Genomic DNA, 71,085 nt, shown 5'->3' with positions numbered 1-71,085 from the left:
AACATTCATGCATATGCAATACTTGTAAGTAAATCTAGTTGCTTGTCAAGTTTGATCCAAGGTTAAGCTTCTTCACACGCTTTTCGGCGGTTATCTTAACCATGTTAGACAAGCCCTATGTGCATTGTCATAAATTAAACATGTTGTATATTACAATGAATGCAAGGGACAACACAAGCTCAATTTTTAGTGAAGTTACTAAAATTAAGTACATTAAGCTCATTCCGCAATCTACAAAATGTAGCCTCATCTAGCGGTTTAGTGAAGATATCCGCTAATTGATCTTCGGATCTTACACCTTCTAGTGATATATCATTTTTAGCTACATGATCTCTTAGAAAGTGATGGCGGATATCTATATGCTTGGTGCGAGAGTGTTGAACCGGATTATTTGCAAGTTTTACCGCACTTTCATTGTCGCACAAAAGAGGTACTTTCTCTAGAACTACTCCATAGTCTAGTAAAGTTTGTTTCATGTATAATATTTGTGCACAACAAGCACCCGCGGCAATGTATTCTGCTTCGGCGGTGGACAAAGCCACACTGTTTTGTTTCTTGGAGGACCAAGACACAAGTGATCTACCAAGCAAATGGCACCCTCCGGATGTGCTCTTTCTATCAACTTTGCATCCGGCGTAGTCTGAATCAGAATAGCCAATTAATTCAAATAAAGCTCCTTTGGGATACTAAAGGCCAATGCTTGGTGTGTGCTTAAGATACCTAAGGATTCTTTTTATGACAATTAAATGTGTTTCCTTAGGACTAGCTTGAAATCTAGCACACATACACACACTAAACATGATGTCGGGCCTAGATGCGGTTAAATATAACAAGCTACCAATCATAGAACGGTAGAGAGTTTGATCAACCAAGTTACCTCCCTCATCTAGGTCGAGATATCCATTTATAGGCATTGGGGTCTTGATTGGCTTATATTCATCCATCTTGAATCTCTTGAGAAGATCTTTTGTGTATTTCTCTTGAGAGATGAAGATGCCTTCTTTCATTTGCTTGACTTGAAAACCAAGAAAGAATGTAAGCTCACCAATCATTGACATCTCGAACTCCTTAGACATCAATTCACCAAATTCTTTGCATGAGTCTTCATTTGATGATCCAAAGATGATATCATCGACATATACTTGACAAATGAAGATATGCCCATCAAGCTTCTTGGTGAATAGTATGGTGTCGACCTTCCCAATGGTGAAGCCCTTCTTAATAAGGAAGTCCCGAAGGCGCTCATACCAAGCTCTTGGGGCTTGCTTAAGCCCATATAGTGCCTTGGACAACCTATAAACATGATTAGGATATCTAGGGTCTTCAAACCCGGGAGGTTGATCAACATAGACTAGTTCATTGATAAAGCCATTTAAGAATGCACTTTTCACATCCATTTGATATAGTTTCATTTCATGATGTGATGCATATGCAAGAAGGATACGGATGGCTTCTAATCTTGCAACCGGTGCAAAGGTCTCTCCAAAATCCAAACCTTCAACTTGAGAGAACCCCTTTGCAACTAGTCTTGCCTTATTCCTCACAACAACACCTTGATCATCTTGCTTGTTTCAGAACACCCACTTCGTTCCAATGACTCTTGCACCTTTTGGTCGCTCTTCAAGATTCCAAACTTCATTGCGAGTGAAGTTGTTCAACTCTTCATGCATGGCATTGATCCAATCCGGATCTTTAAGAGCTTCTTCTACCTTGGTAGGCTCATAGCAAGAGACAAAAGAGTGATGAGCAATAAATAAAGTAAGTTTTTGAGATCGAGTCATCACCCCCTTTGTTGGACTCCCTATGATGAGATCTTGTGGATGATCTTGTAGGAGAGGTGTATTTCTTCTATTGACCACTTGAGGAGGAGGTTGTGGAGCATCAACATCTTGTGCTTGTACCACCATTTGCTCATGGGAGATATGAGTATCTTCATTTTCTACTCTCCCATCTTTTTCACCATCTTGTGGTACACTTGATGAAGAAGGTTGGTTAATGATTTGTACATCATCTTCATCATCTTTTGGCTTGATGTCTCCCACCAGAATATTCTTCATAGCCTCTCTCAATGGTTCATCACCTACATCATCAAGATTCTCATGTGCTCCTTGGGAGCCATTAGATTCATCAAATTCCACATCATATGTTTCTTCAACCAAGCCAGTGACATGATTAAATACTCTATATGCTTTGGACTTCAATGAGTAACCAACAAGAAAACCTATATCACAATGTCTTTGAAACTTCCCTAGGTATTGCCGCTTCTTGTAGATGTAGCACTTGCAACCAAACACCCTAAAGAAGGAGACGTCCGGCTTCTTCCCATTGAGCAACTCATACGGAGTCTTGACAAGGAACTTTTGAAGAAATAGACGGTTGGATGCATAACATGCGGTGTTGATTGCTTCCGCCCATAGAGCTTCGGGGGTGTTGTACTCATCTAGCATTGTCCTTGCAAGAGTGATCAAAGTCCGGTTCTTCCTCTCAACCACACCATTTTGTTGAGGAGTATAGGTTGCGGAGACTTCATGTTTGATTCCAACTTCATCACAATAAGCTTCTATATTTGTGTTGTCAAACTCTTTGCCATTGTCACTTCTTATCTTCTTGAGCTTCACTTCAAATTCATTTTGAGCTCTCTTGGCAAACTTCTTGAAGCAAGATGCAACTTCGGATTTGTCATGAAGAAAGAACACCCATGTATACCTTGAATAGTCATCCACAATCACAAGACAATAGAGATTTCCTCCCAAACTTTTGTATGTTGTTGGTTCAAATAAATCCATGTGTAGGAGTTCTAGCACTCTTGTGGTTGACATGAAAGCTTTGGTTGGATGAGTGTTTGCAACTTGCTTGCCGGCTTGACATGCACTACAAAGCTTGTCCTTCTCAAACTTCACATCCTTCAACCCTCTCACCAAATCATTCTTCATAAGCTTCTTGAGTGAGCTCATCCCAACATGAGCAAGTCTTCTATGCCATAGCCACCCAAGTGTTGTTTTGGTGAATAGGCAAGTCTTCAAGTTTGCATCTTTAGAGGTGAAGTCGACTAGATATAAGTTGTTGTATCTAAATCCATTGAATATCACTTGATTGTCATCTACCTTGGATACAACAACCTCCTTCTCGGTGAATAAGCATTGAAAGCCAAGATCATACAATTGCCCAACGGATAGTAAGTTGAAGCTCAATGAAGCAACATAGAGCACATTGGAGATGGAATGATCATTTAAGATTGCCACTTTGCCCAATCCTTTAACCTTGCCCTTTGAATTATCTCCAAATGTTATTTTCTCTTGTCCATCTACCTCTTCATCTAGTGAGGTGAACATACGAGGATCACCGGTCATATGTTGAGTGCAACCACTATCAATAACCCAATGACTTCCACCGATCTTGTAGTTCACCTTGCGTTCACCTTTGGCCATAAGGCATAGGTGTGTAGAGGATGATGGCGATGATGGCGGTGAAGATGCAAGATCAATTGCAATGGCGGCCACCTTTTCATCGTCACTATCATCATCGGATGATCCACTTGATGAATCAATGTCCGTGAGCCAATCACCAACAATATAGGCCTTACCACTCTTCTTCTTCTTGTAGAACTCCCTCTTTTTGCCATCTCTCTTCTTATAGGGCTTGTTCTTTTTTTTCATCTTCATCGCTTAAATCATCTTTCTTGCACTTGTTCTTGAACTTGTTTTTCTTGGGCTTTGTGCATTGATGAGCTAGGTGGCCAAGTTCGCCACAATTGTAGCAATCCATCTCGGAGATTGGCTTTCTTCTTGAGCTAGTGAAGAACTTCTTCTTCTTGCCATCAAACTTGATGCCACTCTTGTTTAGCCTTTTTAGCATCTTGGTGGTCTTCTTCACCATAAGGGCAAGGCTTTCTTCATCATCTTCATCACTTGAGCTCTCATACTCAAGTCTTGCTTTGCCCTTGTCTTGGCTAGCTTTGAATGCTAAGTCCTTCTCTTTCTTCTTTGTAGAGGATGAGCCATCTTGTGGTGTGATGTGCATGTACATCTCATGAGCATTGATCTTTCCCAAGATTTGTGTCGGTGTAGCGGCGGAAAGATCACCTTGATGTAGCACGGTCACAATGTGCCTATATTTGTCAATGGGGAGGACACTCAAGATTTTTCTCACAACATCGGATGGTGACATTTGAGTAAGTCCAAGCCCATTGACTTCCTCTACAAGAGCATTTAATCGAGAATACATCTCATTAGCACTTTCTTTGGGAAACATCTCAAAAGAATTTAGCTTTTTAATTAGAAGATGATAGCGTTCCTCACGCTCACTCTTGGTTCCCTCATGGAGCGCACAAATGTCCGACCATAGTGCATGGGCGTCTTTGTGGTTCCTTACACGATTGAACACATCTTTGCAAAGGCCTCTAAAGATTGTGTTGCGAGCCTTTGCATTCCATTTTTCATAGTTCACTTCATCGCCTTGAAGTTGTGCGGCATTCTTAGGTGTTGGGAACCCTTGAGAGGTGGCTCTAAGTATTCCAACGTCTAGAGCTTCTAAGTACGCTTCCATGCAGATTTTCCAATATGGAAAATCATCTCCCTCAAAGATAGGAGGAGGTCCATCCCCATGAGACATCTTGCTCTAAGCGATTAAGCTTAAAAACGTGAGCACGAGGCTCTGATACCAATTGAAAGGATCAAGATGCCCAAGAGGGGGGGTGAATTGGGCTAATTCTAAATTCTCTTGCAATAATCAAATCCTACGGATAGCTCAATTAACCCCTTGTGCCTAGAGAAGTGTTTATATCAAACTAATGCACAACAACCTCGTAACCTATGTTCCAAACTTACTCTAGCAAGCAATTCTATGGATGTAAAACAAGTATTGAATTTCTCAAAGTAAATACTCAAAGTAAGTGATCAAAGTAAATAGAGAGAGAAAGGAATGCGGCGATGTTTTGCTGAGGTATCGGAGAGTCGCCACTCCCCACTAGTCCTCGTTGGAGCACCCGCGCAAGGGTGTAGCTCCCCCTTGATCCATGCAAGGATCAAGTGCTCTCTACGGGTTGATTCTTTGACACTCCGTCGCGGCGAATTACCCAAAGCCGCTCACAACTTGAGTTGGGTCACCCACAAGCTCCGCCGGGTGAACACCAAACTCCCAATCACCACCAAGTCGTCTAGGTGATAGTGATCACCAAGAGTAACAAGCACGAACTCTTACTTGACCACGCGAAGTCTAATGAGAAGATGGATGCACACTTTGCTACTCTTGATTTGCTAGTGAGGCTACTCTCTTGGATTCTCAAATCACAAACACCTCACTAGGACCTTGCTCTTCTTGGCACTCACAAACATGTTTCTCAGCTATTGGAATGAGCAAAAGTTACTCCACTCATGAGTGGAGCTCCTATTTATAAGGCAGCCTGAAAAACGAACCGTTATGAGCTTATGCGGGATGACCGGACGCTCCGATCGTTTTGACCGGACACTCCGGTCAGTTCAACCCGCGAACAGTTTTCAAGTGATGACCGGACGCTGTCAGAGTCCGGTCAGTACCGACCGGACGCGTCCGGTCGCTCTTGGATGCTTACTGTAAATGACCGGACGCTGGATACTCAAGGTCCGATCATCACTGACCGGACGCGTCCGGTCACTCTTTCCCAAGTCTGGACCCTTACTGGAGTCGACCGGACGCTGGCCCTCAGCATCCGGTCACACGACCTTCCAGCGTCCGGTCACCCCAGACTTGATCACCTCAGTCAAATGAACTAACCGGACCCTACGGCCAGCGTCCGGTCACACCGGAGCCAGCGTCCGGTCAGTGTTTGACACTCCATTCACTTCAAACTTTCGAACATATATGAATGAAGTTTGCTCCAAAGGATCTTAGGCATTCATAGGAGCTACCTAGAGCTAGTTTTAACAAGTGTGCACCACACCTAACTCACTAGACTCAACTAGGTCAAGCTACCCGTTCATACCCCCCTTCATAGTACGGCCAAAGAAAATAAAACAAAGTCCTAAACTACTCTAAGTGTCTTTCCAACTCCAATTGACACTTAGAACTAGTCATCTTTAACCTTGTCGTCCATCCTTTGAAAACCGAAATGATTTCCATCGTAGGGGCATGACAACCTCGATTGCCCAATCGATCTCCATTACCATGACCTAACTTAATTGCCTCTGCAAAACACACGTTAGTCATAGTAATCTTGTATTGACATTAATCACCGAAATCCAACTAGGGGCCTAGATGCTTTCAGTTGCGATGAAGACGTTGTCGTAATCTGTCTTGTCAGAAAGTTGCTCGACCTATGTTCCCGTTGGCATCATACACGTGTCTTGACCATCGGTGTTGCTGTCGGAGACGTCGTTGTTGCCCGCCACAAAGGTTTCCAACTCAGTAACCTTGTCGGTTAGCGTGGAAATTCGCTTGTCCAATCTCTCCATGCTATTGCCAATGTTGAGCTCAATGAGTGCGTCAGTGACGGCCTTCCTGACAGCCCCATTCATCCTTTTTTGGGCATCCTCTACAACAACTTGTAGTTGCTCTTGACTGACACACTCGTTGAAACCTTTAGGATTGTTATCTTCAGTCTGTTCACCTCCTGCCATTGAAAATACAAAAACAGGAACAAACAGGTGAAAGTTATCCCTACCAAATGACTACGTGGTTGCAGTGGTGTCACTTTTCACAGCAAGTGGAAGCGTCTTACCAAGCTCTTACAAAGTTCTTACCAACACAAGCAGTAGCCGGTATAACCGGCGGCTGGTTCGTGATACCTATGAGGCAGTGGTACCGAGATTGCAAGGCCCTTTGTTTGTACTAATCTGAAAAGTTTGTGGAGCTTAGAAGGCACACAAAGAGTAATATGTATATCTGGCACACAAGTCAGTAATAGAAAGTAATGCTGAATTATAGTCCAAAGTACTTGTTGTCGTTGCTGGTCTAAAATGTTCTAAGTACCAGGTATGTGATAAAAGTATGGTGGATAGCAAGGTGACAGGTGTATGAAAAACAAGTATGACGGATGGAAACAGCAACACAAACAAGGAACCAGACAGCACACGCTAACACAGCTCACTTTGGTCTTCTCTATGTGCTCCTCTAGATATTGTTACTCTTTTACCCCTCTCTTTTTTCTATTTTTTGGGCTGTCGTTGTTTTTTTGGAAAATTTTGACTTTTTTATTTTATTTTATTGATATTTTTCTTTTACTTAAGAGCACAAAAGAAGTAACCACAGAAAATATGAGCTGAAACAACTGAAAGACGTGGCCTGTGGAATTTTCAGAAAACTTGCTCAAAATCGACACAAACCTTGTGACCACGAAAAGAGGATCTTGTGACCACTTTTTAATCAATTTAAAATTTTCAAACCCCAGCAAAGCAAGGGATGGATGGATTCGAAAATTTTTTCTGATCGATTTTGATATATGGAACGTCGAAATCGGAGTTCATATGTGAAAACTAGACCAGTTTTAAGAATTGACTCCGAATTAGAGGACAAAACGGGAATAATGTGCGCAAAACTGGTCACAACAGCAAAGATTTGATGGAAACGATAGGGGAAAACACACGAACTGGACTCTAACACGACCTAATCAACAACAAGACCTCGACCAGGACACAAACTCAACACGACGGACTCTGAAACTGAAATATACAAAGGCTATGGCGCGGAAGGTTATAGGACAGAAAAAATGAGTATGGCACTGGACTATGTGACGAATGCGAAACACTCAAACTAGGGAATAAATGTGAACCTGACGGTATACCTTAGTTCTGATACCACTTAATGGAGACGGGGATCCTGATCTTCCGTCAGGTGATGGTAACTATCGTTATGGCGGAGAATAACATATCGATCCGGCTTCAGATCGAAAGATCAAACCCTGCAATCTTTGCACCACAGCTCCTCTAGTTATCAACCGAGTCACGGATCAGGTTGACCTCACCAAGAAGGCTAATCCCTGCCTGCGCAACGAAGAACACAAGCAAGAACAAGAAAGAACGCAATCAAATTGCAGATAAATGATTAAACTCACGAAGTTGGGGTCTCACAAATCGATGAACGGCGAAACTGTTCTTGACAGATTAATCTAAGCAAAACTCGAACCCTAATGGAGAAGCGACGGCTGTTTATGAAGACTCTAGGGTCGTGCAAGACCCCTGGACGCGCCCCTAATGGGCCCAAACTCGATACATGGTCCAACGGACCAAAAGACGGTGTCGCAACACCCTGACAGATTCTGGACGCTGACTTGTTTCGACGATTCCCGTTGATTCCGAACAGCTTTTGACGTGAAACCGCTTGGATTGGCTTCCTTGTCAAATTAGCTTTCCATCCATATGTGGATCATCGAAAACAGAGTCCGGATGCATCCTGGACTAGTATTTTTATTCCGTACTAGCAAAGTTGCTCGTGCGTTGCAACGGAAGAGAGAAAAACAGTATCTCTAGGCCAATAGACTATTCAACTCAAACGAGCACCTTACCTTCCTCCGTACCTCACCTTTCACCGTTGGTTACCACACTTTAAATCTAGAGTGCGTGTTAATTTGGTGTCATAATATTTATATAGTCTTTTTATATAAATATATGGTTAGATTTAAGGCCTGTTTGGCAAGGCTCTTCTCCGGCTTCGGCTCTGGCTTCTCTAGAGGAGCCCTGCCAAACGTTTTCTGAAGGAGCCATTTTTCATTAAAAAGTAGTGGAGCCGAAACCATTTTGAAGAAGCCACAAACGGCTCTGTCTCCGCCGAAAGAGCCCTTCAGGAGGAGCCGTGCCAAACACCTCTTAAATAGAGATTTGGCACGCAATCACAACAAGAAGGGGTGTGCAACTGCAAGCAGAAAAAGCATGGGCAAGGGTGTGCAACTGCAAGCCGGGAAAGCAACCAATAAATCGGAAGCCATTCGATTTACTTTCTATTTGGCACTGTTTGCGTTGTTTGGTGTTCACGTTTATCACGTGCTGCTACCTAAGCCCACGCAGCGTAGCACGCGCGTGTTCAGGCTAGTTTGTGATAAGTTGAAAAAATAGTGCCACGGGAGAGCGAGCAGAAATGCAGAACTTTGTCTGTTTGTCTTGAATAAGTAGTGTTTTGTGGTACATTGATTAATAGTGTGGAGCTCATGGTAATTTGCATCCAGTCACATATATATTGAAATTTGCAGAGGAATGAGGCCACATATATATATTGAAATTTGCATAACCATAATTTGCATACAGAGCAATGGAGAACCATAATTGAAATTTGCAGAGTCACATATACATTGCCCATGGAGCTCATCTTCGGTTTGAAACTGCAAAGACCAAGACAAAGTGTGGAAAACTGGAGGGAGAGGAATGAGGAATTTGGGCCACCAACCGACTGGGATAAGAGGTGCATCAGAACCACCACAGAGCATAACGTCCTGAAAGATTATGAATAAGGTCACAGATAAGAAGTTACTTTTCAAAGAGAACATGGAAGGTTGATGTTACTTACAGCTTTGCCGAATACAAAAAGTTACTGGTAGTACTACAAGCTGTCGAAATAGAATAGTTTGGTCCCATCCATCCGTGTAAATTGCAGAAAGTATGAACTATGGTAATCACAGTTATCTACATAGAAAATTATAAAAAAATAGTCAGATCATGTCACACCAGATCCATTGCAAGGATTGCAGGGCCCATATTCATAGTTGCAAAAGGAGCACAAAATGGGTTCATTTTCTTGTAAGAGACCCTCAGTGTCTCAATTGCATCATTAAAAACCTGCTTGACAGTCCATAATAACTTGTATCAGGATATGGAAACAGGTTCCATGGATAATTGGAATTCATCAAGATACAACTAAATATTAGTATACTCAATACTGTGAGCCTGTGAACCTTCAGCCGCCCATTGCAGAACCAATGAGAACCCCACACCTGGTTTTGTCCAACTCAATCCTTAGTTTGTCGGTGAGTCCATTTTCTAATGCCTTCTTTCCAGCAGTTATCAGATATAGCATAAACTTGTCCATCTGCTTCGCAAGCTTAGGTGCAATACAACAACCAGTAGAATAGGATTTTATCTATCCTGCAATTATCAGTATTAAAGTCCAAATACCATGCATGGTAACATTTGACCAAATTGTAAAACCAGCCCGAGCACCACTCCTAAAAAGATTGAAGGAGATCATGTGCTCTGTATTACCATAGGGAAGTTGGAACAGTCAAACCTCTATCTCACTTATTCTACTAACACCATCAAGAAGATTGTTGTAAGAACATGGCCCAATGGTGTCACTACACTCATGTCAGTGACAACCACCCTCCTTTGTTTGATATCGGGTTCCTTCTTTTCGATAACACTTCTTTCAGCTTGTAAAGCAACAACCATAGCCATTCCAGCAAACCACAACCAATTTGTTCAGACCCATGTCAGGTTGATTGACAAACAAATAGCAACCTGAAGAGGTCTGAACAAACATGCACACTGGACAAAACTGAAGAAATTGTTTGCTTGATGCAAGATGGAGCATGACATATGTGACTCTTAACGCTTGATTTATTTTTAACTTTTTGGAGTCTTCCAAACCCACCCTTTATACTTTATATTAGCAATGAGAAATAACCATTATATCCCGATTCTCAAGTCAAACTGAAAGAAAATGATGTTGAGGACAACAGTTCACAAGTAGCCACAAGCGAATGCATCCCAAGCAGAAGCAGGCAACCAAAAACCCACACACCTCATCCCTTTGTTCAGCAGCTCCTCCCAGAAGTCATGGTTCCTACAGATGTAAGTGTGAAAAGGGTTGTCTCAGCAAATGCATAAACAAAGAAAAATATAATCATCTGTTGGATACTCCTATGTGCTATAGATAGGCAGCATGTTTTCGTTCACTCGATTATGCATGCGCACAGACACTAACTTGTGGTGATCGTGCGCCAGGTTTAGGAGTAGTTAGACATGCAGCCATGGCCGGACGTCGTGCGTGCGTGGGGATGGACGCGCACCTCTCTCGCATCGTGCGCGCCATGGGCGGCATGATCAGTTTGTATTCCTTTATATATCAAATATATGCATCAGAAAACGTTGCGCTTTGCAACACAAAATTCCCTGTGTCCAGTTCATTTTTCTTCTTGTTCATCCACCCCGCCACATAGCAGCTCGCCGCCGGCGTAAACCGCCGTCTGGTGACCAACAATTGGCATCAGAGCCTGAAGATTGTGAGGACCCGCAGCGCCGACATGGGTTCGCCGCCGCACCGTGGCAGCACCCCGGAGAAGAAGGAGAAGCCGGAGGGCTCCGGTAGCAAGACGCCGCGCCGCTCTCCGTCACGCTCACCACCGCGTCGCTCACCGCGCCGCTCCCCACGTCGCTCCCGGGCACCACGCCGGTCGCGCGGCCGACAGCTTCGCGAGATCGTCGTCGAGCGCATCGTCCGTGAAGGTGGCGGTTCTGGGACCTGGCCGCAGCTGACGCGCAGCAACTACCACCAATGGTCGCTGCGCATGAAGCTGAAGCTGCAGGCCCGTCACCTCTGGGAAGCCGTCGAGTACCCCGACATCGTGGAGTACAACGAAGACCGGAGTGCCCTCGACGCCATCTGCAGCGCGGTGCCGGAGGACATGGTGCCCGTGCTCGCCACCAAGGACACCGCCCACGACGCCTGGGAGGCCATCAAGACACTCCGCATCGGCGACGACCGTGTGCGGAGGTCCACCACCCAAACCCTTCGGGCGGAGTACGAGGGCATCACACTCCGCGCCGGCGAGGCCATCGAAGAGTTCGCCCTCCGCCTCACCAACATCACGCAGAGGCTGGCGGCCCTCGGCGATCCGGAGCCAGAGCCTCGTGTGGTGGCCAAGTACCTGCGCGTCGCACGCTCGCGGTACAAGCAACTGGTAATATCAATCGAGACTCTTCTTGATTTTTCCCAGTTGTCGATTGAAGAGATCACCGGCCGGCTCAAGGCGGCCGACGACGTCGAACCGACACCGCCGCGGAACGCAAGCGATCAGCTGCTCCTAACGGAGGAGCAGTGGATCGAGAAGTACAAGAACAAGAAGGAGTCCTCCCGAGGCGGCTCCAGCTCTGGCGGTCGCGGCAGAGGCCGGGGTAGAGGACGGGGGCGCGGCTCCGGCGAGTCACGTCCGCCGCCGGACTCTCCCTGCCCACGCTGCGGCAAGAAAGGCCACTGGGCTAGCGACTGCCGCAACAAGAAGAAGGAGGAGCCGTCCCACCAGGCCCATGTGGCCCAAGAAGAAGAGCAGGGCACGCTCATGATGGCCATCAGCTCGGCCCAGGAGGAGCAGAAGCAGTCACCTCTGCCTCCGGTCTTCTCCGACCAGACGCCGCCGCCGTCACCTTCATCGTCATCGACCGTCGAGATCCACTTCATCGAGCGCAAGGTCTTCGCCGCGCTCGACGGGGAGCCCGATCCGGACCCAAAGTGATGGATCATGGACACCGGCGCCTCCAACCACATGTCCGGGTCCAGAGTCGCCTTCGCCTACCTCAACACCACCGTCCACGGCTCCGTCAGGTTCAGCGACGGCTCCATCGCACAGATCGAGGGAAGCGGCACCGTCCTCTTCACCTGCAAGAACGGGGAGCATCACTCGCTCCCCAACGTCTACTACCTGCCGCGCCTCACCGCCAACATCGTCTCCGTCGGCCAACTTGACGAAGGAGGATACCAGGTGCTCATCGAAGACGGCGTGATGCGAGTGCGTGACGAGGAATGCCGCCTACTCGCGAGGATTCCTCAGAGCCTCGGGCGCCTGTACGTGCTGGAGGTCACCATCGCACGTCCGGTGTGCCTGGCGGCGCGCACCGACGAGGAAGCGTGGACCTGGCACACCCGATTCGGCCACATCAACTTCACCGCGCTCCGGAAGATGGGGCGCGACGGGCTGGTGCACGGCCTACCCCTGCTCAAGCAGGTGGAGTAGGTCTGCGAGGCCTACCTCACCGGCAAGCAGCGCCGAGCGCCCTTCCCACAGAAGGCGCTCCGGCGTTCCACCGAGGCCTTACAGATTCTTCACGGCGATCTCTGCGGCCCCATCACACCTCCAACGCCGAGTGGCAACCGGTACTTTCTACTGCTAGTTGATGATTACTCACGTTATATGTGGATCGCCCTGTTGCCAAGCAAGGACGCTGCTGCCGCCGCCATCAAGAACATTCAGGCCGCGGTGGAACGCAAGTCCGGCAAGAAGCTGCTCGCCCTGCGTACCGATCGCGGGGGCGAATTCGCGGCAACGGACTTCACCAACTACTGCGCTCAACTGGGGGCCCGCCGCGAGCTCACGGCGCCGTTCACTCCCCAACAGAACGGCGTTGTGGAGCGGCGCAACCAGTCCGTCGTGGGCACGGCGCGCAGCATCATGAAGGCCAAGGCGCTCCCGGGCGTGTTCTGGGGGGAGGCCGTGGTGACAGCCGTCTACCTCTAGAACCGGTCCTCATGCAAGGGGATTGATGGAAAGACACCGTACGAGCTCTGGATGGGGAGTACGCCGGCGGTGCACCATCTCCGCACGTTCGGGTGCATCGCCCACGTCAAGGTGACTGCGCCCAACCAGAAGAAGCTGGCCGACCGGAGCCGGCGCATGATCTTCGTCGAATACGAGCCCGGCTCCAAGGCGTACCGTGCGTACGATCCTCTGACACGGCGCGTCCACATCAGCCGCGACATCATCTTCGACGAGGCGGCGCAGTGGACATGGACTCCCGACCACGACGTCGACCCCGGCGACTTCATCATCGAAGAGTCCATGGCGGAGGAGCCAGCCGTGATCACCACCAGCAGCACGAGAGAGCTCGGCGCCACCTCTGCTCCCGCTACGTCGCGCTCCGCCTCACCAGCCTCACCGGGCGCACCCCACATCGCCGCTCACGCCTGGTGCACCACACCTGCACCAGGCTCAGCACCAGGATCGGCGAGTGTTCATCCACCTCCTGGCGTCGAGTACGCCATGGCCGCCTGGGTCTGGCCTCAGCGAGCAGCTGGACCGCAGACCACGACGACGAGGCGCCACTCCGGTTCCAGCGCGTCGACAACATCCTCGGCCAGTCCACTCCACCCGGCTTCGTCGACCGAAACCTGGAGGAGCACCTCTTACTAGCAAGCGATGCCGAGCCGATGACGCTTGGAGAAGCACTCAAGCACGAACCACTGGCGCCACGCTATGCTGGACGAGATGACATCCATCGAGGCGAGTGGCACGTGGGAGCTCGTCGACCCTTCCCCGCGCGTCAAGCCGATCGGCCTGAAGTGGGTCTACAAGACCAAGAAGGACGCCACGGGCGTGATCACGAAGCACAAGGCTCGACTCGTCGCCAAAGGCTACGTGCAGCAGCAGGGCATCGACTTCGACGAAGTGTTCGAGCCAGTGGCGCGGCTTGAGTCCGTGCGGTTGCTGCTGGCCCATGCCGCATCACAAGGCTGGGCAGTGCACCACATGGACGTCAAGTCCGCGTTCCTGAACGGCGTGCTCCAGGAACAGGTCTACATCGAGCAACCTCCTGGGTTCGTGCTGCGCGGCCATGAGAACAAGGTGCTGCATCTGGTGAAGGCACTCTACGGACTGCGTCAAGCCCCCCGTGCCTGGTATGCCAAGCTTGATTCCTCTCTGATCGAGCTGGGCTTCCAGAGGAGCACCTCCGAGCACGCCGTGTACCTGCGCGGCTCCAGGAATCGTCGCCTGGTCGTCGGGGTCTATGTCGATGACCTGGTGATCACGGGCAGCAACAACAACGACATCAACGCGTTCAAGGAGGAGATGAAGTCCAAGTTTCAGATGAGTGATCTCGGTCTCCTCCATTACTATCTGGGGCTGGAGGTCACTCAGAGCGAGGCCGGCATCACAGTGTGCCAAAGTGCATACGCGGCGAAGATCCTGGAGTCTGCAGGCCTGGCTAGGTGCAACCCCAGCCACACGCCCATGGAGCCTCGCCTGAAGCTCAGCAAACAGAGTGCGGCTCCACGGGTCGATCCAACCATGTACCGCAGCATCGTGGGCTCACTCCGCTACCTGGTGAACTCCAGGCCTGACCTTGCGTACTCGGTGGGGTACGTCAGTCGATTCATGGAGGCGCCCACCGTCGAGCATCTGGTCGCCGTCAAAAGGGTGCTCAGGTATGTGGCCGGCACATTGCAGTTTGGTTGCTGCTACAGGAGGAAGCAAGAGGCTCAGCTCGTCGGCTACAGTGACAGCGACTTGGCCGGTGACATCGACACCCGCAAGAGCACCACCGGAGTCGTTTTCTTCCTCGGCGGGAACGTGATCACCTGGCAGTCACAGAAGCAGCGCGTCGTGGCCTTGTCATCCTGCGAGGCAGAGTACATTGCCGGGGCCACGGCCGTGTGCCAAGGTGTCTGGCTCGCCCGTCTTCTGGCCGAGCTCAAGGGAGAAGAGGCGGGCACCTTCTCACTGAAGATCGACAACCAGTCCGCCGTCGCGCTCAGCAAGAATCCCGTGTTCCACGACCGAAGTAAGCATATTGATGTAAAATATCATTACATTCGTGAGTGTGTCGAGGAGAACAGGGTTCAAATTCAGTCGATTGGGACGGTGGAGCAGCTGGCGGACATCTGCACCAAGGCACTGGGGCGTGAACGCTTCTGTGAACTGCGCTCCAAACTTGGTGTTCTTCATGTAAAGCAGGCACACTAGGAGTAGGAGGAGAATTGTTGGATACTCCTATGTGCTATAGATAGGCAGCATGTTTTCGTTCACTCGATTATGCATGCGCACAGACACTAACTTGTGGTGATCGTGCGCCAGGTTTAGGAGTAGTTAGACATGCAGCCATGGCCGGACGTCGTGCGTGCGTGGGGATGGACGCGCACCTCTCTCGCGTCGTGCGCGCCATGGGCGGCATGATCAGTTTGTATTCCTTTATATATCAAATATATGCATCAGAAAACGTTGCGCTTTGCAACACAAAATTCCCTGTGTCCAGTTCATTTTTCTTCTTGTTCATCCACCCCGCCACACAGCAGCTCGCCGCCGGCGTAAACCGCCGTCTGGTGACCAACATCATCCACTCAAAACCACACAGAAAGATCATGTTTTGACAATACTAAAAGTTCAGTTGATAATCAGATGAGAGTCTAGTTTCCTGAGTTCAAACTCCAGTATGATCAAAGTCAGCTTGCTTCGAGCAGCAATGCCATTCCAGCATGATTGAAAAGGTAAAAAACTGAAACCACCTGACCGGTAACCGGAAAAATCGACAAAACATGTGGATGCTCACTTGAATCGGATCTATTGCCAGACAAGCAATAGATAAGCACTCGTTCGCGTATCTTCATGTATCTAGGCATGAATCGATATGTCAGTGTAATAACCCTCATAAGTAAAAGGTACAACGAGAAACAATATGCATATATCACTGACTATTGAAGGATATATCCATGTAATCCATCTATCACCTAGGCAATAACAGAGCTGTTTATTTGTGTTTCATACCTGGATGGATGGTGATGGAGGATATGGGGCATTCATGTCTTTGTCTAACTTAGAATCCATTAGTCCTGAACATTTTGATCTCGTTAAAAGTCGGACGTCTACATTTTCAACAATGTCTGATTTAATATTGGAAGAATCCATATTCTGCAAAACCAACAAAAGCTAAAATTAGTACAATGTAAAGGGCGTACCCAGTGCAGAGAGCTCCCGCTCTGTGCGGGGTCTGGAGAAGGGTGTCAGTGGCAAGCCTTACCCTCGCCTGTGCAATGCGAGGAGACCGCGACTCGAACCCATGACCTTCCAGTCACAGGCGGTAAGACTCTATCGCTTACCTAGCCCGCCCTTCACAAAGAAATAATGCAATATAGTACAAAGCTTCAAAAAAAAACTCCAATCTGAATAGAGAGAACACACATGATTTAGCCTATAACAAAATTTTGGACTTCTAGATTAACAATCCATCACTGAAATACATCTAAGGTAACAAAAGATCAGAATATATATATATACACATACTATCCTGTAGCTGGCTATAAAATAACTTATTCTGTAGCCACTTTGAGTTACAATAATTACTATGTTAATTTAGAAGATTACAGTAACTCTATGTTAAGTGGTTTACTATAACATTATGGTAGATATCTCCATGTGTTACAGGAACCCAACTAACGAACAGCCCAGAAATAAAAAATCTGCGTTAAAAGCTCTATGCCCTACCATGCTAAGCACAGAGCATCTCTCCTCCTTTGCCATCCCTCACCCTCGAGTGGCTGGAGCGTGACCTACGCCCGCCGCCCTGCCCCATCGCCGCCGCCACAAGTCGCGAACTCGCGAGATGGGTGGCTGGCTCGCCGCGCTGAAGACACCCAGCGCCTGCCACCACCAGCCACTGACTGCCGCCGGACGTCCTCCGCTGCTCCGCGTAGGGCCGCAGGCCCTGCGCCGGCTGCCGGCTGCCGGCTGCCCGGCTCCACGTAGGCCGCGTGAAGGCACAGCCGCCCAGCGCAGGTCACCGGCCCACTGTGACGACTGAGGGCCGCCCTCCGACTCCGACGCCGTGCGGGAGAGATAGGGGAGGGAGAGTTGGCTTTTCTAGAGAATCGTCGTCCACGCGAGGGAGAGGGCTGCGGAAGTAAGGAAGGGCCAAAAGCCACCGAGTGGTACAGTTGGGCCGATGAATGCGCCAGACGAAAATAGACCCAGACAAAAAAAGAAGTTAAAATTTTACCTTTTATTATTTGATATAGATATAGATGTATATATACCTTATTATTACGTACGCCTGTGTTGCATAATCAGCGCGCTAGCCGTGCGTGGCGCGTTCAACCTGTTCTAACACAGTCTTGGTGACGTTGTCCACCTCGGCGAGGAGCACGTCCACATCTTCCGGGGTGAAGTTTTGAAAGACTCTTTCAATTTGGGCTGTTCGGCTGGTATTAAAATCGGCTAAAGCTATTTTATTATAAGAGAAAAATAATGTAGATTCTAACTAATAAACCGGCTGTTAAGCGAACAGGCCACTCTGGAGCCGCCGAAGCTGGGACGGTGGTGGTCACCGCCACTCCGGAGCCGCCGGCAGCGGGGCATGGTGCTACCGCAGTAGCCACGAGCAGGACGACGACCATGGCGACCATGGCGATGGCGGGGGACACTCTGGATTTGCAAGCCATTGTGCTGCGCTGCTTATCGATGATCGATATATGCTCGATCTCGGCCGGGTCATACCGCTCTATGGGCCACGCGCCGTCGCCTTGGCCTGCTACGTCGCCGTCGGGTGGTCGCTGCTGCCGCCGCCGAAGTCGCTGCCGGGAGATAACCCTAGGGTTCTTGCTCGGGGAGAGAGACAGGGAAAGTGCGAGTGAGAGAGAGGTGGAGACGGTGGCGTTCACCGCGCCGTTTAGATGAAGACGGGCGACAAACGGATACGGTCGACCATATGCCACGGATGCCTGCAAGCGGGCCCAAGTGTTCGTCGGGCGTATACGATGGTATATTTCAAAGTATCGCAAAATTTTAATGGCACGCTTGCGATTAGACGAATTGTAATGGTATATTTCCAATCTTCAAGAATTGTAATGGCACCTTTTCAAAAAACCCGAGTATTTATACGCGTGCGTACGCGACGGCCGCTATACGCAAGCGTGTGCGACGATGGATCATCAATTGTTTTTGCAGCTACCAGTGGCCGTGCGCGGAGCCGCGTATGCTCGTCTTGCCCGCCGTACCCGGCCCCATGGCAAAATTATTGCATTTGGGTCTTCTCTATTTTGATTATTAGGGATCAGCTAGCCCCCAAAGTCAAAAGAGATACAGTAATAAGATCTCCTTAAAAAATGTATTTCCGCTTATATACGGCGGCAGTTGGACCGCCGCGACTTGACATGGATATTGCACGTACTTACGAACAATATGCACGCCCATCTATTTAGAGCACGTTTAGTTCTCGGATTTGGGAGTGGCCAAATAATTAATGTATTACTGTAGTGTTTCGTTTGTATTTGTGAATTATTGTCCAAACATTGACTAATTAGGCTCAAAAGATTCGACTCATAAAGTACAACCAAACTGTGCAATTAGTTTTTGATTTCGTCTATATTTAGTACTCTATGCATGTACTGCAAGTTTGATGTGACGGGAAATTTTCTTTTTGCATAGTGCCAAATTCAGGAGTTTAGTGGAAACTAAACATGGCCTTAGTACTGCTATTGTACATATAAACAAAGCATATTATATAGGCTTATAATCCATATTTTTAAGCTTGTTTTTTTAGTTAAAATAGTGTTTTCCTTTTTTAAATAAATCAATTGAAACAGTATTTTGGTTTTATTTTTCAGCGAAAAGAAGGGGGCATATAAGGGCTAGTTTGGATGGAGCTCTGGAAAACACGCCTGGGCCAGGCAGCGCCTGCAGGCCGTGCCTGGGCGGCAGACCCCTAGCGTTATATTTTACAATGTACCAACGCACGTGCTCATCAGTCATCACTGAGAGGTAGACATTGCTTCAGTGCATGGGAACTGAACACGGGCTCAACTTCAGTGCACGGGTAGAAAGGATAAGGTTGCCAAACTTGTTAAATTTAATGGCATGGCTATCTTTCACCCTTTCTATACATCGCTCGTCACATTTTAATTAACCAAATTAAGCAAAACTAAAAGCTTATTTGCGAGTTCAAAACTGTACTACGGATTACTCTGTTGGATTTTGACTATTGGATAAGTTTTTTTTTTTGAATCACTATTGGATAAGTTTTATTATGCCGTATTAATAGGATCAGCAGATAAAATTGATGTGCGCATGCACCCATAAACCACCTATGTGTGGATTTGGAAGAAAAAAATAAATAAAACTAGCGCTTCTTCTCAAACTAGTAGCTGCTTACTGAAAGAAGCTGCCCTCCATGGAGGCGCCCAAGGAAATCAAGAAAAAAGCTAGGGGATAAGGCTCTGGTGGGCCGTCGCCATCGCCGCGCCGCCTCCTCTCGTGCCACCGCACGCTCTCCCGCCGCCGCAGTTGGGGCCCATCCGGACCCGCCTGCCTCCCCGCCTCTCGGATCTGGGGAGGGGCGCTATGGAGAGCGGATCCCCCTCTCACCGTCGCTCTTGGGCTAATGAGGCGGACATGGAGCCGCCATCGCCGTGGGCGTTAGGCGCTGGGTCGCCAGATTTGCCGCTGGAGTGTCTCCTCGGCCGTGGTCCTGAGGATGTCCTCAGTGACTCGGAGGACGACCTCTCCGCCGCAGATCCACTGCCATCTCCACCGTTGCCGGGAAAGGGGAAGCAGGTGGCGGAGCCTTCCGCTCGACGGCAGCGTGCGCGCCGCCACCGGAAGCGGCGGGGACGTCCGGAGGGCTTCATGGCGGCTGCCCGTCGCTCCCATCCGGAGGCCGCCACCATTGGGTTTTCACCACCACGCCACAGATCTCCGCCGGCTCACCCGACTCGTGCCCGGGGTCTGCCGGATGCGGAAGGCTACCACCTGGTCCGCAGTCGCCGTTTCGGACGCCAGCACCCCTCCCCCCCACGTTTGCCGAGGCCCATTACGCCGGGGCTCCATGGGCGGTGCCTCAACTGCCTGGCCGACGACCACATCTGGGCTAGTTGCCGCTTCCCGGCCAAGTGCTACAACTGCTGGACCGAGGGTCACCGTGTCACCAGCTGCCCATTCCCGATCCGGAGGGAGCTGGCAGGCATCAAGCGTCGTCACCAGCCGCCGCACTCCGACGAGGGGCACAGGGTCCTGCCTCGTCGTGGGACTATGCCCCGGCGGGGCAACTATGGCCACGGCCTCGGGTCGGCCGACACCACATCGCCGCGGTCTGCCTCTACGGGACGTTCCACTTCGGTGCCGAGGTGCTGCGCGGCTTCTCCCCCACTGCCACCTCCGCCGTCGCCGCCGCATCGTGGCCATTCTGGTCATGGCCGTGGGTCGGCTGACTCCATGTCGCCAACGTCTGCATCCACGGGATGCTCCACTTTGGTGCCATGGTGCTGCGCGGCTTCCCCTCCCACCTCGCCACCGCCTTGACCGTCTTCATCAACTGCTGCGATGGTCATCGGTGGGGAGGAAGAGTCGCGGCGCCCTCGCGGCACGTTTGTGGTGGTACCGTGCTCCGACGTGATTCAGGCGGCTGAGGATGCCTGGGACGTGCACTGGTGGCAGTTGTTGGTAGGACCAGGCCACACGTCTCCATTGCTGCGGTCTACGCCGACCTCTACAACCACTTTGAGCTCCCCAGAGATGATGTTGTGGTTCGTCAACACTACCCGGAAGACTTCGTTGCCTACTTTCGGCGGGACGCGGACTGGGATCGCGTTCTCGCCTCCAAGAATGGTGGGGCGCTGATGCCGCTGGTTTGGCGGCCGTGGCGTCGCACGTCTTTGGCCAGCGCCACCACCTTCCGCTACAGGGTGGTCGTCGGGATGCTACGCGTGCCCCTGCATGCCCGGAATGCGACGGTGGCGCAGATCATCCTTGGCCCCTCGTGCTCACATGTTCAGGTCACTAGACTGCGGGGCGTTCCTGATGATGATGACCAGGAATTCTTTGTCACCGCTTAGTGCTGGCACCCTTCCTTCATCGACCAGCAGCATACGATCCTCATCCCTGAGCCGCGCCTGCCTGGGGTGGACGATGCTGCCCGTACTGAGTCGCTCGGACTCTGGTACCTGGTACGTATGCGGCTGGTTGCTTTCCAAGATTGGAGCATGCCACCAGGTTCTGACAATGGAGATGATGGCGGCCATGACGATGATAATGGGGGTGGTAGTGACGACGGGGGTAACGGCGATCATAATGCTGACACCAATGACGGCTATGTCGAGGATTGGCCAACACCCCATAGGAACTTTGAAGTCGACGACGACTCCGGTGATAGCAACTACAACCACTACCACCCTAGGGCCTGCTGCGGTCGCGGCGCTGCCCCAGCAACGTCTGTCCTGATCGGTGCCGTGTCATGCCCCCTTGTAGCCTAGCCTCTTGGGCATGCTGATGCTATGCCTTCGCGTGGGCTAGTCGTTCACTCTTCGGTGGATTCGCCACCACCCACCCCGCCTTGGTTGACGTTGGAACCGGCGCCTAGGTCCACCGAGGATGCGCTGCCCGCCTCGCCTGCTACGGTGCCCGCAACGCCACTCCCTGTCGCGCACGCCGGGAATTCCCCTGCCACCGGTATGGTGGCCCGCTTCATCAACATTGCCCCGCACCTCCTACTGGCGGGCATAAGTGTCCAGTGTTCGCCAACGCCGCCACGCGAAGACTGGTGGGCAGCATACGCTGAGGACGAGCTGGCTTTGGCTCCTCGGTCGGGTGTCTCTCCTGTGCGCCTAGTCCTTCCACATACGTCGGATAGCCCACCCACACCGGAAGTGCCGGCCTCGCCACCGCCGTAGGGATCCTCCACTCTTCCTACCGCACAGCCTCCTCTTAACGCAGTTCCTCTAGGACCGGCGGATGCCGTTTGCGACGTGGTGCCTGATGAACCGTCGATCCAAGAGATGTTGGAGGGCGAAGTGTGTATCCCATTACAGACATCGCTCATTCACCGTGGACCAATGCCGTGCCGCTCCTAGACGCCTGTCTTGATCCATTCCTTACAGCGGAGCGGACGGATCGCAGCACAACCGTGCGCACCGAACGCGACTCGATAGGTGCAAATTGTACTGCTGAAGAAGATGGGGATTCATGTCGACGAGAATGCGCCAGATGCGGAGGCCAAAGCAAAACTAAAGCTTGCGTTTCGCGGGGACATGACCCAGCGGAAGCAAAATTGTTTACAGAAGTTGTTGCTTGGCAACATCGACCTGGCGGCCCTGGACCTCAACCTCGAGGGGCTGGGCAATGGCATGGCCTGATCGGTCAGCGCTCATGGACTTCGTCGCCCAACTGTTCTCCATGTTAACAAACTCCGGCTGCTTTATGTGGAATTGAAGGGTCAAGATGGCGGACTAGAGGGGGGGTGAATAGTCTTTTCTAAACTTAATCACGTCGGCTAACCGATACAAATACGGAATTAAAACTATCGGTCTAGCTAAGACTATACCCCACTATATATGTTTACTAGCACCTTGCAAAGATACTAATTATGCAACCAAGGTGTCGGGCTAGCTAGAGCTCTCCTAAACAATTCTAAGAGTAAGGTTACACAAACCTATGCCACTAGTATTTTAAGCAACAAGAGAGCTCCTACACATGCTAGTAAGCAAAAGCACAAAGCTAATGATGCTCACTAGCAATGCTCAATAACAAGGCAACCAATGCCTAATTAGAGAGCGCAAATACTTAGCTACACAAACTAAGTAATGTGACTAACAAGGTTACTAAAACCAAATTAGCCACGCAAGGGAGCTACTTCTATGCTACACAAGCAAGAAGGTAATTAGCAAGCTACACAAGCTATCTAATTACAAGAGCAACTATACAAGCTTAATATGTATAAAAGTAATAGCAAGCTTGTGTAATGGGGATGCAAACCAACGGGAAGAACAAGGTTGACATGATGATTTTTCTCCCGAGGTTCACGTGTTTGCCAACATGCTAGTCCCCGTTGTGTCGACCGCTCACTTGGTGGTTCGGCGGCTAATTAGCATCACCCGCTAAGCCCGCACGTCGGGCGCCGCAAGAACCTACCCCTGAAGTGAGGGTAGCTCAATGACACGCTTTACTAGAGTTGCTCTTCGCGGCTCCTACGGGGCGAGCACAATGCCCCTCACAAGCACTTCTCCGGAGCGCCGCACAAGCTTCTTGCGCGCTTCGACAGAGACCACCACCAAGCCATCTAGGAGATGGCAACCTCCAAGAGTAACAAGCACCACTGGCTTGCAACTCGATCACCTAGTGCCACTCGATGCAACCTCATGGTGTAATCGCACTAGAATCGCTCACTCACACAATCGAATGATCACTATCAAGTATGTGTGAGATGGAGGGCTCCTAAGCACTCTCAAGCATGGACACAAAGTCCCCCAAGGTGCTCCACCCCAGCCATGGCCGAAGGCCACTTCTATTTGTAGCCCCAAGAGCTAAACTAGCCGTTACCCCTTCACTGGGCAACGGTCGGGCCGACCGGACGCTCCGGTCGTGTTGACCGGACGCTGGACCACAGCGTCCGGTCGCCCGTAGACGGCCATGTGTCCTGATTCCAACGGTCACTTGACCTGACTGGATGTAGCAGCTTCAACTGACCGGACGCTGAACCCCTAGCGTCTGGTCGTTTCCAGTAAGGTACCGACCTCGACCGGACGCGTCCGGTCACACTTGATCAGACGCAACCAGCGTCCGGTCACACTCCAGCTTCTGCGTCATAGTACGTCAGCCTGACCGGACGCAGTCTGCCAGCGTCCGGTGCTTTCAGACCTAGCGTCCGGTCAGTTGACCGACGCCAGCGTCTTTACGACCAACGCGTTTTCGCTTCTAACTTCTTCACCCTTGCTCTAATGTGCTAACCACAAGAATTTGCATACGGCGCAATAGAAAATAGGCATTCCATTTTCCTGAAAGCGCCGAATCCCTGCAAACACCACCTCCTTTGTAAATATGCCAACACCACCAAGTGTACACCACCATGTGTATGTGTGTTAGCTTTTCACAATCACTTCCCAAAGGATGTTAGCCACTCAACTTGCCACCCCACTCGATCCTAGCGACAATGCAAAGTTAGATCACTCGAGTGGCACTAGATGACCGATATGCAAACAAGTTTGCCCCTTTTGATAGTACGGCCATCTATCCTAAACCCGGTCATAAACTTCTCTACACACCTATGACCGGTGAAATGAAATGCCCTAGGTTATACCTTTGCCTTGCGCATTCCATTCCATCTCCTTCAATGTCGATGCAACACATGCACCAACATGATCAACAATGATATGATCTACTTCATATCATCACGTGATCATATTGGTTCATCGATCTTGACTTCACTTGCTCTTCACCGTTGCCATCGTCCATCGGCGCCAAGTCTTGCTCAAGCTTCACCGCCACGCGGTCCATCACTCTAAAGCCTTTGACTTGCCATTCACGCTTGCAACCAGTCCATCAAGCCAAGTCTTGTCTTGATCTTCTCTACCTTGATCACATGACTCAATGTCATGTCTCATGTGCAATAGGCTCCTTCATCATCACATGTGTGAGCTTTGCAACATCTCCAAGCCATTTTCACCTCCATGGCATATGTTGCTCATACACATGTACCTGTGGACTAATCACCTGTGTATCTCACATAAACACAATTAGTCCACCTAGGTTGTCACTCAATTACCAAAACCAAACAAGGACCTTTCAGGAATGTCTGCGGTCTCAATGACCGCGTGAGGAGGAATGTCGTCAAGGAATTTGTGTTGCTCCTTAAACCAACCATAGTTTGCATCTAGGAGACCAAGCTCTCCTCTATTTGTAACAATGTTGCTGTCGAAATAGTGGGGGGCTCCTTTGACTATGATTTTGTGCCTGCTGATGGCGTGGCCGGGGGTATCATGTTGGCCTGGGCACGTGATTGCTGGTCGATGGACTCTCTACACAGGGGAAGACTCTCCCTAACCGCCAGATTCTCCAGCAGGGCTCTGTTGGGTCAGCCCTGGTGGATCTCAGTCGTATACGGGCCTCAGCTTGATTCAGACAAGATCGAGTTCCTTGATGAGCTGCGACAGTTCAGGGCCGCCTCCTTGGGCCCTTGGTTCCTATGTGGCGATTTCAATATGATCTATCGGGCATAGGATAAAAATAATGACAGGCTTGATATGCGCAGTATGCAGCGTTTTCGGGCTTTCCTGGACCAGCTACAGCTCGAGGAAATCAACATGGTGGGGAGATTATATACTTGGTCCAGCCGCAGAGAACAGCCAACACTGGAGCTCCTGGATAGAATGTTCGCCACGGCGGATTGGCTGTCTGCCTTCCCCAACCATGTCCTCAAACCGTTCTCCTCCAACTGTTCTGATCACTGCCCTCTGCTGCTGCATCACCATGTCTACAATGGGGCAAAACCAAGGTTCAAGTTCGAGCTGTATTGGATCAAGCTATCGGGGTACATGGAGGTCGTCGCTGCCGCATGGGCGTCTACTCCGATCGGCGCTGTTCCTTTCCGCATCCTGGACCACAAACTCCGTAATGTGGCCAAGGCTCTACGTAGCTGGAGCAATTCCAAGCTCAGTAATATCAGAATGCAGCTTGCGATGGCGAGGGAGGTTATCTTATGCCTTGATGGTGAGCAAGAGAGAAGGCCGTTAGACTCCTGGGAGTTCAACTTACACTGTGCCCTCAAACGTCAGGACGAGGTGGAAGCCTGGTGCACGGCCGGGTTCAGGCGCCTCCGCTCACTCGTGGCCAGGATGTGAGGCTTCCCGGCTGCTTCGTGTGTTTTAGTCGCAAATTAGTTGCTATGTAATCGCTTTATGGTGCTCGTTGTTCGTTGGAGTCCGGTAACCTTGGATTACCATCTCCAAGTTGTTGTTTGAAACTCCTTTCTTCTTAATGAAAAACGCGCTTCGGCGTGGTCGGAAAAAAAAGAGTAGCTGCTTACTTGTGATTCATGAGTATGGTAGTTGTTGTAATCAATTTGAACTATGCAGTATTCTAGGAAAGCAGGATACGAAATCAATCAGACCCGCTCAACTCTGATCGAATGGACATCATAATAATCATGATTACATTAAGTGAGGAGATGTAAAAAAGAAAGGAACTAATTCCTTCTGCAATAATAATATAATACGAGTTATCTTCATACCGTGCTTCGAGAACAAAACTGCCCTTTGCAATAGTAATCAAACAGGCAAAAAGTGGGGGTGAAAAGTTGTGCATTTTTTTGTTTCAGCTTTTAGCTAGATTCTACTGGCCAAAAGTCGTAATCCAAAACAAATAGCTTAGCTATTGAGCTTATTTTTGAAAAGCTATAATTGTCGCTTTTGTGAAATTAAACTAGAAGCTAAAAAACACATTGAGAAGAACTTTTCTATCATTGGTGTATTGAGAAGCTAAAAAATTATTATAGAAGTCAATAGCGAAAAGTCCAAAGTCAGAAAGCTAGCTTTTCAGTCAAAAGTTACAGCTCAAACAAACAGACTCTTAGTCAGTACTTTGTCTAAGGGTAGTTTGTTTGAGCCATAGTTTTTAGGCTTTTGGATTTTTGGCGCAAAAGCTAGCTTTCTAGCTTTTAACTTTTTGTTATTGACTTTTGTAATAAAAGTTTAGCTTCTTAGCACTCCAAAACCTAGAAAAGTTCTTTAGAACATGTTTTTCATCTTTTAGTTCATTTCCTCATAAGTCAACTTTCTAGTTTTTTAAAAGCCAACTAAATATCTAGGTTTGTTTGTTATACCTTCTAGCTCATAGAAGCCAGCAAAAAGTTGAAACAAATAGGCCGGCCCTTTTTTGGAGGGCTTGGGCTTCTCCAAAATAGAGAACCACGAAAAGTCACGTTTTAGTGGCTTCAGCTTCTAGCTCCAAAACGACCTCAGTTCACTGTTTTTGGCTTGTTAGAGCCCCTACAGAAGCCGAGGCCCTAAGCATTGCATGGCCGTAGGCCCGTAGGCATGTCAAGGTGAGGCTGGATGGCTCAGGCGTCAACTTGTAAAACTCTTCATTCTCTAATCACTTATTAGTAGTGGTTACAACTTACAAACGAAAAGACAGGGGAATGTGTTGCGTCGACTCGCCAACTATATATTTTCATGAAAATAATGGGGCCCAACTATTAGTTAGTCAGTTTTATGCCAAATTTACCAATTTTTTTTAAAAAAAGCTTATTACATTTCCATAGAAAAGTTTGGCAAACTGTGGCCATGATCCAAACAGGCCTTTGATATTCTCTAATCTATTCGACCACATACTGCCATACTCAAAGAAATGTGCAATCATCTATATGTAGTCGTCATTAGTTCCTCTATTGCATACGAAACACAATGTATCCTTCCGTTGCAGTGAAACCGATCAGAAGCACAAACAAATAGGGAAATAGGTTTACACGGCTTGACAATAAGTTTGCAATCATTCTGCAATTTCTGGGTGGAATGTACCATCTCTAGATTTTCCATTATGCTAAGAGTCCATTTTACTCCTGACCTTGTGAATGCTTTCACAATTTCACTTCTAAATCCTACTATTCAAACAATGGTATGATTGGCTTTTTCTTTAATCATTTAATCCTCACGGAATGCCAAACCAATTAGCCACGGAAATTAACTATCAACTTGCACCACCAAAGTTAATCAGTAAAGAGAAAATCGACCCGTTAGATTCTAAAAGAAAATGCCACCAAGTTACGGATAGATGACCAAACACAATTCTACACAAGTCTGAAGTGCACACTGTCAAACAACAGCAATCTGCAACCAATCAGCAGCTACATTTGATCCTGCCTGATGCTCCCAGCTAGATACACCATATATGTACTTGAAATAGGTGAAAGTTGATCCTTGAAGGCCACCCACCATCTTGCAACTTTGATCTCAGTCCTAATCTCTGAGGCTCGCAAGACAAACGTACAGTTGATATCAGCAATTAGAACTGGAAAACAAGGTTCTGATTTTGATAAGATATGAGGTGGCCGTAATATGGATTAACAGAGCTAGGGAAGCAATGTGACAATTTGTGGCCTTCAGATTTGATTTGGAGGAACTATTTGTGGAACTTCGGCTGCGACACCCCTAGCATGTATGATCCACATGAGTAGTATCAACCTAAACACATTGATGTGAAACCAGAGAAGGTATATACATCTAACCAAATTAACGTGATGGAAGAAGAAGAGCGTGGGTGAGTCAGAATCATTACCAGTTAGGGTGCACATCCCATCTACTTGGTCACTTCCTTTTAGAAGGCAACGTCTCCACAGGATTTGGTATATCCTTTTTGGCGAAAATTACAGGCCCTGCATGAGAAAGCATTTCTCCATCCTCTGGTTCACTCTCAGTCTCGGACTCTTCACTAATCCATCCATAGCAGGGAGGCCCTGCACAAGGAGGTCCTTTTGCTGGAGGCATTGGCAGTACATATTCCGGGGGAGGTGAACTGTTGGCAGAAGCTTGCAGTTCAAGGGCTGACCGAGATTCATTCGGTGCCTCACCATGCACTCGTGAGACTTCCATACAATTTTGTGGTGATGCCTCTTCTGCAGCAGCTGCTTCTTGTTTCTGCACAACGAAAGCCTATCCATTTAAAAAAATTCTGGATGGCAAAATAAATCTCACGAAGTAATTTTCAAAAAATGAGCGGCTTTTCTCGACAATTTGTTGATGACTAACATAAAATTTTGATCATAATATTGTATGTTTCATTGCGAGTTGTCATAGTAATCATAAGCAGGTTTGCAAATGCTGACAAGGCTGAGAGCTTCGCATGGATGCATGTCCATAAATATGCAAATTTAGATCATTACGTTGTTGCCTAAAAAATATTATCCTAAGCTGTCGCGTTACTTGGATCGTAAGCCAGTGAAAATGCTTCTGGATTTCAATTTTCCAAAGGAATGCATGCGGCACAGAACATATCTATGGATCAATGCTACAACTCTACATTCTGGCATAAGAGGCTATGCACAACTAAGATGTAAAAAAAAGGGATGTATCCAGTGCAAAGAGCTCTCGCTGTGTGCGGGGCTAGGGTCTGGGAAAGGGTGTCAGTGGCAAGCCTTATCCTCGCCTGTGCAATGTGAGGAGACCGCGACTCGAACCCGGTACCTTTCGGTCACAGGCGGTAAGACTCTACCGCTTGCACCAGATGTAAATTTCAGGAAAACAGAACTCAACCATGCGATGCAAATCAAGAATAGCGACAACGAAGTGCCACGGGCAGGCGAGGAAGAAAGAGAGCTCACCTGATCCTGCTGCGCCTGTTCTTCCAGGAGTCTGTTAAGCACCATACGGTATGATTCCTCCTCCAGGAAGACCCACCCATCTCTCCCATACAGCTGTATCATTGAGTATCACGGACAAACCAGTTAGTATTCCTTATTCCTCAGTCAAGCATTTGTTGCATTTGTCAGAAAATAAAAGGAATTCTTCAATCTCTTTCAAAATTTGAATAATCAACAGATCAGCTCTTCAATCATGAAAAAGGTGTCAGGTTTCTACATTCCTCAGCCAAAAGAATAAAGGGGAGAAAAAGTAAAATTATGACACTACCGAGAGTGCACCCACCTCTCACTCCCACAGAGCGAAATCAAAGTAGTTTCTTTGCTAGGAACATCCTGCACCACGCCTGTCTAAAATTCAGATGCACTTCGATGTTCTCCACTGAGCTAGATTTTGAGAAACCCGAACCAAAAAAAAAAAAAATTGTTGCTGTCTCCCTGTGGTTTCTTGAAGCAGGGAAAAGCGCTACCTTTTCTACTCCACCAGCACAAGAATTTCAACCGCGTCCATACTCCATACACAGCGAAAAGGCGGGAATCTTGGACGTATATAGCAATCTTGAGAGAGATAATAAAAAAGTGGAATTTTCTTTCCCATCCGTCTGAGGTGCAGAGCAAGTCTGAAGAGGAGGAACATGGACAGAAGCATACCCTAGTACCCTACGCTACTCGATGGCAAGATGCCATGCAGGATTTCTGAGGAAGGGGAGCAACAGCTAACTGCAGGAGGTTGTTGATGATGTTGCGGATTTGGGGCTCGGCGAAGCCGTACTGGGCGAGGTGGTCAATGGCGGCGTCGATCCGGCGTTTTACTGTCTTGGGCCTCGGCCGCCTCATCGCGTCGGCCGCTGCGGTCCCCATACTGATGGAGGGGGGAGTGAACACCTTGAATGCTCCAAGCTCCGATTGAGAATATAAAGAGTCCCTGGGAATGCAAAGAGTCGGAGGAAGCAGGCGAAGCGCTCAACAGAAAGTGGTAAAAGGCGTCGTGTTGGGCGCTGGGCCTATGCATCGCGAAAATGGTGCAAACCGGGATCCGATCATAGGATGGGCCGGGCTGGGCCAAAAAAACCCGACGGATTTTCCCTTGGGCCGCGCCTGACCCGACTACTGGCCCACGCCCAATCGATGGACACTCGGTGCGGCGGGGAGGGGATTTTTTATATTTAATACTGTATTTCAATAATAACTACGTCCAAGAAAATTTATAGATCTAACCCTTTTGTCACACTAATCCGATGACGTGACAAAATAACGCTGTGTTGGTACGGCAAGATCTGTCACGTTAGATGGCGTTTCATATGTGGAAATCACGCAACTCCCGTTGCCGTGACCGTATTGTTTCGTCGCGCCATCTGAAATAGCATGACAAGACTCAACTTTAAAAAAATCATAACTCTTCGATACGACACCGGGTGAAGATAATTTTCATATGTGAGATCTACAACTTTTTAGTTTTGATTTTTTCTATTTGAGGACGTTAAGATGTTGAAAAAAATAATATAAAATTTCACCAGCATAATAATCACGTACTAGCGCTTGTCGCATTAGAAAAATAGTATTTTTTTATATGGTGTCAAATGAAGATACTTTTTATATCAAAGTTGTTGCCCTCAATGAGATCTACAACTTTATATTTTTGAGTTTTTATATTTAAGGTCATTGAGATGCTCGAGAAAATAATATAAAGTTTTAGCAGCATATTAATCGTGCTCCAGGCTTATCACCCTTAATAAGATCTACTTCTTTCATTTAAATAATATTTTTATGTGACATGGCTCCAGGTCCCGGTGGCCGGCCGGATGTGGGAGAGGTTAGTCAGGCTGAGATTTGTGTTCAGTCGGGCCGTCAGGCTATCATCCCGCGGGCTGAAATTCTGGCCTTAGTCTAACTCGAGTTTTGTTACGGGTCGAAAATTTGCATCCCAGCCCACCGAGCACCCAGTGTGTTTATCATGGGTATTTTTCAGGCGGGTTGGATTGGGTTGGGTCAGGCGGCCCATGATCAAAGTCTATGCCCAACTGCCACCTCTACCATTCGTCCCATTGTTTTTGAGCTAGTTTCCTATACCATTATAATTTATAAAAGATCCAAATTTCACATGGACCACTGAAAACATAAAGTAATATTCCATCTATCATCAATCATCATCATTTCAAAAGCCCTCTAGCATGACGAATTTATTTGGTTCTTGCGTCGTAAGTTTTTCTCTTCTATAAGCTAGCTTAGAATCGGATTTAATTATTAGTGGTGCGCTATGCATTAAGCTAGTGTTTGGTTGAGTAGAAATGATGCTAAATTCAGCAGAACCGTATCTCATTCGCTCTTGTAGGTCATCTTTAGGGGAGGTCTTAACTGAATCAAGCAATGATCGCACCTGCCCGAAGCAAGAACTGTACTTAAACAAGATTGATGAATAATGTTGGAAGCAATGGTTATGTGGAGTTACTCAACAAGTTTGGTTGAAGAAAAAGGAATATGAAAGATACGTGAGTCAGCATCTGTGAAGCCTTTTGGTAGAGTTATTGGTGCTGCAAATATAGACGACTAATACTCGTTCCCTCGTAAGAGTGTTGATAAACTAACGAAGGGACTGATATATCATACTCCTTCTGTCCCTTTTAAAGCGTTGTTGTAGTATTTGTGTTACTCAAACTTGGTTTGTAGAAAGTATTAGCAATATTTGAATATCTAAATAAGTTTATTATGAAAATAGATTCGAAGATCTATCTAATGGTACTAATTATGTATCATATTAATATTTTTTTTCCTACTCCCTCCGTCCTTAAATAACCGTCGCTTTTAGTTTTCGTGCCATAAGTTTAACTGGATTTATAAAAAATACGTGCAACATTTGTGTTTTTAAATAAATTTATTATGAAAATAAATTCAACGATCTATCTAATGATATTAATTTTATACCATAAATATTAATATTATATATATAATAGTCAAAGTTGTTTTTTGAGAAGTGGAAAGGATGGTTATTTAGAGACGGAGAGAGTATATTTGGTTAAAGTTGAATATGTTTGAATTGAGAATAACACTTGAAAAGGGATGTAGAGAAAATGGATGTAGCCTGCAAAAATCATCATGCGTGCAGCTCGCCCAAGCCCTAGGACGAGCACAGCTTTGCTACCTTGCACATTTGCAATGTGCATCGTCCTCCCTCCTCCCTCCTCCCTCCTCCCTCCTCCCTCCTCCGTGTCGTTCGTCCGCAGATACACAGCCACGCACATACACATACATGCACGCACCTTGGCGTCGATCTCCGTGTCTTCCGGTTCCGGTCATATCGATGGACGATCCACACGCCACCCGACGCCCGTGCATGCGTTTAGTTGCTTTTGCTTGTTTTCAGTGACAGAAAAGTGCATTTTTATCTCAGTTTCTGCAGCTGCCTGCCCCCTCCGGTCCAACTCGATCATGCTCAGGGCCGGCCCTAGGTAGGACACGAAGTGCGACAGCTGAGGTCTAAGCAGATGAGGGGTCCAAGTCTAGGGATACAAACTCCTATATCCTATAGTTCATTAGGCATTAGCAAACTAATAAGAAGATGGACATAGAATTGGCCAGGCGGTCTAAAAACACAACATCGGCATTTTTTTTCTAGTTTCCTTTCCCCACGGCCCTCGGGTAGAGAGGAGGCGAGGAGTCACGCGGCTAACAACACACTCTGATCTGAGTTCGGGACGTGCGCCTTACACACGTGGAGCTGGAGAGCCGCGCCGCCGCGAAGAGCTAGACTACCAGAGACACGGACACGGCGCACGAGGACGGTGACCAGGCAGGGCTCCACGATGACGACATCTTGATTCTTGACTTCTTATGAATTGCGATCACCGATAAGTTGTTTAGGCCCAAGGTATTTTTTTTCTTTTTATTTTAAATTTAAATTAATTATTTGTATAAGACTTCTAGTACTTTGTATCCATATAGTTATATTTTTCTTCTTTACATTTTTTTTATCGCTCCTCTAGATCAATTCCATGCGTTTCAAGTTTCTACAGTATGATCAACAACGATGCTTCTAAACGTTCAGTCACTTCTGTCAATATAAGTACTTACCGAATGTGTGGCGTCGTAGAGTAATTCTGCTCAAAGCAGTGTACTACTGCAAACTACTCCGTAGCGTGCAGTATATTACGAGTATGTACTAGCCAAGTAGGAGTACGTGTCTGACAATGTGTTTGGTCAGCGGATGCAGAGACACTGTTGGTACTGGTAGTGGACTAGTGGTAGGGGCCTGGCCTGCGCATGGTCTGGTCCAACGGTGAAAAGCAGACACATGCCATCGCCTTCGCCGCCATACATGCATGCATGATTCAAAAAGGTAGCCAAGGCACGTGATCATCGTTAATGTTGTCAGTTCTGTAGAAAAGGAGAAAAGGAGTGAGGACAGTAACTTGATGGCTATATATGCTAATAATAAATCTGCTAGCACCGTATTCAACGCTGCTCTGCTGCGGCCAAATGAATTATTGCTAGCAAGTGCTCCGCGAGGCAAGGCAATTCTCAACGGTCACTTAGGCGGGCTTCACCGGCTCCGGCTTACAGTGAATTTGAGGAGGAGCCGGAGCCTCCGAGAGCCTGCGAAAGGGGGCCTTATTTTGATTTGAGTTTCATTTCATCCTTCAACCAACCTCAACATATATATACCACGGCCTTGTTTAGATTATAAATTTTTGCAATATGGACACTGTAGCACGTTTCGTTTGTATTTGACAAACTTTGTCCGATTATGGACTAACTAGGCTCAAAAGATTCGCCTCGTGATTTACAACCAAACTGTGCAATTAGTTATTTTTTTTACCTACATTTAATGCTCCATGCATGCGTTTAAAAATTGATGTGATGGAGAGAGAATGAAAAAACTTGGAATTTGGAGGTGATTTAAGGCCCAGTTTAGTTCCGATTTTTTTTGCAAAATGGGCACTGTAGCACTTTCGTTGTTATTTGGCAATTAGGGGTTGTTTGGATGGCAGCGTGGAAAAGCTGCCTGAGCCAGGCATCACTCCCAGGCGTTCGATTTTGAGCGCCTGGGGTCGGATGTGCATGCCTGGCCGGCGCTGCCCAGACTAGGGCTGCATCCAAACAGGCCCTTAGTGTCCAATCATAGTCTAATTAGGCTTAAAAGATTCGTCTCGTCGATTTCGTCTAAACTGTGTAATTAGTTTTATTTTTTATTTATATTTAATGTTTCATACATGCGTCCAAAGATTCGATGTGACGGAGAATCTTGAAAAATTTAGCAAAACAAAGTGGAACTAAACAGGCCCTAAACAAGGCACACATGTATGGACACACGCACTGTCAGTGCATGCACTGCGTTGCCGTTGCATGCCCGCACAGACAGGGAAACAGTGTACGGCACCGGTACTGGCCTGGCCTGGCCCTGCCTCTGGCCATGTGGGGCCCACATAGCGTGGGGGCCCAGCCAGCGGCTAAACTACTAGGCTCCTGCCAATATGTCTGCTCCGGGAGGGGCAGCTCATGCATTGCAAAGGATCATGCCACTGCTCTTGTTCGGCATGCCGAACCGAGATTAAAGGGCCAGGGCCAGCCCAAATATTCTCTCCAAGCATCATTGCATTTTCTGCAGCTGAGAATTGTGAATTTGAGATGGTGGCCTAGTTTTAGGTTATATAAACACCGCCTCCCCTCCCTCCCTTCAGACTGGCTGCAGCATCTGAGACGATCACCTTTGCTTTCTCTCTGTCTCATGCTGCATGCGTGCTGGATTCAAGCACCATCTATGGTCACTGGCTGAAGAAGAATCTAATCTAGTAATCTACCACTACACTGAAGAAGGAGACAAAGGAGAGAGCAAGGTAGAGGACAACAAGCATCTTTTGACCTTGTGGATATATACCAGGATCAGGTCAGTCAGTTGCCTCTGTATGCGTGTGTGTGATGCAGAGGCTAGTTTCAGTGCTATGTAATGTAATCACGCATCATTATGATTTATGAGTGAGGTAGCATTAGTTTCTTCATTACTTGTATGATTAGAGTAGAGCGCATATCGATAATGTCCTTGTTATTGTCTTGTTGGCATCTCTTGATTTGCTTGCTGTTTATTATGAGCTGATTGCTTGTTTTTCCAAATAAATCAGCTGTACCCATACATGGATCGTCGCTCCTGTAAACACAGCTTCTTTCCAGCAACTGAACTGAAACTAAGCTTCCATTTTACTGATCACTGATCTCTGCATCTTGCACCTTCAATTCTGGCTGCAGGCCGGATATCCAACTGGTTACTAGTCTCAACTGAGAGCAAGGACCGGTAGTCAATTAAGGACAGAGGACGGTGCAGATGGAGAATAAGCTTGCGAGTCACTGGGACATGGAGCTCCTGAAGATGGCCATGCTCAGGCACGAAGAGACCTTCAGGCAGCAGGTACCGTACCACACCACTCTTAACGCAAGACACCTGAATTCTGAAGTCTGTGCTGTTATGCCATTTCTTCAATCTGCGCAACAGGTCCATGAATTACACCGGCTGTACCGCGTCCAGAAGCAGCTGATGGGCCGTCCAGGCCGTCGTCGGAGCTCAGCTGCCGGCGCCAGAAAAGGCGGCGGCCGGCGGCGCAGGCAGCCGCGGCGCGCGCTGGACCTGCACCTGCGCCTCCCCGCCGACGAGTGCGTCGTCGTCACGCCACCGCCAGCGGAGGACGGGCTGGAGCTGACGCTAGCCATCGGCAGTAGTGGCGGCCGGTGCCAGAGGAGGCGGCGGGATGAGCCTGAGAGAACGGGCACCGCTACCCCCTTGGCCTCGGAGTCGGACATCTCCGGGGGGAGCGGGAGCCTGACGGCGTCGGAGTCGTCGACGGACACCGGCGGATCAGCACCATATCAGATTCAGAGGGCAATGACGCCGGCGTTCCGTCTCCAGGAAGCGACGACGGTGCCGAAGGTGAAGCCGCCACCGCGGTCACCGTGGCTCGTGCAGTGCGTCAGCCTCGAGATGGCGTGAGGTGGTCAATGCGTTTGGCCATCGTTCTATTATGAGAAGAGGATGCGATGCAGCCATGCAGGTACATGCATGTCAGGCAGCCGGCATTAACGTGATTTACATGTGAGCGCATGCCAAATTGACAAATTGCCGGTTTAACGACTATCTCGCTTGACCAATTGCCGATTTAACGACTACTTGCATGTTAACTTTGAGTAGTGTTGATGATCACTCTTGATGTTCATGATTTACATGTGAGCGCATGCCAAAGCGACAGTGGCAGAAAAAGACGCTTTAAAACATCAAGAAGTAACCGCATAACAAATTAACAATTCATCCTCCAGTTCCCTTAAAAAAACAAATTAACAATTCAGTAAAAATAACAGCAGATTTTGCATAACCTACTGCAGCTTGCGAAATGAGCAGATTAATTTCACAGCTGCTCCTTATGACAATAGTACTGGTGTCTAAGGTTAGTACTGTACTCATTCAGTAAAAGTTCTCAATAAACATTCTCCCCACTACTCTGTAGCCTCTCGGGGCGACATGGCACCAGGTATCATTACTACTAGCTAGGTCCACCCCCTGTTTCTCTTTCTGATGATCCAACTTTTCACCTAACTTTCACAGAAGAAGCAAAGAGCAGAGCATGCATGCAAAAATGTCAACTGCAGTTCAAAGTTCCATAGAAGCTATAGGAGAAATAGAATGCACCAAAGTTGTATGCAAACTATTATCATGTCAAAGCTGCCCCGAGGCCAAATGGACAACGCGAAAATATTCATTTGGCCATTTTGCGCGTTGTTCATCCATCATGACGAAATGCAAGAGGAACCAGAAATGTCGCATGTGTGCGCAGAATCTACGCCGGGTATTCACAAACAAAAAACAGTATCTATATAAAAAATATAAGCCGCAGCAGTTAGTAACTGCAGCTAGGAAACTGCATTAGGCCTTTTTGGACTTTGGTCGTCATCTCCAAAAGAGTTAATTTCACTTGAACTTGCTCCAAGTTATATCCTAGACAATTGGAGTAATACGTAATTACAAGGGAGCAACAAGCAAAGGAGATTGTACCAGAGGCAACAACAAATATGAAGGGGGATACGATCTAGTAACCTGTTGACAGTGTCACGCTTTGCGGCACTAGTACAGGTCATGACGCCCTGGACATCTGATCCTCCCAAACAACCGTCAGTTGTCTTAAGCAAAATGTAGGAGTTCAGACTTCAGAGGATGCATTTTCCTTCAAGCTGAAGCACAATGCATCAGATATTTGTCCCGGTTCACTGAAGTCATGGCTCCCTTGCAGCAGTCATCTGCTTCTGTTCATCCTCGGCTATCCTCCAAGCAGCCTGGAAAGTAGTTGAAACATTTTAGATTAGATATCAGCCTGCAAGCAGGATGTTTCTTTAACACATTTCATAGGATGTGCTTGGTTCAACAGAATTACCTTATCCCTCTCAATCTTTGATACATGGGGCTTCATCGAGTTCCCCAGACCCATTCCTCCCCACGCATCCAGAAGCTCCTTCTGTCTAGCTCTTCTACGCTCTTCGACAGGGTTCAAGCCACTAGCTGGTTTTTCCTCGGCAGCAGAAGCCAGTTTCGCCTGTTCAAGCTTGGTTGGACGCTTGACAAAGATGTCAGCCAGGCTTCCTGCAGCTTCATTTGTACATTGTGTCTGACTCTTCTTTAGCAGGATCATACCACCGTCCTTTTCATGCTCTATCTTCTCCTTTTCAAGTCTGGAGACATGTTTCACTAAGATTTGATCTAAACTACCAGAGGCTGCAGCATTGCTACAGTGTATTTCCCTGTTATCCTGCACACTTGTTCCTCCTTCTAGTGCATTCCTCTTTTCATATTCCAACTTTTCCCTTTCCAGTCGACTTACATGCTTCACTAAGACTTGATCCAAACTATCAGATGATTTGCCATTGTTATCATTCGTCCGCTGATCATGTGGCACATTGGTCCATCCTTCTCCCAGTGCATTCCTCTTTTGGTAATCAATCTTTTCTCTTTCCAGCCTTGATACATGCTTCACTAAGATATCATCTAAGCCCTCTGTCACAGTTGTGCTTTGACCAAGCTTCTGGGGATGTTTCTGCACATTGGTCCATCCTTCTCCCAGTGCATCCTCCTTTTTTTGGTAGTCAATCTTTTCTCTTTCCAGCCTTGAGACATGCTTCACTAAGATGTCATCTAAGCCCTCTGTCACTGTTGCACTTTGACCAAGCTTCTGGGGATGTTTCTGCACATTGATTTGTCCTTCACGTGCTTCCCTCTTTTCCTTCTCCAATCTATGGATTGGCTTAATGAAGATCTTGTCCAGGCCAGCATCTAATGTGTTGCCATCTATAGTACAAAATGATTTAAGTGCTTCCAGCCTAGCAGCTTCAACTCGAGTTAACCTCTTGCCACCCTGTTTGTCCTTTGCACCAGAGGGTGGTAGCTGACGTGAATACCAATTTTTGTTCTCTTTGTATTCTTGCACACAATCATAATTATCTTTTATGTGATTTCTATCTTTGCAGTATCCCTTGGATTCACAGCTTCCCTTTAAATCACAGTTATTTTCAGCTTCTGGTTGAATCTTGTTAAATTCCAATTGTTTGTCATTTGATTTGACATCCTCGCAACTTCCTTCCACCTGGCGAATTCTTTGGTTGATCTTCTTTGCTTCCAGGATCTCCTTCTCGAGCTTAGACACATGCTTCACCAGAATGCTGCTGAGGTCTGAAGTTGATTCTGGCGCCTTTGCATTGCTGCCTGTAAATTGGCTGTGGGCACCTTGTGTGGCAGACTTTACTGAAGTGGATTTTCTGCTTGCTTCTCTTGCTGCCTGAACTTCTCTTTCAAGTTTTGAAAGATGCTTCACCAAGAACTTATCCAGACTTGGTAACTCAGAAGTGACTTCTTTCTTTGGTCCTTGGACACCAATAAAACTCGCTGCAGTAGAATACCTCCTTGCTTGTGATCTGAGTGACCCAGCACCAATGTTGTTCTCAGCGCCTGTTTCATGATATTTGCTTCTTTCATTCTGAAGTGCAGCATTAAGGCCAGATGTAGCTACAATGACTGCTAAGGAGGCAAGCTCTTCTTCATGAAGAGCTTTTAGCCTTTCAAGCATAATGTTAACAACATCTATGGATTCTTGAACTTTTGTGGTATTGAAATCAGAAGAAACACAGCTGCTGCTGATGTTTTCTTTATTGAGTTTCAACACACTTGTATCTTCATTGCTACAGTCAACCAGCTGCTGTTTATCTTTAGAATTCTCACCAGTCTCTGTCAAATCAGGATTTTGGCTGATTTTCCATAATAGCTCCTTAAACTCTTCTCTCTTTGCTGAATCTGGAGAGTTTGCGAGTTGAACAAATGCCTTTTTGACTGCAGCAGAAACCTCCATATCAACCTGAAAAGCTGTCTGAAATGATGCGGTAACTTTATGGGTTGATTGTGCTCCAGTATGCGACGATGATTCCACCTCATACTGCTGATGTGGACAGTCAGGTCTGTCATACATCATCACACCCATTGCTCGAGCTTCCTCAAATGCTTCAGCCGCATGTAGCATGGCCTTCTCCATAACTTCATCAGCATTTTTATTTTGGATCCTGTAGCAAAATAAAATAAAATAAAATAATGGATAAAAAATAATCAACATGATTAAAGAATGAATGCATCAAGGTCCAGCAAAGACACTAAAAGAGTGAGGCAGTAATCTCACCTAGCTGCTCGAAGAATTCTGCACCATGAAGCTTCAACCATAGCAGCTTTGCGAGCATCTGTTGCCTTTCTGGCTGCCTCTCTCGCTGCAATCTTCTCCCTTGCCATCCTAGTATAGTGAGGATTTGCATTTCCTAGAGTCTCATGGAGGGACGCAGTCATTCCATCAGCTTCCTACACACGACAGAAAGGCAGAGCTTTTATTTTTTATACTATTAAAAGTTTTTAAAATTTGGTTTTCCTGTTCCTTTTTCTTTTGCCTTATCTCTGGACAAAGAATATTCAAATAGCAAAAGAATTTAAATTGCACTTTTTGTAATCTTGCAATGCAATAAAAGGCACTAGAAAAATATTGAAAATCCATACTCATGTACTTGACCTGTGAGAAGCATCACATAATTCATCAAGTACCTGAAGATGCTTGATCTTTCTCTTCATGTACGATTCAGTCTTCTTCCGAGGGGTCCAGTTGTTAGGGGAACCACTCCTGCGGTTCCTAGATTTCTTGAAGTGCAATGTTGACTTATTCACAGATTTTAGAACTGAACCTCCTCCAAAATCTCTTGACCCTGGATTCTGCACGAACCAAATACAGAAATATGTGTTACCCTTTTAACAATCATAAGGTTACAATGGAAATATTTGAAATTAGAACAGAAGTTTTGTTCTACTGACTTTCTGTAGGCTATAAGTTGAATGAGTCATCGGTTAGAGGTGAACAGACAGAATATTTAATCAGCTCACAATGTGATAATTATGAATTGTAGTATATGATGGTACATCTCAGTATCTCACACGAAACAAGGAAAAAAATACACCTTCAAAGTTAGTAATAGTACTTTCTGGCAGCAAATGCTTACTCCAATAATAGAAACACTTTTTTTTTATGGTTGTGTCACAAATTTTATCTATTATATTGGTTGGCAACTACTTATTTTTTAAGAAAAAAAAGGAACTAAAATAGCACACTGCCATTTCTGGAGATATATTGGTCTAACCTATATGAAGCTCCATGTCCAAATGCTGTAACCACGTTTGAGGCTAAGGAATTTGACAGTAACAAGGCAACCACGTAACTTTTGAGATGAGATGAGAAAAACATCAGTGGTTGCAACCACGTAACTGATACAGACACATGGCCATATGGCTCACAAAATCTTTTGTGCATGAACATGAACTTGAATTCAAGATTAAAAGAAGCGTGCATTCACACCGACCCGTATTTGATCATCTCAAAATTAGTCTTGGCACAAAGTCCAAACCACATGACGATATCAGTTAACATGCCACAGGAAATCTTATCTTACGAAGTTAAGGGCTAAAGGACTAAAAATGGTCTGTATAAATAGCACATCAAATCATTTGTAATCTAACTGATCCATCGGGTTGTAAGCTGCAGGCGTTCCTGCATAAATGGATACGAGATCACCGAGATCAACAAGGAAGACGGCTAGAAGAACAGAAATAGGGTTTTGATCAGACATTTGACTCTAGCGATCTCGAGCAACTAGGAATTGTACCGAGACGAAATAATTGCACAGAAACCGGATGGATTTGGACAAAACAAATCGGATGATTGCATCACTCCAACCCAGCATCGCAGATCCAATTCCAGCAGCCGAAACCAGAGCCGCCACTCGCACGCCAAGGCCAAGCAGCGACCCCGATTAATCCGACAACAACCGCGCGAAGCCCCGAGCCGAGAACCCGACGATCCAAACAGGGCGAAATCCCCAAAGCGTTAGGTACAAAACAAGATGGATGGGGCGAGCGAACCTTGCGGGCGCTCCCGCCGCTGCGGTTGGGGGAGGTCCTCCTGCGTTGCGCGGGCGTGGGCGAGGAGCAGCGGGCGGCGCCGCACCCAACCCTGTCCCCGTCGCCGTCGGCTGCGCTGGGAGGAGGGGGAGATGAGGAGGCTGGAGGAGAGGCGGCGGCCATGGCGCGGTGGGAGAGGCGGTGGAGGCTGGTCGGGGAGGCGAGGAGGGTCGCCGGCTGGGGTATTCAAATGGAAGGGGAGGGGATCGGGGGGAAAAGTAGCCGTTGCGGACAAGATGTGACCGGGCGCGCGGCCGTGTGGGCTGAGTAGCACCACGGTGGATTTGGGCCACAGAAACCCGTTAAGTTGTTGTTTTTTTTTTTCAAAATAAAAATAATGGGCCAGCAACTGCAAATTGCCATTCTAAATTATGCAGGCTGAGTAGCACCACGGAGGGTAGTTTTATCTTCTGCTAAATTTTTTTTTTTATCGAAAATCAAATCTCTCTAATTTTAACAGCTCATAAAATACATTAAAATCTACAATATACCAATTAAATGTTCTATCAAAATATTTTTTATCCTATGAATCTTGCTTAATGTTGCAAATGTTTGTGCATTCTCTGTAAACTTAGTTATAAATAAAAATATTTAATTTAAGATAAAACTAAAATGACTGATAACTTAATCCAAACGAGCCGATTGGTCCAGAACGATCCGAACCTACAGGTTTGGTGGAGCCATCCACTCCGTCCGTCACGGGGTGAGCCCTCCACCAGTACAAAGTCGTCAGCGTCTCGTTCTGCTGAAAACAGCCTCTGGATCGGTGGTTCCATGCCGCATGAGTTGGTGCCGGGCCTGATCCTTCCACATCCGCCATCAGGATTCAGGTTTCATTTGCAGCACGGAATATTGCAGTGCCAAGTTCTGACCATTCTGCAGATTAGCACTGTTTTTTGCTGTATAGTTTCCTGCTGTAATCCGTTTCAGCTGATGCGATCGTTTTCACTATTCAATTGCACAATAGCGAGATAACTGCACCATCAGCCATCATGCAGAACTTTATCAAGCATGACAATCACAACATATATGATTGTTACATGTGAAATGATGACACATGCATGCCTGTTCCTTTGATTGTATTAGCAGCCGATCCTGCAGTGGATCGGAGTACGTAGAACCATCATATATATATGCCAGCACGTACACACGAAAATCCACGGGCGGTACGGTTAGCTCTTGCGGCGGTGTTAATTGATCCGGCGACCGGTAGATCAACAATCCGCTCAACTGCCTGCACGGCTACCTCTGCAACTGCATGCAGCATGCACCCTTTTGGTCCTCGTAGTATCATCAGCCGCTGCCGCTCGTTGGTGGTCGTGTACGAGTACAGGTACGGCAACCGACCATAAACTGACAAGCTGAAGGTGCATTACAATAGTACCTTTCAAACATCTTCTTTCTCGATCGTAAAGGAATTGGGGAAAAAACTAATGAGAAGACTTTTTTTTTTGAGAATCAAATAAGAAGACTTATTAAGAACACGGTTAATTACTAGAGCGTTAACAGGCCCACTGGGCTGTGCCTATATACTCTCATTAGCTAGGAAATTAAGCGGCATATCATCATGCATATATGGCTAAACGAACTTTTGGTAGACCTACCGATGTAGTTATCCTACTCCTATGTAGTCTTGCAGGTGATTTTCTGTTATCCTTGGTAAACTTGCCAAAGAGTCTTCCTAGAGTTTGGCGCGGTCATCATCGAGATTAGCCCTCCATTTTTCTAAACTTTGGATGCCGCCCTTCTCGTACATATAACTGAAGCAAGCTTTGGCAGTTTTGGCACACTTCTTCATGCCTGTACGTATATCATTTCCTCATTCCATGTGTAACTAGTTGGGTGACACTACAGCAAAAACTATAACAACATCGGTCGGTCGGTCGGTGAACGAGCAAAGGGGGAATCGGCGTGTATTTAATTAAGAAACCTCTAATATTATACAATATATATCAAATAAAAAGCCTTGCATGTATGCCACGGGCGTCCGTGGCGTCACTCCCATCCGGACTTGGCTCCCAGACCTGCCGCTTGCGCAAGACTGGCCCCCATTCTCTCTCAAAAACAAAAACAAAAAAAATCTTCACTCCGCTCATCGGCCCCCTCTTCCACCACAGCGCGCTCATTGGCTGCCCTGCCATGTCCTTCCCCCACCATGCCACACCCCATCATCGGCTATGCGCGCCTCGTCCTAGTCACCGACGCCGCTCGCTCCCTCGCCGTCCATCCCCATCGCCGTCGCACGCGTCGCTGAACCCGCCATGGCACCCACGACCGGTGCTGGTGGTGCTCGCGCGCCACCTCGACGGCCGGAATCGACCGGCCCCAGCCTTTCCCTCCCCTACGTTGCATATGTATGTTTCAAGCGTTTCACACGTATGTATGTTGCAATTGTTTTATTTTGATGTTGCAAAAGTAGATCGGGGGATGCTGCACATATTGCATATGTTGCAAGTGTTTGTTCAAAATATTTCATCTGTTTTCAGACGCATGTTGCAATAGTTTTTTTATCTAGATGTTGCATATGTTTCACTCATGTTGCAACAGTATGTCCCAAATGTTTCGGCTGTTTTAGTCTTATGTTGCAGCAAGTGGTTTCATATTGGAAGTGTTTTATTTGGATGTTTCATGTGTTTCACACACATGTTGTAAGTGTATGTTCCAAATATTTTATCTGTTTCTAGACGTATGGTGCATTTTAAATGTTTTTTCATGTTGTAAGTGTTTTATGTTGTTTGGCCAGGGACAAGCCGGGGGCGGCAGATGGGGCGCACAACGCGCCGGGGTCCGGCGGACGGGGTGCTGCGGTCTGGTCACACCGGAGACGTGCTTATCCTCAGCCGCTAGTCCCGGCTCCCGAGTGCCACTGTCGAGAGAGAGAGGGAATCAGGGGAAGGACTGCCGGGCATAGAGATGGGGCGGAGTTCGCGCGTGGGACGGGACAAAGGCAGATGAGGCGGGCTGCGTGGACGTCTGGTCCGGACGTCCGAGCGCTAGCCATACCAATTCCCTTTTGCTGAGCATAACAAAACTACATAGATCGAAAATTAAATCCACGCGGAGTAGAAAATAAACAAAAGGAGTAAAAGAGCGCAGCAAGTCTCCGTCTCGATCGGGTACCTGTTTTTGTACTTATTCGTATCTGTGTGGACGAGAACATAGATCATGGCATTGCCTAACCTGTCGCTGTCTGGCTTAGCTAACGTGTTTTGAGCACTTCATGCGATGACCCATCCACGTAAGCAGCATCAAGAAGCAGCTATGCGTAGATCGAGCCACATGAGAGCGAGGAAAGGAAAGGAAAAAAATAGATTCTTCGTTAGTCACACGGCCCGATCTCTTGGTCCAAATTCTGATTCCACGCAGCAGCAGCAGCAGCAGATGAGCATAGAGCTGGAGGAGGTTGACCCCGGTTCGTAATCGTACGAATGTCTGATGGCTGGTGTCTGAAGAATGGCAGATGACCTGATGTCCGGAGGTCGACCCCGGCGGCCGGTCACCGTCGCTCGTAACGCCGGCCGGCCAGCCGGCCGCAACATGTGCTGTGTTAGTACGGGCCTGGAGGCTGGAGCTCCCTCGCGCAGCGGCGCCTTTTCCGCCTCTGGAGGTGGTGAGACGACCGCTAGTCCTAGCGGTACGGGAGGCTAATCACTACCGCAACTGCAACTCAATCACATCACAGACCGGCGGCCCGGCCGGCCACACTTGCGAAGCGATGCAATTAAGGACGGGCGCGATTTATTATTTGCTTTCGATGATTCGATGTCCAAGTTATCAGCTACCTGTCGCCTCTATAGTTCGGGCCATCATTGCGACACGAAATTATCGGCCGAGGGCTTGTTGCAATCATGGCTTTGTGTTTTGCGTCATGCATATATACTATATATATGCAGGATCATTATTGCCACAGTAGCTTCGTTCTTGGCTGATACTGCTACTTGCCACGATGATTACAGATGCAATATATAAAATGGTCCTGCAAAATGCACTACTGTTTACCCGTCTCTACGAAATCAACAATTTACAGTAGATAGATGTCTCTACAAATTGATTTATAGGAATGGCCGAAAACATAAACCCAACCATAAGAAATAGATTTTTCTAAAGGCGACTCCTATGTATCATTTTTAAGAAATCAATCAAACCTAAAATAGCAAAAAAGTCATTTGTAAGGCATAAATATTTCCCTCGCATTCACTCTGCCTGATTCTAAATTGAGTATTTAGAACCTAAACGAATTCAAATAAAAATGGTTTCAACTGCAAAGTTGTACACCCGAGGTCGCTTGAAAATTTTGAATTTCAAAAAGTTAGAAATTCAAACATAATTTTACTTGGATGAATGATTTAAAATGAAAAGGTTGTCAACAACAAAATTGTAAATTCCTTATATTAAGCTAGATATTTTTTCTATTTGTTTATTTTCTAACAAAATAGGCACAATAGATACTCTATAGTCTCTATCTAGATGTCATGAACTTATCAATATATATTTTTCATCCATATTCATTGTTTTTTTTCTTTGCATGGCACTTATGTGTATCTTCAGTATGCATTTAGTTGAAGTTTAGTTTAAACTATATACGTTAGCTTTTGGTGCAACTCATATCTTATGACGTCATGATCTAAATTTTAATCTTATTGATTGCTACCATTTTTTTAAATCCCCAAGTTAAGTTAAAACTCATGTATTTATTGTATCTTTATTGTGCCTTTTAGTAACTCTTCTTTTGCACTTTTTAATCCTAGGTCAGCCTGCACCCTTAAGTACTGCGATGCATAAATAATCATTTAAAATTGCACCACATCGCTTAAGATAAGTGGTAGAGCTAAAGTGAGACATAAGATGATGTAGCATTCTAACTTTGAGAGGATATTAATATTTAAGTTTTATAATGATTGTAAAACTTGTGTTTGCTTTATAAAAGCGAGATTTATCTCTGTCAAAAAAACCTTGTGTTTGCTTTATAAAAGCGGGATTTATCTCTGTCAACAAAAGGCCAATAAGATATAACCAAAAGTCATCTATAATAACCTCGTCCACTTCATCTCAAAATATTTGAATTTTCTTATCAAGAAATTATATGTGTCTCAGCAGTGATTATATTATCAATATAGATATGTCAAACATTTTAATTAAATGTATAAAAATATATATCTAAGGAAACAATTCATAAATTATTTATTTATTGCTATTCAATGTCGTAAAAATATAATTTTAAATAATTTGTTAGTCGAGCCGGTCTCGGTAAGACGATTGACCGTATTGGGTTGCTAAAATTAATTACACTATTACCCACATGGCTCGTCCTGCAGACAAGTCTCGTTTGCCACCACCGCCCCAACTCCAATGTCAGATGCGTATGTACTTCATTCCTTCTGTTACACCAGGTACCGTGTGCGTACGTTGCTATTGAAATAGCTAACAATTTATATTAAAAACACACGGATCGCACGATAAGATAATAATACTGTAAAAATTAAATATCAACGTTAAAGTTATAGTTAATCCAAAAAGCAAAGTTTGTGAAATTAACAGTCACGGAGAGCGCGGCGTCACAGGCTTACAAACTTTACTTTATAGACATTTCCGTGATGCGTCTAAGATAATGTTTTATATCGGAAGGAAGAAATCTACGATATCAATTTCTTTCGTACGCCAATAAATCCACGAATAAGTTCCGTCACATCTCTATACCATCATGTACACAGGCTCGAGTATATATGTCAATATTAGTGTCTGTCGCATGGGTAATACTGCGTCTCTTAAAAAATCTTCCAAAAAAACTTAAAACAAAATATTATACTCACCGTATAAATATGTGTGGCTTTTGGTCTATTTCACGTAGACATATACTGTAGAATAAGATATCCACTTAAGTGTCTGTGGCAAGACTCAGCGCGGGTGTGACTCTGAGTTATTGCAAGCCATAGTGACTCTGAGTTAGTTACGCATCTATGTCCTCTGCATTATTTCCTTCCCGTTTGAATTTTTATTTGAAGACATCCGCATTCCATCCAGGAATATGTACATTTACTGCATCCATGTACTGCAAGATAAATCCAAGAGTGTACCTGACATACATCAACGCTGATGTGTCTTTACACCAGTCTTCAATAGGTCTAGGATCAATCATAATAAGTATCTTCTTATTCTGATCGAAAACATAAAACATATACTTTCGAACGTGCAGCCATGGCAAAAGAAACTACAAACATGATAGCGTTTAGAATAGTATATAGGAAACAAGTAATAAAAGCAGGAGCAAGCAACTTACGTATCTGTATTATGCTAAGATATATTCCATATTCTCACATACACCAATCGCATCAGCCATTTCTTTCTTAGTGTATTTTTTACGGTATTCTAGCATTTTTTTGGTAAAGCACATATTTTCTGGAAGAGAAGGATATCGAGAGTCAGGATTAGTATAACTTTGCCTACTTTATACAATTAGGAGAACAACAAATAAGACAATATAATATAGCATGATAAAAAATTTAAAAATATGCTTACACAGAATCTCAAGTCTATGTGATGCTTCGTAATACTATTGTATTTTTTCATTGTATTGTACTCTCGAGCTGACTAAAAACGGACACCTAAGTTGAAACAGTTCTCAGAGATGTCTCGATTGTTCATTAACAACTCTTGTAGGTCCTTAACACTTAGGGTAATCATGGAGGGATGAAAACCTTTAACCCAAGACTTTCTGCAAAGCATTAGACACAGATGATGGTTTTCGTCATATAAGATAGCACACTATTATTAGTAAATAAAGTAAATAAAATAAGCATGTAGCTTACTTCAACGTCGCTTCATCCTGAATTGCCATGACGTAATCACACAATAACTCAGTCATCTCTTCCTTGTTCATTGGCATGTCTTTCATGGCCTCAAATGCCCAAAACTCATCAGGGTCTTGGTTGGCATGGACTTGTGGGGATTTATTCTGAGTTTGTATGTGCTGAGGGGTGCCCGTTTGAACCACTAAGCATTCGGCCTCCTCAGAATATTTTCTCTTTTTCGTGGACACTTGATCAGTCATCTTTGGATTCTCTATTATGGCACAGTTGCTTGGGTTTCCAATATTTTCATCCCTATCAAAATATGGAGCACCCTTTCATTTGTTTAACTCTGATGATAGCAAGATCACCGTAAGCTTCAATCTAAATTCTTTCATATCATCCTGCATGATAGTATGAACCTAGTTAATTATTAATTAAAAACCTACAGCTAGTGCACACTCATAACTTGTGGTAAGACGCATAGTTTAGATTTCAGTCAGTCCTATTCACTAAAAAGATAATACATTAAAAGGAGCTCAATTAAGGCGTCCATGTTTATTGGGTTCAGGCATCTTTTCTTTAACAATACTATCTTGAACCTTGTGATCCCAATAGGATGTAGAGGAGAGCCAAAGCACATTACCTATAAAGCAATAAAAAAATATCTAAGTATAAGCAGAACTTAGGACAACACTGAGTTGTGCAGTTTGCTTCTAACATACTAGCTTACAAAGATGCGTCATAAGATAGCCACATCAGAATATAGCCTTCTAGCTTACCAATACCGACTCATATCCAGAAAGCCCATCATATTTAACTTGCTTTTCTTACTCAATCCAAATCTAACCAACATTTTACTACAGGAATGTTCTGACATAAACAATACCTGTCTCAGGGCATGCTTGAAATGCTCAACCAACATTTCACCATACCATTTCTGAGTGCCGAACCTTCTCTCTACTAATATCAATAGCCAAACAAATTATATCAAGAACTACTTTTTCTTGCAACAAACTGGCTAAATTTGTGAAACAAAAAAAATAACCATAATAATCAAGGATACAATATATATATATATATATATATATATATATATATATATATATATATTGAAACAAATCACGGATATAATATAATAAGAGATCATCTCTCTCATGTTAGATATGTGCTACTTATTTTATCAGGGAGGACTAAATCATGCTACAGGAATCTTAGTACATGAATATCTTTCTTGTGCTCTTAGAAACCTGACAACATTATGCAAGACTGCAGCTAACTTGATCGAATTTCCTTTGTTTTATGAATCCTTTTATTCACTGGCGTAGTTTTTCTACTTGCTATTTCTGAAAGCATAATAGGCTACTTGCCACTTATTTTACTAATCCACAATTAGTAACAAAATAATTTGCAGGTTCCGTTCCATTTTCTTTTAAAAAAGAAAATTGACCAATAATAGCCTACTAAATTAGCTTTCTTGAAAGATTTTGGAAGAACATGGAGATAATTATAAGAAAAAAATACCAATAATTGTAAGAACGATGATGGACAGTGAAGCAAAGGAACCTATTCGTTGTGCGATAGCAATAGATGATGCTCTGCGTCCTTATTCTTTGTGCGATGTTCAGTGCCAACAAACAGATAGTATACTAAAAAAATACAGAATAAATGATGCAGATTTCTAGCCATTCAAGATTTTTCTCTCCCTCACAATTCAGATATGAGCAGTGAGGACATGAACCAATAAGCATATATAAATGCTACTATAATGAAACTATTATAGTATTGCAATGGATTGTAGTTCAAGTACCACCAATTTCTAGCAAGTCAAGATTTTTCTTTCCCTCACATATACAACACACCTGACTGATGCTACTATCCAGATATAAAACCTTAGCACAAGTATTATGCAACATTCTGAATTTCTGCATGGCTGGTGAAACAAGCGCCATCATTTTCAAACTTGTATATAAAAGCACATGCTATATAATCTAACCGACAATGGTTAAAAGTTTGCAAATATCCAAAATATGAAAGAAATCGCTACAACATACTGATGTGTATCAGCTCGCAACATACTCGAGACAGGAGCACTAATGGTTTTCTATTTGGGATTTCTAAAGAAATTAGCCAACCTGCAAGCTTCTGATAGAGCTTTTCTCAATGTGTCTCATATTTTTTATCCCAAAGACAATAAGTATAGCCATCCATAGATCCATCCTCAAAACTTAGAGCTTCTGCATTTCCTTGTATCCAGCTGAGAGAATGTTCCTCGCTGTAGCCTGAAAATAAGAGTCAAGTGTTGAACAACAGAACCCATGCTTAGGTGTCAAAATATATTAAAACGTTCATGTTTGAGACCTCTTTCTACAGCACGCTTCTTTCCAACACTTGGCATGTTTGGATTAATGTCACAAACATAAATGCAGGTGTCTTCTTCGTTATCTGTAAGAGTACCCTGCATAGGAGAACAAATTGGACCAAGCAACCTTGAGATATTTTACCATCAAGTTCGAGGATGGGCATTAAAAATATTTAAAATCACGACGAATTAAAAAAAAAACTAATAAGAAACTGAAGCAAACTACAACACCTAAGCTAACCTTCACACATATAAAAAAACTATAGGAGGAGGTGCGCCGCGGAGGAGTCCGGTAGCCGCTGCCAAGTCCGCATTCGCATATGCTCCTTTTTTCCTTGGCCTCTACTTGTGACCAGGCAATGGGCTCGTGGATCCACGACAACAGGGAGAAGTGCCCAAACAGGTAAGGGGCTCGCTTGCCTCCCGCCGGCCGGGGTAGTTCGCCTGCCCTACCACCGGCGGGGGTCACCTCAATCTGTTTTGCTAACAAAAAAGGCTAGAACTATTAGATAATGAATCCAAATATTTATTTAGGCTAGATAGCCAAACAAAAAATATCAATAGCATTTAATGGTGTAGCTTCTATTTCATCCCGACTACACAAACACTATTCTAAACGAGAGTCAACCTAAACTGAATGATGAGGCCAATTTATGTAATTGATTCTTGTGTAGGCAACCACAAAAATCAGGAAAGAAAATATATGATATATTTTGTACAACTGTTTTAGGAATAAAGTGCATTAGTGGAAAATAATTTCCCAACCTCTCAGAAACATTTTATCAAACACATGGAGTGTGAATTAGAATTGATCCATTTCAAATGATTTTTATGAATATTTATGCACGTGATGGATCATTAACCAATTTAGTAAAACAAGAAGAGGAGAGGGAAGACATGACCTTGTATATGTTCAGCGAGTGAATTGGTGCCATGCTCGAGTGGATCTTCAACCCCCCCCCTCCCCCCCCCCCCGGCTGTAGGCAACCATGCAAACATTGTGGCTTCGTTAAGATCATTCAATTAATCATCCATATGAAAATTGAGGAAAGGATCAATACCTCATGGACACTCATGGTTGAAGGGGAGATGCAGGCAACGGGCAAGGCGACGCTGGCGTAGATTCTACCACCGTCTACCGTGTGCTTAACACTGCTGGATTCAAATCGCCTGGTGGGGGAAGGATTGCAGTGCAACTAGAAGGGTGAGGGGTGGATCTGAGGGTGCCGAGGAGTTAGCCACATGGAGGAAGCTGGAGGGAGCGCCGCGGGGGAGAGGATCCAAGGGCGGTTAGCGGCAGCCCACCACCCGCACCCTTCCCCACCCCTGTCACAATGGAGAAGAGGGCTTGAGTCCAAGGGCAGGATTCTGTCATACCGAATCGGAGCTCCAGGGGATCTAGAATGGGAGTAGTGGTACCATGGTCCGTAGCCATGGAGTAGGCCGCCGACAAGGCCGTCCACGGCATGCACGCATCCCTCCCAAACCTCCCGAGTAGGAGAGCACCCGGCCAGCTACGGCCGCCATGGCAGGGGTGCGGCGGTCCTCCCCCGTCCTAGCCGCGACCGCGACTAGGCAGCAGCAACCAGTGGAGGGCCCCCATAGCAGGCCATGCGGCGCGAGACACGGTTCTCAGCAGGCCAATAGGATTTCTAGCGTCTTCGTTTTTCTTTTTTCTTTTTTTTTCTAGATCCAGCAGGTTTCGATCGTGGGTGGGCTTGCGGATGGGGCGGTTTTGATTGCGGGTGACTCGTGGGATCGCACGGGGAGGTGACGGTAGACCCAAAACAAATATCGCACCAAAAAGTATCCATATTTTGTTCTTTTTAGTTGTAGGAGATTACTAGGGTTATAGTATATCCTTTGTCCGAGATTTGTCTGGCACGCATGTGGGCTGTGGCCAAGGCTGTAATGCATCAATATGCATGCATCATGCTGTTTATTTGTTTCTCGGATATATATTGAAGATCGAGAAATAGTGAAAGATGCAACGACGCGCCACAAACATTGCACACTAGGAGGGTTTATGTTATACAATCGGTTTTGCGCATCATGCTATTTAATTTCACTTTTCCCGTGGTCAATACAATCAGAATTAATAGTATTAGGGCAGTCCCAATAAAAGAAACTAGTAGTTTCTAACATAGGATACCGCACAAAAAAGTACTGCTTTCTAACCCATGGTTTCTATAAGTAATAATTATTTTCTCTTTCTCTCTCCCAACTCTATCTTCTTCCTCCAATGGGAGTGCGACACGAGCTCCCTAGAAACTGGTGGTTTCTCCCCAATAGCAATTTCATGGTTTCTTGGTGCATTGGGTCAAGAATAGACCTGATTTCTTCATGAAGAAACAATTTCTATGATTTTTGCTCTCTTTCTTCATTAATTACGTTGCCATATCAGCGTTTTACCTACGTGACAAGTCATTTAATGAGGATAGAAACTATTATCAATACACCATTGGAATTGCCCTTACTACATTGCATGCAGCGTGAATCCAACATATAAATAGATGTAATCAACAACCGTGATTGCAGGGCCATCTCAACAATTTCTGGGGCTCAGCCAAGCAAGACAATAAGGCCTAGCAACCTAATGTTTTAATACGACAGCTCAATTATATAGTACTCGCCGGAGAACTCAATGACCATGCGAAATTTCGCATGTGCCCTTCGTTTATTTTCTCTACAGCGCGCACCAGCTAGGGACTTGTGTCTCGTTCCTGGTGCCGCTCAGGTTCCCACGCACGGCAGCAGATGGATTTGTGGACAGGAACGAGCTGCCTATCTCATGGTTTTTTTATACAGCGGGTCCCACTCTATGCTACCATATAGAGCTAAAATTGCATGTTTTGTGGGACAACCGCTCCACGCTAGAATTGCATATTTTCACGAGCAGAGGGAGTACTATTAATAAGAATTAACTTGCAACACGTATTCAGTTCATAGAAAATAATGACATAACAACAAAGAAACTAAAGAACGGTGAAATAACTATATTACAGGAGCCGTCGCTCGCTGAGCAGATACGGACGGAAATAGCCACAGTTGGGCCTGGTTTAGATTGTCTCAAAATTCTAAGTTTTTTCACTCTTTTTCCATCACATCAATTTTTGAACGCATGCATGGAGCATTAAATATAGGTAAAAAAAAACTAATTGCACAGTTTGATTGTAAATCACGAGACGAATCTTTTAAACCTAGTTAGTCTATGATCAGACAAAGTTTGTCAAATACAAACAAAACGTGCTACAATATCTAGATTGCAAAAATTTACAATCTAAACCAGGCCTTGATGACGCTCACGCAGTCCTGCAAAGTCGCGAATATGAAGCGACGCGTGAATACAAAGGGTTGCAGACAGACATGCGCGGAGCCGTGGACTAGGTGTCGAATCGCCGCGCACACCGGAATGGACCTCAACGTGTGAACGTATGAGCCAAATATTGAAATACATGTACTATACTATAGATAGAAACATATATACGTCCTATTCGCTTGGTTTATAAGCCATATTTTTTGAGTCAACGAATAATATTTTTTTTTACAACAAATCAACACCTTTCAGTCATGACTTATCAGCCAAGCAAACAGGGCAATACTCATTGGCCCCCAACCGGTATGGCCCCCGGCCGTCGCACTGCCTGCCTCTATCTCTAAGGCGGGCCTGCGTGATCGTTATCCTGAATAATTGAACATACCAACTTACGTTTTACAATAAGGGAAGTTGCGCCTATATATATATATATATATATAGCTAGAGCAAGCAGGAAGAAGTAGGGACTAATCTAGCGGTGGGGCAGGGAGGGGGGAGGGGGGCTCAAGCCCCCTACCACCGCTGATCCCATGAACCTCCTAGAGCTCCTAGAGGGCGACGCTGGCCGACTGATGGAGCGAGTCCGCGGTCTCTACTCTGTGGTACCAGCGTCAGCTTACTACTGTTGGATCTTGGGGGCTATCGGTGGTGGGTGCTGTCAGCGGCGCAGGGCTGGTGGTGTCGAGCGCCGACAACGGCGGGGATGGTAGGTTGAAGATGAACGTTCAGCTCGTTGAACTTTCATCTACATCCTTCACATGGAAGATGGAACTAGAACCCATGGCGCTGACGCATCACGAGCGGTCCGACCTTGCGCGCGCAAATATATATGTTATCTGCAGCTACAGGCTACACTGCTAATGGCAGACAACTCAGGCTAAGTGGCCACCCACACACTAGCTAGTACTCCATCCGTCTCAAAATAAAAATCATTTTCAATTTCCGAGAAATCAATTTTTTTTTTAACTTTGATCAATTATATATAAAATAATATTAATATTTATAATACATAATTAGTATCATTAGATAAATTGTTGAATATAATTTTATAATAAATTTATTTAGAGATATAAATATTATATATATTTTCTATAAATCTAATTAAAATTAAGAAAGTTTGAACGTACTGCACACGTATCCCCTGGCGACTTCTTTTTTTTTCGAGCGAGGGAGTAGCTTGTAGCGACACAAGCAATGTGACTATGCGAGGAGCCGAGGACGTGTCGATGATTACTTTTCCAAGTCGGCTGTCTCATCCACGGCGGCGCGCCATATGCATCGATCTCGATCGGACCATCATTGAGGCAAGAAATTTTTACATGGGATTATAGGTACAGGCGCGTCGCGTCGTCACTTTTAATCATGCATGCATGCATACATGCTCTCTGCATATGGTCACTTCACACTACAGCTTCATCTCTATCATCGACACCGGCACACAGGGAATTTCTGTTGACATCGGCTGCTATATACAATGCCCTATATTACTATATATACTTTGTCAGCAATTCAGCATAAGAAACGAGATAACCTCTTAGCTACTACTCCCTCCAAACGAATTCAGGAAAACCAAAACAGATTACAATTTTGAATGGAAGGAGTAGACAGTAGTAGTAGTACTGTTTTAGGCAATGCAAGCAACTACAATGTTATTTGTTAGATAAATGAATAGCAATCCGGCCTCAAGCAACTACAGTGTGTATGTAGTTTGCATTACCAATGCAACAAATAAAAACTAGATCGAGGAGTCAAGGGTTTGCTGGTAATTGGTATTACTACATCCGTTCTATTTTATGTGACACACACGCATATCAAAATTTAAACTTTAAAAACTTTGTCTAATAATTAGGCTAATAATTTTAACTATTATAATACAAACTTTATATGATTAGATTTGTAAGAAATTATACTATAATGATTATAAGTTTATAAGCATAAATAATATAATATAAAACAAATGAATGGTCAAAGTGTAATCTACGAGACTCTTTCATTCTAACTTGCGCCAGATAAAATGAAACGGAGGGAGTAATTTTGAAGATATACGTGTACTTCCTCCGTCCCAAAATAAGTGTCACTGTGAGATATGCGTTGGTCAAACTTTCTCGACTTTGACTAGGATATAAAAATATATGAGCAACATTTATGTCTCCGAATAAGTTTGTTATGGAAATATATTCAACGACTCATCTAATGATACTAATTATTACCTTTTTAGAAAGTGAAAATATCACTCATAGGTGCAGATCCTGAGAGAGAGAGAGAGAGAGGAAGAGAGAGATAAATAAAGGCCAAGAGCCCAAGACAAAGAGGGGAAAGCTGGCACGCCGCATACAGCATGGCGGGAGCGAGGGCGGCGACTGCATGCACGGACGCAGCAATGCGTTGCCAAGCTTTGTATACCACGGAGAGATCGCGTCGGCTCTGTCCAAGGACGCCGTCGCCACCTCGAGGTCCCGGCGCTAGTAGCCCCGGTGACTGGTGCACAGCTTACTATAGCTGCACATGCTGGATGGAAGACGAACGACGAGCGTTTCCGACGTGGTGGCCCTGGCAATGTTCGTTCGTTGCCGTGGCTGGACCTCGACCTGGACCTGTGCGGGGGCATCCATCAGCTTATTAGTTATTAGCCAGCAAGCGGAGACGACACGACTCATGTCCCACACTTGCTTGGAGGTATTAGCTGCTCCCGCTTGGAGCTTTGCGCCTACACGGACAGTGGCCGCTCTGCAGACGGTGTGGACACTGGCCCGTGATGGTCGGTTACGTTGAATGAACACGTACGAACCAAGCGCCCGGCCACCAGCTCTCTAGCTCCAGCTCAACGACACGCAAGCAACTGTGTCCTGCTGTACGTTACAGTCTTTACTTAGTTTGTTCAAAAAAAGTCTTTCCTATTAGTCTTTTAGTTTGCAACTTGCTGCCACAGGTAGGGTGACCACAGGGAAACTGGAAGAACGAAGTTGTGTTCAAGTACTCACTCCGTCGAAGAAAAACATACAATTCTAGCACAGTATCGTATTTTAGTATACATGTTCAACCAATTATAAATAAAAAACTATAAATATTTATAACATAAAATAAATATCATTAGATCAAGTATGAAATATATTTTCATAATAAATTAATTTAGAGTCATAAATATGAATATTATTCACTAAAAACTTGGTCGGACATGAACACTTTTATCTGGCACGCAACCCATAGTGTATATATATATATATATATATATATATATATATATATATATATATATATATATATATATATATATATATATATATATATATATATATATATATATATATATATATATATATAGAACAACTACTCTATAGCTGGCTACAAAATAACTTATTCTGTAGCCACCTTGAGTTACTATAATTACTATGTTAATTTATGAGATTATAGTAACTCCTTACTAAGTGGTTTACTATAACGTTATGGTAAATATCCCTATGTGTTATAGTAACCCAACTATAGTAAATATATATTGACATTATCGTAAATTAGTATATAAAATTATGGTAAATGGAGGTGGCTATAGAATAACTTATTTTGTAGCTGGCTACTGAATAGTCTCTCCCTATATATATATATATATATATATATATATATATATATATATATATATATATATATATATATATATATATATATATATATATATATATATATATATATATACACACACACACACACACTCCTATATAATTATTAATATAATACTACAGATTATTAGTCGTCGCCTCGTCGGTGGCTAGCTAGTAGCTACCATTTGCATGAGCAATTGAGCATATACAAAAAAAAAAAAAACTGCAAGCATGCATAATCCATGGAATTCCTCTCTCGATGTCCCGGCCGGCACTGTCGATATCATCATCGTCGACTACTTGCTCTTCTTCTCTCCTCCTCCACATGCCCGTCCTTTATTAAAGCCGCCGCACCCGCATCCGCACCCTAGATATCTTATCTATATATTATTATTCCAGGACCACGTACTGGAGAAAACTCCTTGGGAGGGCCGGGGCATATATGTGCTGTCGACCGATTCCGCCGTGCCCCGTGCTTGGCTAACAATCGGTCCACCATATATGTGCCGTCGCTGTTGCTAACTTTTTCTGTACCGCCGGGGCCTCTGCTGGCTCCAACGACCAGCTAGCAGGCAAGCGCGACGTCCCCATCCATCACCTGCCTTCCTAGCTCTTTCTCTCTGTGACTGTCCGTGTGTGTTCTATGGTACAAAAGCCGTACACAAAACCAGCTGCATCTAGCTAAGCTGCTGCCTGTACATGCCCTGATGAGGGAGTGCAGAGCATGCAGTGTTGCTGTTTTAATCGCTAGGTAATTTCGTTAGACAAGCCTTCTCTGCAGGCTTCCCCATTCTATCTGTATAACATATGGTTAACGTACAAATCACAGATCAGTGGATTTCTATTATGCGCTGCAATGGATGGCTAGGGAAAGGAGTCTAGTTTATTCAGGGAGTCGTAAGATGATGTGTGAATAGCAAGCTGGATAATGTACATGTCTTGTCATTTGTCAAATTAAGTTTCCTAATCATGATTCCGTGTAGGGATTGTTGCCCGTTAGATTCCTCTTCCTCCTCCTCTCTTTATCTCTCCCTCGCTATCCGATTTGATAGTGGCAGCTACTCCTATGGGCGCCTATCTTGGTCCACAGGTTGGTTACATCATCACGCCAGGCACAGATGATAGATAATTTATATATCATGCAATGTGCAATTCATCATTGGAATGCAAGTGGGAAGATGCAATGGGTTGAGTACTTTGATGGCTCACCTTTGTTTACACTTCATCTTAATCACGCACGCACGCTCAAGTTATTGGTCATCCTCAAGCAAATCCTATCACGTCACGCACCGTACGGAGGCGTGTACCTATATACGTACTCTTGAGTTGACTAACAAATACTACAATATTGCTTTGTAATAGTAGGAAAAACATTTGTTTAGATAAAACAATAAACATCCGGCTTTTAACCATTATGAACAAGAGAATCATCAGGCCACTTATTACATTAAGTTATATCAAAACCAAAGGTGTCCAACTCAAAACTTAATTCTAACAATATTCGGCTATCCAAAAGAATTAGACAGCTGCATGACGACTGTTTCTAGCACATGACAAACTTGGAAGATTCACTCCTTATTTTTTCGTGCTGTTGTAAATGAAGCAAGTGCGGGTTGCCCGGCACTTAGCAGGATCTAAAACAAATTAAGTTTTTGGTCAACAATTGTTACCATCGATCCCGTCCCATCAACTTTCAGGTTTTGGGTCAAGTTTGACTATTTGACTGAAGATGATGAGCACCAATTGCTTTTGCAGGCTTGCAGATGACGATGTAAAGCCAATTCTGACTGATACAATTGAGCCGTATAGTAGTAGTTTGGAATAGGCTCTATTCGGCTTACCTTATATTCGGCTTGTTCGACTTCTTTTTTCAGCCGAAATAGTGTTTTTCTCTTACAACAATTCAGCCGGAACAGTATTTTCAGCCAAATTTCAGACCAACGAACAGGGCCTATGGATTTACATTTGTGTCAGAAATGTATTAGACCATCAAACCATGCTCCTACACGAGCTAAAATTGTAGGAGACATATATTGGTAATTCGTCTATAATTAGTACCTAAAACTACTCAAAATTTCTACTGAATTGATGACAAGATCTGTCTGATTATTATGAGAATTTCCAATATTGCGTCTTGTGAGAATTGGAATGAAGGCCCAGTTTAAGGCCTCTAATCAGTAGTAGTAAGATTGATAAATTTAGGGCCTATATTGCAAATTGAAATTGCTCATATTTTCTCTCTAATTTATTCATATTGTAATCCAATATTCATATGTATACTTTCTTATATTTTTCTAATTGTAATAGACCCTTAGTTACCAAATACTCTATACACTTTTCCATCTATATTTATATTCATATTTTCACCTTTGCATCTCACTTTTATGTCATTTCATCATGTGTTCACTGGAAACCATAGCTTAAGATATGTATTTGCTTGGAAATAAATATGATTATTATATTTCGTACAAACATGTATACATGGTGTGAATAGTACAAATACATCATGCACGCATACGTTGAGTTAGTAGTTTTTATAATGACAATAGCAAAAGTACGTGGATAATTTTGGAGCATATATTGAGGAACTTTAGGATTATTTTTATAATGACACATGTAGCTAGTTCTATATTTGGATTTAGTTTAGGCTATTTTTGGTAATGGTAGAGGTTGGTAATTTATATGCAAATTTAAGGTGTTGATTTAGGGTTTTTTATAATGACATAGATAAATATTGCTTGAAGATCTTTTTTTCATAATGGTGGAGGTAGCTAATTTAGGTGCAAATTTTACGGGTTACTTCACATTATTTTTTCATGATGCCATATATAGTGTTACTTTAGGATATTTTTAATAATCATAGATATAGTTAATTTAGATTAATTTAGCGACTTTAGATGTGATAATTAGGTAATTTAGATGAAGATTAGGGGTTTACTTTACGTTATTTGTCATTATAGTAGAAGTAGGTACTTTAATAATATAGAGGTTGATTTTAGAGTATTCCCATAATTATAGGTGTGTGTAATTTTTAAAAACTAGAGTAGATACAATGGCTAATATGGCCAATGAAAAATAGATTCTATCAATTGATGGTTAAATATTATGATTTTTTATAATAATTTGTAGAATTTGTATTTCTTTGCTAGCATACCTTGTGACAATTAACACGGAGGATCTAAAGAAAATATTCGATTAGTAGTAGTATGATTTATAGTCAAAAGTAAAAAAAAAAATGTCCTGCGCAAAGCAAACTTGATTTATATTATATTTTAGGTGCCTAAATTTTAAGACAATTTCAGGTAGCACTCTTGACTCTTGTACTATCAATTAATACAAGTAAATTGTCACTTTTGTGATTTGTTATGTGTCTTTGTGTCATAACTTATCGAATTTTTGTCCTTGTCTGACTATAAAATAATTATAAATTGTTAAATTATCTTCGTACCAACACATATAAGATTTTATTAGGTTTGTGGTTTTGTCTAACATGTTTTTTAATTCTCGGAACTAAAAATTACAGATTGTGTCTACAAAAATTGAGACAAACTAGAACTGCAATTTTAATATAAAATATATGTAATAACTGTCGTCTGAATGAAAACTAAAATTTAGGCACCTGAAATTTAGCAAATCCCTTACATTTGTGATAGGAGGTTCTTCTTCAGCTTCAATTATTGGATTTATCATTGATCAGTTGAGAGCTGAGACGAGATTAGTCATTAGAACTTAGAAGACCCTTGCATTGCCTGACGTAAACCGCGTCGTCCGTTCTCAAGGATCAGGAAATTTGGTCACTCCACGGTGGTGCTCCAACGCCGGTGGTGAAATCTCGTTTTGGTCCGGTATATTTGGTGGTCTCATTGGACGCCAGGCTACGCGTAGACGTACGACACATGACACATGCACGTCCGGCATGTGAACGAACACCAAGGGTACATACCCTGCACACGCGCTCTGCAGCTAGCTCCACAAATCCATGAGAGGTGAGTCGACTAGACTTTTATCGGCGGCGGCCGGCCGACAAGCCCAGCTCAGCTCATGGCCGCCCGCCCGCTCCGAAACTCTCGTTGACAACGCCGCCCCGGCCGCCGGCCGGACCGCAGGCACCCCCTGAAATAAAGCCTCATTACCCTCACCAAGAAGGCTAATAAGCCACGGGGAGGCAACAACAGCTATCCCCGTCGCCGATCGATCCACCGCCCAGCAGTGAATCCAAGTGACCCCCAAAAGTCCCAAAGTTTGCCGACAAATAAAACAAATGCATGTGACCGCCACCCTTTCGTCGTCTCCTTTTTCCTATGGCATATGTATGTAGCAGTGGTGGATGATATCGATATCACTTATCAGAATCAGATCATCTTTATCATCAACTGGTTTACTCCTTTTGATGGATTCCTTCATTCATCTCCTCGGCCGCGCTTGACTTACCCCTGATTAAGCAATCGCTTAACCACACAACACCTTCACCTCTTTTTCTACACATGTTATTAGCCGTCCTAGGCTAGGCTTTTCAGTCTTTGGCACACCACCAACCAGTCCAGCTTTGCTCACACTCTTCCACCTCCCCTCGCTGTGTACATACATACGTGCGCAGGGCGTGCGTGTGTATATATAAGCACAGGTTCTTGTAGCCTCAAACTTGCTCCACCAATTCATTTCATAATATAAGGCGCGAATCTATCTATCTATCGACCTACGCAAAGATGCGTAACATCGGCATGCTGCGGGCGCTGCTCCTGGCGCTCGCCGCCGCCGCCGCCGCCGTCGCCGCCGCCGAGAAGAGGAAGACGTACATCGTCCACATGGCCAAGTCGGCGATGCCGGCCGAGTACGCGGACCACGCCGAGTGGTACGGCGCGTCGCTGTGCTCCGTCTCCGCCTCCGCCTCCCCCGCCATGATGCTGTACGCGTACGACACCGTCCTGCACGGCTTCTCTGCGCGCCTGACGCCGCAGGAGGCGAGCGACCTGGCGTCCGCGGACGGGGTGCTGGCCGTCAACCCGGAGGCGCGGTACGAGCTGCACACCACGCGGACGCCCGAGTTCCTGGGCATCGCCGGCGGGGACGCCGGACAGGGCCTGTTCCCGCAGTCCGGAACCGCGGCCGACGTCGTCGTCGGGGTGCTCGACACGGGCGCCTGGCCCGAGAGCAAGAGCTACAACGACGCGGGCCTCGCCGAGGTGCCCGCGTGGTGGAAGGGCGCGTGCGAGGCCGGCGCCAGCGGCTTCGCCGCCTGCAATCGCAAGCTCGTGGGCGCCCGGTTCTTCAGCAAGGGCTACGAGGCCGCGATGGGGCCCATGGACAAGGACCGGGAGTCCCGCTCCCCGCGCGACGACGACGGGCACGGCACGCACACCAGCTCCACGGCCGCGGGAGCCGCCGTCCCCGGCGCCAGCCTCTTCGGCTTCGCAGCAGGCACGGCGCGCGGCATGGCGCCCCGCGCGCGCGTCGCGGTGTACAAGGTGTGCTGGCTCGGCGGGTGTTTCAGCTCCGACATCCTCGCGGGCATGGACGCCGCCGTCGCCGACGGGTGCGGCGTGCTCTCGCTCTCGCTGGGGGGAGGCGCCGCCGACTACTCCCGCGACAGCGTCGCCATCGGCGCGTTCGCCGCCACGGAGCAGAACGTCCTCGTCTCCTGCTCGGCGGGCAACGCTGGCCCGGGGAGCTCCACGCTCTCCAACGTGGCGCCGTGGATCACCACCGTCGGCGCCGGCACGCTCGACCGCGACTTCCCGGCGTACGTCGTGCTCGGCGACGGAAAGAACTACACGGGCGTCTCGCTCTACTCCGGGAATAAGCCGCTCCCCAGCGCCCCGATCCCCATCCTGTACGCGGCCAACGCCTCCAACTCCACCGCGGGGAACCTGTGCATGCCCGGGACGCTCACTCCGGAGAAGGTGGCCGGCAAGATCGTCGTGTGCGACCGCGGCGTCAGCGCGCGCGTCCAGAAGGGCCTCGTCGTGCGCGACGCGGGAGGCGCCGGCATGGTGCTCTCCAACACTGCCGCCAACGGCCAGGAGCTCGTCGCCGACGCGCACCTCCTCCCCGCCGCGGGAGTCGGCGAGAGGGAAGGCACGGCGATCAAGTCGTACGTGGCCTCCGACCCGAACCCCACGGCGACGATCGTGGTGGCCGGGACGCAGGTGGGGGTGCGCCCCTCGCCCGTGGTGGCGGCGTTCTCGTCGCGCGGGCCCAACATGGTGACGCCGGAGATCCTGAAGCCGGACATGATCGCGCCCGGGGTGAACATCCTGGCGGCGTGGACGGGCAAGGCCGGTCCGACGGGCCTCGAAGCCGACACCCGCCGCGTGGGCTTCAACATCATCTCCGGCACGTCCATGTCGTGCCCGCACGTGAGCGGGCTGGCGGCGCTGCTCCGGAGCGCGCACCCGGAGTGGAGCCCCGCCGCCGTGCGCTCGGCGCTGATGACCACGGCCTACGCCAGCTACTCCGGCGGCCCCAGGTCATCGCCCCTGCTGGACGCGGCGACGGGCGAGGCGGCCACGCCGTTCGACTACGGCGCCGGGCACGTGGACCCCGCACGGGCGGTGGACCCGGGGCTGGTGTACGACCTGGGCACCCGTGACTACGTGGACTTCCTTTGCGCGCTCAAGTACAGCTCCACCATGATCGCCGCCGTGGCGCGGAGCCGGGAGTACGCGTGCGCGGAGAACAAGACCTACTCCGTGGGCAGCCTCAACTACCCGTCCTTCTCGGTGGCCTACTCGACGGCGAACGGCGACGGCGGCGGGGACTCGACCACGGTGACGCACAGGCGCACGCTGACCAACGTGGGCGAGGCGGGCACGTACAAGGTGTCGACGTCGCTCGCCGACGCCAAGGGCGTGGCCGTGGCCGTGGAGCCGACGGAGCTGGAGTTCACGTCGGCGGGGGAGAAGAAGAGCTACACGGTGAGGTTCACGTCCAAGTCGCAGCCGTCGGGCACCACCGGCTTCGGCCGGCTCGTCTGGTCGGACGGGAAGCACAGCGTGGGCAGCCCGATGGCGTTCACGTGGACCTGATGGACGGATGGATACCATACGACGGTGGTTTTTGGCGTCTCAGCCTCAAAACAAGGCCCATAATCCATGTGATGGCCACGTATACTACACTACCCAGTCAAAAGGGCTGGAGTGTAGTAGGATGGGAAGGTGAAAATTGGAGGTTTCTTCTGTGTTGTTATTACTGCTAATAAGGTCATTAATCCTACGAGCGCCTGTAGATTGTGATTTTTGGATGGAAATGGGATTTGGGTGATGGTTGGATGGAGATTGATGGTGCTTAATTGGAATGGAATTATTAGAAAGAAGATGATGTAGGTTGGATGACTGGGGCTTGCAAGCTGGATGGACTGGACTGGACCAGAGTGCGAGTGCAAGGGGCCAAGGGCAGCTAGCTTCACAATGACTGATTGGAACCTTCTGGGGGACTGTCGCCTATCAGAAATGTTGTCCACGAATGTTTTTCGTTCTAGTCACCAAAAAAAAAGTTTTTCGTTCTACCTTTTTTTTGAAAAGTCTTAATTCGTTACATTTTTTGTGGCTTTACCTGAAATTGTGGAAATGTAATAACGCTTATATATTATCCTCTCATCATGAGCCATGATGCTTTGATTTTTTAGTAATATCACAGTTGAGAGATCAATTTTCAAAAAGAAAGTAGAGAACACTTCAACCCTTATAGTAATATTACAGTTGAGAAATCAATTTTCAAAAGGAAAGTAGAGAACACTTCAACTGTATTCGTTTTTTTTTTTCAAAAAACACTTGAACCGAGACGTTTAATTTAGGCCACTGGGAAGCAGATTTTAGTACTAGAAAAGTACTCCTTCATGTGGGTTTGTCGGTTCAGCTACAAGGTACACACACACACACACACACACACACACACACACACACACACACACACACATATATATATATATATATATATATATATATATATATATATATATATATATATATATATATATATATATATATATAAGTAAGTAAATGGTGCATATAGCACTCTCTTAATCGTGAGAAAATATTATATGATTATCATATGCTCGCTAGTAATTAGACATTAATAGTATATATTTTTTAGATAAGCCAACAAAGACATTAATTAATAGTATATATGCATGTTGTCTTTTTAAAGTTGATTTGGAGAGTACTTCACCTCGTTTCCCTTATGGTTTGGGATATATATATTTTGAATTTTAAATATTTGAATAGCTTATCGTTACTGATACTGTGCGGACGTCCATCCCGTCCAGATGGCCCCGCACAGGAACGACTCGAGCAGCTGTGAACCCCCCCTCACATCCAACCAGTGACCCCCCAACAGACGGGAATGGACGCACCCACTCGCTCTCCCCCGCTCTATCGCATGCACTCACTCTCCTCCCTCTCCCCCGCAGGCATTCGCTCCCGCTCGCCCGAGCCGCTCTCTGGGCGCGCCCCTGGACGGGGATGCCGCACCCACGTGCGAGCTCGCTGCCGCCTCCGCCCAGTCGTGCTCCCTCCATCCCTCCCTCCCCCGCGACCTGCATGTCACCCCACGCTCCCCAGCGACCTCACTCCCGCTCCCCCACCGGAGACAAGGACGGCGGCGGCTCCGACGAGGTAGGTCGTTTCTCATCTAGATCTGAGTCATCCTCCTCCTCTGGATCTGAGCTCTCCTCCTCCTTCTCCTCTCTCCTCCTTTGGATCGGGATCTGAGGGACGCGGCAGTGGCTAGGGTTCCAGCGAGCTCTGTTGCAGTAGGCTTGTTTTGCTGTTGCAACAAGTAATATTTCTTTGTTGCATTAGTCTCTTTTTTCTGATGTTGCATCTCGCATTGCGCTTTGTTTATGTTGTTGCAGTAGCCTTGTTTTGCTGTTGCAATAAGTAAAATTTCTTTGTTGCATTAGTCTCTTTTTTCTGATGTTGCATCTCGCATTGTGCTTTGTTTCTGTTGTTGCAGTAGCCTTGTTTTGCTGTTGCAACTAGTAATTTTTCTTTGTTGCATTAGTCTTTTTTTTTCCTGATGTTGCTTTCTCACATTGCGCTTTGTTCTGTTTGTTGCAGTAGCCTTATTCTGCTGTTGCAACAAGTAATATTTCTTTGTTGCATTAGTTTCTTTTTTTTGATCTTGCATCTCACATTACAGTAGCTTTGTTCTGTTGTTGCAGTCGCTTTGTTTTGATGTTGCAGTAGACTTGTTCTGATGTTGTAAACAAGTAATACTTCTGATGGGAGCGCGGTGAGGATGCGACGCACCTAGCGGGGCGCGATGGGATGACAGGGGGACGGGCGGCACGACGGGAAGGCTGGATGGCGGCGTGGTGGGAGGTCGGGCCATGCGTGAGCATGGGGCGGGCCGCCGCGACTGACGAGTGGCGCCCGAGTCGGACGGACCCGAGGCGCTAGTTGTTCAGCCTTTATTCCTAACTCTGATGCCAAACGATTCACTGCACTTGTACTACTTGCCACCACCTCATCATCACACAAACGAAAAAGAAAGAAAACAAGCGGCACTATGTCCAACAAATGCTAGAATAAAATTTTGGGTCCCCATTGAAAGCGAAATATTCATGTACAAGCTAAATAAAACGCAACTCTTCCTCAGGAAATACGAAAAGGAAATCCGTGCCAAATTAAATTCTCTGGTCAGGATTCAGGTTTTTTGAACGGTGGCTAGGAAACAAATATTGACTAATATAAAACCCAGTGACTAGTGATAGAAGCAGTCCTTTGTGATCAAAGTTAATGTAATCAATCTCTTTGTAAAGCGACAGTGATGAATGAATGAAATAAACAAGGGCGTGTAAGGTAAAGGGAGGCAAGAGAGGAGTAGGACATGGAAGAAAGAGGCAAAAGAAGAAAGAAAAAAAGGGCCGCCGGTAAGGAAAAAGGAAGATACGCAGCGTGGATGAGAGGGAGAATTAATTAATTATTAAAGGGGCGAAAATAAAGAAAGATGGGCAGGCTGGCAGTGGCAAGCAGGAGTGAAGGGACAGAGGAGGACAGCTCGAATAAAGGCAGCGCGAAACGAAATGAAAAATGTTGTTGCTCCGCATCGGATCGGTATGGGCCCGTGAGTTAGAAAAAACAGAGTGCCTGGGCTTCTCTTTTCCTCTTCCAGCTGCCTCGCTGGCCCAATGCCGAGACATGCCTTTTGCCTTTTCTTTTTTTCTTTTTGTGTATGCATATAGTATACGGCGGTTGTTCGCCGAGCGGAGTCAGTCAGAGGTTGGGAGGCGGCTACCTGTAAACCCCGGCAATTGATTGATTCATAGTGTAGTGTAGGAGAGGTTAAAAGATCCTAATTCAACCACATCCGTCCTAGTGTTTCTTCCCTACTTTGTCAGTCTGTGACAAACAATATAGTAGAGGTTAAAACATCCATTCAGGCAAAAGGCAGGCATATTAGGCTCCGTTTTGATTTTATGGTTTAAAGTTTATAAAAACTTCACCTCTTAAGGCTCCAAACATATGGTCTAAAATGCTGTCTAAAGTTTAACCAACTATCAACCTGATAAAAAAACTATTAGACCATTAGAATTTAGACCACATAAGTATGCTAAAATGATCTAATGACTATCAACCAACTAAACTTTGGATCATGGGATCCAAACAGGATCTTATTAGCTCATTGAACGGACACGGAACTATGTATTATATAGTGCAACTCTCTCTCACCTTTCTCAGAAATTAACACCTGTGTGGACATACCAAGGCCCATTGTATTCAGGCAGAGCAGGCATACTGAATGAAATTCAGAAACTAACACTTGTGTGGACATAGTAACACTTGAGTAAAGCAACATTAGTGGGGCAAAAAGTTCATGACGATTAAAGCGATGCTGATTTAGTCTGTGCACTGGATATCATATTTGTTGAGAACAGCGAACGTGGCATGGTTCTCATAGAACCTCACCTTCCTCTCTGCAAATCTGCAGCTAGTACTAGTAGATGCAGAGAACATGTCAAAGCAGCGACGAAGAAGATAACCAGACACTAGTGGTATCCAGCAAACTCGGCCAACAAATGCTGCCTGCAGGACGATTTCATATCACACACTTGGTTTTAACGAGATGAGCTACTATACATACCTTTCACCGTTTCACGTTGCCTCTGTATTTTCTCTTCTCTAAAAAAAACGAAGTGTTAATTGTTCTGATTTGCTCTCCAATAACTGCCTGCCCATCCAAAAGAATCTGGTGCGATTGGACTTTTCATCAATATATAACAGCAATAGTTCGCCGGGATGCATGGTGGATTTATTCATCAGCATATGCCATGTATTCTGGGCTTTTTTGCGTGCATGTATTCGACGCATGCCGATTGCCGACAGCTTTTGCTTCACTTGTTTGCAAGCTTTGTCTATATCTACAGATAATGGGGTTTCAGACATTCTTTTTTTCTTTCTTTTAAGGCGGTGTTTATATGATTTTGCATACAGTATGTGAGACATGTTTTTTGCTGAGCGTGGCGGGCAGATCAAGGAATTTACCTGTAAACGGCTCCAATTGATCCACCTGCTGGTCAGGCAGAGCAGGCATACTGAAGGCAATTCATAAACTAACACTTGTGTGGACATAGCAACGTTAGTGGAGGAAAAAGTTCATGACAATTAAAGCGATGCTGATTTAGTTTGTGCTCTGGATCAGTGGCAGCTAAGCTAGCTAGCTTATATTCTTGACAGAAGCAGCAAAGGTGGCATGATTGTCATGGAACCTTACCTTCCTCCCTGCACCTAGTACTAGTAGTCTGAGGTACATGCATGCAGAGAAAATGTCAAAACTAATTAAGCAGCGACGAAGAAGATAACCGGCCAGACACTAGTGGTATCCATCAGCAAAATCGGCCAAAGAATACTCCACGATACAGAAAGTGGGGTTTCAGTCTGCAGGGGCAAAGCCAACCCCAAGAATGGACAGGGTCTTCAACATATAAACATCAGGCTATAGATAGTGTTATCAACAATGTAAAATAGTAATTTTCTACTGATTTTCTCAAAATCCATCGGGTCGGCTGACCTCGACAAGTTTTTTTTTAACCCAAAAATACTCATATTTATTAATAGCACGTCCAAACTAAATTTTAGAAACTAGCTCTTTTCATCATGCCAAATGTGATGGTGTTACTCGCCACTATGTTCACACCACATGCATGGCAATGACTCATTGACACGCTACCGTCACGGTCCAAAATTTTCACGTATGCCGCCATCGTGGAACTAGAGTTACGCCATCCTCCTTGGCATGATATAATCGCAGTTAATTCACGCCATACTATTTAGCACGACTCACTACGTGTAACTTCTCTTATGTGGATTCAAAACGAATGAGATAGAGACCTACAAAAATCTTGTAACTTTTTGTGTAGACAACAAAAATCAACGATGACCTATTTTGCTTAGAACTGATATCAGAGCTTTTTTATTTTTAAAACTTAACTTCTTTCTGAAATGCTATATTTGAGTTTTTGGTTAAACTATTTTTTTCTTAGCAGTCCAAAAGAAAGGACGTCATGTAATTTTTCAAGTAGATGTGATGCTAAAAATCAAGCGCGGCAAATTTTGCTTGTATCTAACACCATAGCTTTTGTTTTGAAATGAAACTTCTTTCTGGAACGCTATATTTAAGTTTTTGGTTAAGCTTGTTAGCACCAAATGGTTTCCAAAACTCCTAAAAATCATCTATATTCTTAGCCCAAGGAGTAGTATTTTATCATGTAATTTCGAAGCTTATGTGTTCAAGTGAAATACAAAGTTCCTT

General features: G+C 45.8%; 6 protein-coding genes and 2 pseudogenes across 7 annotated transcripts; 4 read left to right on the top strand and 4 right to left on the bottom strand.

Moving 5' to 3' along the window:
- Positions 1–8,800: 8,800 nt before the first annotated feature.
- On the bottom strand, positions 8,801–10,992 carry LOC136456346 (3-oxoacyl-[acyl-carrier-protein] synthase II, chloroplastic-like; annotated as a pseudogene).
- Positions 10,993–12,418: 1,426 nt separating this feature from the next.
- LOC136456337 (uncharacterized) lies at positions 12,419–12,910 on the top strand. The gene has a single exon (XM_066456170.1). It carries the CDS (start codon positions 12,419–12,421, stop codon positions 12,908–12,910), a length of 492 nt encoding a protein of 163 aa, XP_066312267.1.
- A 12,767-nt stretch (positions 12,911–25,677) lies between these two features.
- LOC136456323 (uncharacterized) lies at positions 25,678–26,265 on the top strand. Its single transcript, XM_066456148.1, has one exon. The coding sequence runs from the start codon at positions 25,678–25,680 to the stop codon at positions 26,263–26,265; it is 588 nt and encodes a 195-aa protein (XP_066312245.1).
- A 2,003-nt stretch (positions 26,266–28,268) lies between these two features.
- LOC136482936 (uncharacterized) lies at positions 28,269–30,614 on the bottom strand. Its single transcript, XM_066480084.1, has 4 exons — positions 30,492–30,614; positions 29,742–29,834; positions 28,700–29,058; positions 28,269–28,387 (listed from the first exon to the last, which is right to left on the bottom strand). Exons 1-3 carry the CDS (start codon positions 30,612–30,614, stop codon positions 28,729–28,731), a joined length of 546 nt encoding a protein of 181 aa, XP_066336181.1. The 3' UTR covers positions 28,269–28,387; positions 28,700–28,728.
- A 4,741-nt stretch (positions 30,615–35,355) lies between these two features.
- Positions 35,356–36,863, top strand: LOC136482920 (uncharacterized). Of its 2 annotated transcripts, none has more exons than XM_066480081.1 (3): positions 35,356–35,608; positions 36,015–36,174; positions 36,259–36,863. In XM_066480081.1, the coding sequence occupies exons 2-3, from the start codon at positions 36,091–36,093 to the stop codon at positions 36,748–36,750; spliced, it is 576 nt and encodes a 191-aa protein (XP_066336178.1). In that variant the 5' UTR covers positions 35,356–35,608; positions 36,015–36,090; the 3' UTR covers positions 36,751–36,863. The 2 variants fall into 2 exon arrangements, with proteins under 2 accessions (XP_066336178.1, XP_066336171.1); XM_066480074.1 differs by having other exon boundaries at positions 35,356–35,658.
- Positions 36,864–37,790: 927 nt separating this feature from the next.
- On the bottom strand, positions 37,791–42,402 carry LOC136482908 (spindle pole body component 110-like). The gene is made up of 5 exons (XM_066480065.1): positions 42,241–42,402; positions 40,876–41,040; positions 40,466–40,638; positions 38,183–40,352; positions 37,791–38,084 (listed from the first exon to the last, which is right to left on the bottom strand). The coding sequence occupies exons 1-5, from the start codon at positions 42,400–42,402 to the stop codon at positions 38,025–38,027; spliced, it is 2,730 nt and encodes a 909-aa protein (XP_066336162.1). The 3' UTR covers positions 37,791–38,024.
- Positions 42,403–47,851: 5,449 nt separating this feature from the next.
- Positions 47,852–48,670, bottom strand: LOC136482898 (uncharacterized; annotated as a pseudogene).
- Positions 48,671–62,854: 14,184 nt separating this feature from the next.
- Positions 62,855–65,922, top strand: LOC136512143 (subtilisin-like protease SBT1.7). Its single transcript, XM_066506159.1, has one exon. The coding sequence runs from the start codon at positions 63,042–63,044 to the stop codon at positions 65,358–65,360; it is 2,319 nt and encodes a 772-aa protein (XP_066362256.1). The 5' UTR covers positions 62,855–63,041; the 3' UTR covers positions 65,361–65,922.
- The last annotated feature ends 5,163 nt before the right edge of the window (positions 65,923–71,085 follow it).

Source organism: Miscanthus floridulus, chromosome 1 (assembly GCF_019320115.1).
Source record: "Miscanthus floridulus cultivar M001 chromosome 1, ASM1932011v1, whole genome shotgun sequence".
Classification (NCBI taxonomy): domain Eukaryota; kingdom Viridiplantae; phylum Streptophyta; class Magnoliopsida; order Poales; family Poaceae; genus Miscanthus; species Miscanthus floridulus.
Note: the sequence above shows the minus strand (reverse complement) of the source record. Positions and strands in the feature narration are given on the sequence as shown.

Excerpts from the sequence above, each read along its gene's own strand:
- LOC136456337 (XM_066456170.1), top strand. The coding sequence starts at position 12,419 with ATGGACACCGGCGCCTCCAACCACATGTCCGGGTCCAGAGTCGCCTTC.
- LOC136456323 (XM_066456148.1), top strand. The coding sequence starts at position 25,678 with ATGCAGCGTTTTCGGGCTTTCCTGGACCAGCTACAGCTCGAGGAAATC.
- LOC136482936 (XM_066480084.1), bottom strand. The coding sequence starts at position 30,614 with ATGAGGCGGCCGAGGCCCAAGACAGTAAAACGCCGGATCGACGCCGCC. Across the intron at positions 29,835-30,491 it reads ACAACCTCCTGCAGTTAGCT|CTGTATGGGAGAGATGGGTG; the intron begins GTTGCTCCCCTT and ends TCAATGATACAG. Across the intron at positions 29,059-29,741 it reads AACAGGCGCAGCAGGATCAG|AAACAAGAAGCAGCTGCTGC; the intron begins GTGAGCTCTCTT and ends TTCGTTGTGCAG.
- LOC136482920 (XM_066480081.1), top strand. The coding sequence starts at position 36,091 with ATGGAGAATAAGCTTGCGAGTCACTGGGACATGGAGCTCCTGAAGATG. Across the intron at positions 36,175-36,258 it reads AAGAGACCTTCAGGCAGCAG|GTCCATGAATTACACCGGCT; the intron begins GTACCGTACCAC and ends TCTGCGCAACAG.
- LOC136482908 (XM_066480065.1), bottom strand. The coding sequence starts at position 42,402 with ATGGCCGCCGCCTCTCCTCCAGCCTCCTCATCTCCCCCTCCTCCCAGC. Across the intron at positions 41,041-42,240 it reads GCGGCGGGAGCGCCCGCAAG|AATCCAGGGTCAAGAGATTT; the intron begins GTTCGCTCGCCC and ends TGGTTCGTGCAG. Across the intron at positions 40,639-40,875 it reads GAAAGATCAAGCATCTTCAG|GAAGCTGATGGAATGACTGC; the intron begins GTACTTGATGAA and ends TGTCGTGTGTAG.
- LOC136512143 (XM_066506159.1), top strand. The coding sequence starts at position 63,042 with ATGCGTAACATCGGCATGCTGCGGGCGCTGCTCCTGGCGCTCGCCGCC.